The sequence below is a fragment of the Urocitellus parryii genome, chromosome 7, assembly GCF_045843805.1.
Source record: "Urocitellus parryii isolate mUroPar1 chromosome 7, mUroPar1.hap1, whole genome shotgun sequence".
NCBI classification, from domain to species: Eukaryota; Metazoa; Chordata; class Mammalia; order Rodentia; family Sciuridae; genus Urocitellus; species Urocitellus parryii.
Genome location: NC_135537.1, coordinates 35,748,498 through 35,820,586, shown reverse-complemented (window position 1 = coordinate 35,820,586; position 72,089 = coordinate 35,748,498). Strand labels below are relative to the sequence as shown.

Below are 72,089 nucleotides of genomic sequence, written 5' to 3'. Positions count from 1 at the left end.
TAGGATCTCACTAAGTTGCTCAGGGTCTGGCTAAGTTGCTGAGGCTGGCTTTGAACTCATGATCCTCCTGCCTCAGCCTCCTGAGCTGCTGGAATTACAGGAAAGGACTTTTTATGAGTATATATGACTTTATATATTAAGGCCTGGTGCTTTCTGTAGGGTGTTATTTTGCCTTGGGAAGTCACAGTTCCAAGGTATTTGGACTAAATGATGTGTTCCCCACACCCAGATTCATATGTTGAAGCCTAGTGTCCAATGTAATGGGATTAGAAAGTGAGGCCTTTGAGAGGTAATTAGATCATGAGAGCAGAACCCTCATGAATGGGATTAGCAACTTTAAAAGTAATAAATAATCTCTGCATCATGTGAGGACACAGCAAGAAGGCAAGAGAGTCCTCACCAAGAACTCAGCCATGTTGGCATCCTTGACTTCAACTTGCAGCCTCCAGAACTGTGGGAAATAAATGTCTGTTGTTTAAACCAGTCTATGACCTTTTTGTTGTAACAGCCCAGGGTGAAAACATAAGGAAACAGATACAAACATTTTCATGCGCACAGAATTTTTGTATTCTCAAATTTGAAGCTTCAGATCTTCAACTCTGTAAGAATGACATGAAAGTTCCAAAATCTGCAGTGACTAATGACTCATCAAAGTCGTGTCCCTGAGGCTGGTGGGAAGGAGTTAGTCACTAGTGTTGAGTGGGGCTAACTAGCCACCCAGCAGTTCCTTCTTAGTGTGGCCATGTGGTTCTCAGCTGTTAACTTGATCTTATTTAATCATCACATCCACCCTCTGGGGCAAAGGAGTGACATCACAACTGTTCACCAATTTCTCAGGCTCTCCTGTCTTTTTGGCTAGGAGGACTTTGCTTCCTTGCCTCCTTGAAATTAAGCTTCTTCACTTAACTTGCTCTGGTCAAGGAAATGGGAGTGAAAGTGTCACATTTCATGGGAGAAGCATTTATTTATTTATTTATTTATTTTTATTTTTTTTTATTTTTATTGTTGGTTGTTCAAAACATTACATGGTTCTTGATATATCATATTTCACACTTTGATTCAAGTGGGTTATGAACTCCCATTTTTACCCCGTATACAGATTGCAGAATCATTAGTTACACATCCACTGATTTACATATTGCTATACTAGTGTCTGTTGTATTCTGCTGCCTTTCCTATCCTCTACTATCCCCCCTCCCCTCCCCTCCCCTCTTCTCTCTCTAGCCCATCTACTGTAATTCATTTCTCCCCCTTGTTTTTTTTCCCTTTCCCCTCATTTCCTCTTGTATGTAATTTTGTATAACCCTGAGGGTCTCCTTCCATTTCCATGCAATTTCCCTTCTCTCTCCCTTTCCCTCCCACCTCTCATCCCTGATTAATGTTAATCTTCTTCTCATGCTCTTCCTCCCTGCTCTGTTCTTCGTTACTCTCCTTATATCAAAGAAGACATTTGGCATTTGTTTTTTAGGGATTGGCTAGCTTCATTAGCATAATCTGCTCTAATGCCATCCATTTCCCTGCATTTAAACCCTGACTTCTGCTGCAATGATTTTGGAAGCACATGTTGATATAGAAGTACCTTAAGATCAAAACTCCTGGAAAGCTGAGCCACCATGAGAACAGCATCTGGAGAATTTCCTGGACCCACACTGGACATTTTGCAAGAGTGACAGATAAACTTTAGTCATGGTATGCAACTGAGATTTTGAGTCTTTGTTACTGTAGCATAAAAAAAGCCTATGGTGCCTGATAACAAGTAGATATAATTCTGACTTTAAAGATAAGGAAACTGTACATGATGGTGAAATTTTTAAATTCAAAGTTTTCCCTCCCATAACTTATGATTCTGACTCTCCCTTTTTCCTTTTTTATTTAAAACAGCACAACAACCTCACCCAGAATCCCATCTCTTGCTTCCCTTGGTCCCCATGTTATAGAATAAGGTCCCTGAAGGTAGAGATTGTGCCTTGTTGTATTGTGCACACGGCAGATGCTCAACAAAGATTAGTTTAATTGAATCAGTTCCAATAATGTCATTCTTGCATAGTTTTTTTTTTTCCTTGGGGGCAGGGTATGGGGATTTGAAGTCAGGGGCACTCCAACACTGAGCCACATCTCCAGTCATAATTTGTATTTTATTTAGAGACAGGGTCTCACCCAGTTGCTTAGCACCTTGCTGTTGCTGAAGCTGGCCTTGCATTAGTTTTTGAGATACAGAACAACTCGTTGAGTCCCAAGAGGTGGGCATGGCTGGGGTGCCATGGCAGGGGTCCAAGGCCTGCTTTTGGGTGGGAGGTGGCAGGGCTGGTGCAAATGGCATTCTCTCAGGCCCACCAGCTTCTGTTCTTTCAGACCGTTCTCAGTTTTCTTCTGATGCGCTCTGCACTCCCTGCTGCCCCGCGCTGATGCGCCCTTGGTAGTCTGCACCCAGCTCCGTTATGTGCCAGGGCTGGATAAGGGCTTCCTGGAGTCTGCTGCCCCACAGGCCACGCAGTCCTGAGTACTTCTTCCCACCTGCCTGCTCTGCTTGCTGCCCTGGGCCAGCACATCAGGGAACCGGTGGGCTCACTGAGCGACAAAGACAGCTCCCCAGACACATAACTTTGGGAAACAGGTGGGTGAGTTGTTGAGTCTTAAGGAAGAAATGCATGGTTCACCTGTCCCTTAATCTGTTAGCTAAATGCAACTGTGGGAGTTGCCCTGGCTCAAGCCAAGTGAAGCAGAAGAACCACCCAGCTGATGTTTTCCCAGGACATGAAGAATGGAACATCGTTGGGTGGGTCTGCGCCTAGAAACGCAGTTGCTTTGGATTTAGTGCTAGTGATGTTACAAATTTTGTAGTTTCTGTAAATGAAGTATATGTATCCCTTGTGATCAAATATTTGCATTTGTGGTTACATCTTCAATTTATCAAAGTGTATTGCCCCTTAACATTAAGAGAAGTTCAATATTTTTTCTATTTCCTAATGTGAAATGTGGAAAATAGAATTGATTTCTTAGGATTTGTTGTGAAGATTAAAACATTAATAAAGATAAAGGCGAAGTAGTTAGGGAGAAAAAAATAAATTTGTTGTGTAATGATTTTTTCCTTCTTCTTCTCCTTCTCCTTCTCCTTCTCCTTCTCCTTCTCCTTCTCCTTCTTGTGCTGGGGATAGAACCCAGGCTTCTTACATGCTAAGCAAGCACTCTATCACTGAGCTTCAATCCCAGTCCATTATTTTTCTTAATTGGGAAATCAAAACATTTTGGAAAAAATAAGATTTATATTACTCATTTAAAAATGATTATTGGTGATCATTTATTGAATGCCAGACCACTATGCTGTGAATGTTATATAAATTATCTCACGGGATTCTAATGTGATAGATAGTCTGCAAAGATAGATGTGGACAAGTCTTCTCTTCCCTGCATTCACATGTCACTCCTTGCAACGAGGTGGAGTCCTTCTCCCCTTACCTTGGATCTGGTCTGATCTTGTGAGGGGCTTTGACTAACAGACAAGTGGAAGTGGCCATAAGGGTTGAGTTTAACTCTTAAGAGACCTAGAAACTTCTACTTATACTCCAAGATATCTAGAAACCACACTGTAAAGAAGCTTTTGTAGGTTACTGAATAAAGATAGACCACGTGGGAGAGAAAGAGGCACCAACATATGAGTGACATCTAACTTTCCAGATGAACCAAATAGTTAGCTAAATGCAACTGTGAGAGTTTCCCTAGCTGAAGCCAAGTGAAGCAGAAGAACCACCCAGCTGATCTTTTCCTGATTTCCTAACCTGCAGCATTATAAGAAATAAGTTGCTGTTTCACTGTTTTGGGGCTGCTGCACAGCAAGGATTGATGGGAACTCTTGATACCAACTTTATAATGTAAGTGCTACTGAGGTTGGGAGAGGTTAAGAATCTTTCCCTAAGGTCACACAGTTAACAAATGACAGAGCCAGCACAAGAGCCCAGTTTCATCTGATTCTAAAGCCTAATAAACTCCTGACCATACCCTATATTGTTTTCAAAGTCAATTCTTTGAAAATATGTGTTGTGTAACTTGGCCTTTTCATCAACTGAACACAATTAGTATAGGAGGAAATTCAATGACCATTGTTAACTTTCCAAAGGTCATTCATTACTTAGTCTCCTGAACTTTATGTTTAAGCCACTCTTCCTCAACAGCCTTAAGAAAATGAAGGGACACATGATGGTTATCATCTCAGCCATTGTCATTGATGAGATACTCTGAGTCTGAAGTAAGTATATTGGATTAACATGTTACATGAGGTATGTGCAGTAAACTTTTGTAAAGATTACAGGAACAACTAAGATTACTTCTTTTCAACTAGTTTTAACTATGTTACATATTCAAGCATAATGTAATTATGTGTGTGGTAGATTATTTTCCAAAGATGGCCATATTAGTACCTCACATTTACATTTACATTTGTCAAGTGGGAGGTCTATGTCTTCACTCCTTTGACCAAGGAGGACTCCATGCTTTCTTCCATCAATATTGTACAGTAAAAACCATCCTGGGCTAGTTCCTGTTGTAGCCCTTAACTGGACTGGCCCTTGGAAGCCAGCTGTCAATTAACAAAAGCAGCTGCCCTGAGACTCCCAGGCTGTAAGTTCAAGTCATATGCATAGGCCCTGGGGGTCAAGAAGTGCTAAATGGACAAGATATTAGAGTGAAACCCCTCCTGGAAATATGTCCTCCAGCTTCCCGGGGTTACACCATGGACAGATGTAAACCATCCAGGGAAGCCCTTCCCAAATTCCTGACTTACAAAATCATGAGAAAAATAAATGGTTGCATTTAGCTATTAAATGTTGGGGTATTTTGTTTCATAACTCTAGATAACCAAACACTGAATGATAAATATTAGAAAATGATTCTTAAGTTTTTGAATCATCCTATATTTAGGATATAAATCATATATTATAGGCTTCCATAGGCTATGAGTTCCAAGGAGACTGTGTTAACATTAATGTCCCAATTCATAAGATCTGAGTGCTTGATTATAGGATGATAGACTCTGCCACCACCATTGCTGTTTAATTCTCTGAGAGACTTCTAGGGATAACTGTGTCCCCCTCACTAATCTGCCAGTTGCAGTCACCATGGAGAGTCCTCACATTATTCCTCTTCTCTCTCTCTCTCTCTCTCTCTCTCTCTCTCTCTCTTTTTTTTTTTTTTTTTTGGTACTGGGGATTAAATTCAGGGGCCCTTAACCACTGAGACACATCCCCAGCCCTATTTTGTATTTTATTTAGAGACAATTTCACTGAGTTGTTTAGCACCTCACTTTTGCTGAGGCTGCCTTCTGTCTCAGCCTCCCAAACTGTTGGGATTACAGGCCTACGCCACTGCTCCCAGCTTACATTATTCCTCTTCTGCTCCCAATCATACTTGTTCATGTCCACTGCCTGGGATACTACTTAAAGCTGTCTCACCATCATCACTGCTGACTGGTCTTTTCACAGGTTCTGTCCCTGGATATTCCTTTGGCCATCAAATCCAGGCCTATCAGGACAGTGCAGGATGAACCCGGAATCTTATGTATCTGGTGAAACCAGGCCCTTCACCTCTGGATCTTTGAATGGCTTCTGTCCATTCAAAGTGCCAGGCAGGGAACACCAGCACACTGTTGATCCTACTGTTCTGATTCCATCTCCCCAGCCTTGCTTCTCTCTGTGCTTACAGCACAGGTACTCACAGCATCCCCCAACACCACCACTCACAAAACCAACATCTCCCAGGAAACTGGTACAAAGGAGCCATCAGAAGGAATATTAAAGTTCCTCTCTCTGGGGTCTGCCAAGGCACCCTATATAAAAATTTGAGCTGGGCATGGTGGCACATGACTTATAGTCCCAGAGGCTCTGGAGGCTGAGGCAGAAGGATTGTGAGTTCGAAGCCAGCCTCAGCAACTTATGAGATCTTGTCTCAAAATTTAAAAAATAAAATAAAAAGGTCTGGGGATGCAGTTAAATGCCCCCTGAGTTCAATCCCCAGTACCAAAAAAAAAAAAAAAAAAAAAATGATCTTGGGAAAAAAATAAGCAACAAAGAAGCGAAACCTATGAATGTTCTTTGACACAAATCAACCCTTTTTAATCATGGTCAAGAACTAATAGAGACCTTTAAATACATCTTTCCTTTTAGACTTTGGCATCTCTGCTTGTGTTAAACAGCAAGATATATATACGTGGGTAACTGTAAAATCTGAAAGGTCTCCATACAAGAGGACAGGAATCAGCTTCAGAGAAGAAGCAGAAAAAGATGAGGATGAAGAGCAGGGAAAGGAAGGGATGAATACTGGGGAAGGTGACTAGCCTGGAGCAGAGTCCCCCAGCACTCAGGGATAGGCTGTAAGTGCCCTGTCAATAATGAATGGAGTGCATCTGCTCTCCTGAGACCCCCTAGAGCCTCTATTCCTGAGATGGTTAAATTATTGATGGAAAATATATGATGCAATGGCCTGAGCTGACAGTAATTTAAATGGATTCTGCCTGCCCCCCATCAAGGGAAGGCCACTCTGCTTCGAAGAGATGCCTGTGGCCCCCGTGGGGGAGGCTGCTGAGGAGACCGGGTTTTTTTGTTTTTGTTTTTGTTTTTTTTTTTTTAAGAGAGAGTGAGAGAGGAGAGAGAGAGAATTTTTAATATTTTATTTTTAGTTCTCGGCGGACACAACATCTTTGTTGGTATGTGGTGCTGAGGATGGAACCCGGGTCGCAGGCATGCAAGGCGAGCGCGCTACCGCTTGAGCCACATCCCCAGCCCGAGACCGGGTTTTCTAAGAGCCCACGACTCCCTTTGTCCAGGACTAGAGGCAGTGGGAGACTTTAAACTGGATAGGGGACTTAATCAGTGAAGTTATTATTTATGTATGACCCCCCTGGGGCCCTTGATGACTCCTCCAGGCCTCCACCGAAGGGACCTGGATCTGGGGGTCCCCTAAGCAGCACCCATTCTCCACTCTCTTCTGCTGAGCCTGATGACCTAGTCAGGAGTCTTTACTAGTTTGCTAGGACTGCCATAACCAAGTGTTGCAATCTGGGTGACTTCAGCCAAAGTCTGTAGTCTTGCAGTTCTGGAGGCTGGAAGTCCAAGACCATGGTGTCAGCAGTGTCATTTCCACCAGAGAGCTGTACGGGAGAACTTCTTCCATGCCTCCCTCAAAGATTCTTGTGGTTTGCTGCAAACTTTCAGTGCTCCTTTGTTGAGAGCCACAGCCGAAGGGGCCCCAGCAAAATTCCAGCTGCCAGCAAACTTCCAGCTGCCAGCTGATGATTGGCTCACAGCAGCCCCAGCAACTTCGAGCTGCCAACTGATTGGCTCCTCTGCGGTGATGCTCATTGGGCTGTTTCTCTGCCCTGAAGTTTACTGGCAGCTGGAAGTTTGCTGGGGCCCCTTCGGCTGTGGCTCTCAACACTCCTTGGTTTGTAGAAGCATCACCCTGGCCTCTGCCTTCACCTCCACCTGGCTTCTCCCTGTATCTGTTTCTGTGTTCAAATGTCCCTTTTTGATAGAGACACAGTCATATGAGATTCGGGTCCTTCTTAATCACCTCACCTTACCGTGATCATCCACAAAGACCCTATTGCCAAATAAGGTCACATTCACAGGTACTGGGGGTTAGGACTTCAACATCTTTCAGGGAATACAACACAGCCTCTAGCAGCCCTTTTTGTTGAAGCTGGCGTTCCTTTCTCTGCACTGGCTCCTGGTCTCCATCACCACTGAAGTCTCTGCATCCTGTCTGTTACTTGGTCCCAAGCCCAGGATATCCAGGCCCACTTCTGGAGTTCTATGCCACTTCTGTAAGCAACTCTGGTTCCAGAGCCCCATTCAGGTCAGCATCCTGACCCTGGAGACCCTGGACCTTTGAATGACACAGCTTTCTGTGTCACTGTCATCAGCCTTTTCAACTCCTAAAAGGCTCAGACCTCTTCTATTCATAGTATGTGCAGAAACCAGCCCAGGTAAACTGCTAAACTACATGTGGGGTGTGGAAAGGTAATCACCACCCTCATAGAACTGTATGTACTTTCGTGTCCACATTATCTCAAAATCAAGGAGGAAAAAATCTGAATTGGCCTCTGGAGTCATTCCCAGGACACAAAACTGACCCTCAAGGGACCTGTGTACCAGTCCCAGCTCTCATGTAGCTAGTGAGTGGCTTTGAGCAAATCACTTAATCTCTCTGGAACTTTCTTCCCTCACCTATAAAATGCATGCATTGAACTAGGTGTTTCTAGGTTCTTTGGGTTCTATGATTCAAGAAGTACAGGCAGAACTGGAGCAGTATATCTGTGAGATGTAGGGTGACATAGTCCCCTGGAAGCTACCTAGGGCAGATAAAATCTCTGCTGTTCTTCAGTAAAAATTCAGGGGGCAGTACATCACCTGGGCAATGAAAGTTGCCCAGTTTATTCTTGTAGAAATATGTAGAAGGATCAACAAATTAATGAATCTTACAGAAATGCAATGTTTTTCGTGAGCTCTGATCTTTTTATCCTTTCTCAGACAAACATGAAGAATAGAATCTTTTATAGTTGGATTGACTCCTCTTGGCAGAACAGAGCAGCAACAGCCTTGGGGTGGGCCTGGGTGGGTCCCACAGGGAGTACAGACCTGATAAGGTGAAGGCTATGCAGATTTTTCAGGTGTCTTTGAGCTTCTCAGATTCTTTCTCAGAAGCTCCCTTCTACCCTTGTGCTGACACATGCACTGACTCAATGGCTAAATCATGTGAAATTCCAGAAAAGTTTCCAAGAAAGAGCAAGATCTTTGAATAAAGCATGAAGATGTGATGGCTCACTGCGTTTATCTGTCGGTAGGGAGAAATCTAGAAGAACAAAAGAGTGCCCCCAAGGGGAAAAGTTTTTTTTAAAAAAATTCCCCCCTTCAACCATTGCTCCTAGTCTGCCCTCCTCCCATCTGTGAACCTTGTCCTCCTTTTATCCCCCCCCCCAGTTAGGAAAATGATAACAAGATAAAATAAGTCCAGGAAGAATAGGAGCAAAGGGGAAGGAATGGCCCAGAAAATGCTTCGCAGAATTCTGGAGAGATGTTTTTCTCTTACCAGGAAAAGGAGAAAATTATGTGCAACTGGCATCTCAGCAAAAGAAAAATGGAAAGCTTTACTTTCCCTTCCTACTCTGCTAAGCCTTTGCAGAACTTCCTGTCTCTGTGTTTCAGATTATTTTTTTTCTGGTCATAGGCCCCATGACCTCTCTGCTCATCAGGATAACTCTCAGGGACTGGCCCAGGGCACTGGGTACAGCGAATGTAATGTCAAAGAGCAGGTATTATGGGGAGGTTATGGCCAGCTGTGGTGCTAGGCAGGCCCTAGAGCTGCAAAGATGGGAAGGGAAGGCCCTTATAGCAAAGAGTATAGGGAGGCACTGTATGTATTATGGTGACCTGTAAGAGTTCTTAAGTCCACAGGGGAACAGCAGGAAGCTTTCACAGAATGCTAAATCATGTCAATCAAGTAGAAAAACAAGAAGAGAGCATTCCAGAAAAAGGGAAAAGTATGTCCAAAAGCACAGAGGGGTGAAGGACCACAGTACCTGGTCACCCAAAGCAGTAAAGCACTACTAAATTGCAAAACTTGAGGTGCAAGGAGCAGGAGATGAGGTGAGTCAGGCCAGAGGTTTGAATTGTTCCTTGAGGTGCTGAAGGAGTGTACAGGAAAGGGACTTGGTGAAATTTGTAATCTAGATTGAGTTCCACCCAAGATTATGTAACCAGAAAGAGAAGAGAATTCAGATCTATAGCAGTACTGGAGGGGAAAGGTCAGGGGTCAAACTTATTACAAACCCATTCTCATGAGAACCAACCCATTCCCATGATAATGATGCTAATCCATTCACTAGGGCCAAGCCCTCCTGACCTTATCATTTCTTATTAACTCCACCTTCCAATGCAGTTGCACTGAGGATAAAGATTTCAACACATAAACTTTGTGCAACACATTCAAACCACAGTGTGAGCATCTGCACTACAAGGTATTGCCATTGTGAGAAATAATGCAGGTAAGATGTAGGTGAGCAGTGCCAGGTTTAGAGGAAGACCTTAGTGCATAGGAGCTATAAGTAGCAGCAGTACAGCAGAGCCCCTAGTCACACTGAGACCATGCAAATTAAACAGTTATATACTTAGCAGCCACCCACCCCCTAAAAATGCAAGAGAAAAATAGGTCTTCATTCTTCTTATTATGGTGCATTAAAATGCTACAAATTCTTTGCTACTCCTTTCATAGATATGTGGGGTCTTGTGTCTTCTACCCTTGAGTTTGAACAGGCTTTGTGACTACTTTGACCAATAGATGTAAAAGTAAAAGTCTTGCTCTTCCAGTGACCAGTTCAGATGCTAAGGAACTATCAGCTCCTACTTCCTGCCTCTTGGAGCAATCTCAAAAATCCTAGGTTAAGGGTCCAGCTACCCTGAGCACACTATGCTAGAAATTCTACACCCTATGTTCTAGTGACAGCCCCCCTGAACCCACCCTGGCAGTATTCCTACCAACACACAATGCAGGTAAGTGAAGCCATCTCCCCAATCAAGTGACCTCAATCACTGCCACATGGCAGAAGTCATCCCTCCGAGCCTTGCCTAAATTTCTAACTCTACTAACTCCTGAGCTATACTAAATGGTCATTTTAAAGCCAATACACCTTGGGGTAATTTGTTTATGTAGCAGCAAAAACTGAAAATATGCACTTTTTTTAAAACATTATGTTTCTTTAAAAAACAAAATCAAAAACCTTTATTTTACTTATTTATTTTTATGTGGTGCTACGGATCGAACCCAGGGCCTTGCCTGTGCTAGGCAAGCGCTCTACCGCTGAGCCACAACCCCAGCCCCCATGCATATATTTTAATACTCATATTATAACCCACTGAGATAGAAACTGTTATTACCTGAATTTTTCAAAGGGGAAAACTAAGATAAAGACAACTGAAGTTCATCTCCTTTAGTAATAACTGATAAGTGGTGAAGCCAGGCTCCAGAATTGACATCTAGGCTCAGAGAGACTGACCCTAGTTTCAACCTCCATACTAAGAAGTCTTTGATTTCCTTCCCCCAACCCCCAAGGTTTAAAAGGGAGTAGAGAGGAAAACACACCATCAGGCAGAGGGAAGCACACTCTAGCCTGCTAGAGAGAGAGAGCCTGACCCTGTTTAAGCATCTCGGACCCTCCCTTTGAGGCCAGGTCTCCTACCTGGGTTGGTAAAATGTGTCACAGCCTCTCGAGGGGGGCAACAGGGCAAGCCTCTGCCACATTTACCAACCTCAGTGCCTCTCTGAGTTTGTTAAGTCCACCACCATGTTGTGTGGAAGCACTTAACGGGCCAACGGCAAGGCAGATGTCCTCGGCTTTATTTGGGTGGTGGCCAGTGGGTCTCTGTGGGGGACTAGTCAGCCTCTAAACAGGAGCAAGGTCCAGGGGGCATAGGTTAAGCTGTTTGCTCAAAAGCTTTGCTTCATTTCATTGAATTGCTTAGTCTTCATCTCAAAAATTTTATCTCAAAAACTTGATTTTGAGGTAAATATCACTACTGCCAATTTACATATGGGAAAACTGAGGCTCTACAAGGAAAAGGTAACTTGTCAAACAGCTACTTTGCTTTGGTTTCTAATCTGAGGAGGCAAGGGTCACAAAACAGGGGACCTCAAAAGAACCTTACTCCATTAATGTAGCTGCCTGGGGCAGTCCCAGAATAGTCAAGGACGCTGCAGGCTTTGCTACTTGGTCCCAACATGCCTGTCTCAACTGCTAAGCAGATTCACTCCTGATATTAAAATGAAGTTAAAAAACAGACCTACAAGAGAATTCAACTTGTCAGTTTGGAGTATCAGTGGGCAGAGAGAGGACGTGAGTGAGGCTGCAGGCAGGAGGCAGACTGCTGGCAGCAGGGGCATTAATCACTGCAAAGTGGAGCAGAGTCAGGACTATGTCATCATGGCCTTCAGCCAGGCTGGCCAGGCATGGGCAAATGTCCATAGAGGGGGGTCAGGGATGTGGGCTTTTAATTCCAGCTCTGCCCAGCTAGTGCAACTCACTACCTACTGTGTTATTCAGTTTCTTAACCCTGGAATAAAAATTTGAACTTAGTTGATCTTGAAGATCATTCAGCTCTAACTACCCTGCTTCTCTGCTTTGGGGACTAGGGAAACATTTTTGCTGTTTCTGTCTGCCAGGAGCTGAACCTTTGTAGTTCTCTCAAAGCAATGATTTAAACAGATGAACATAGTTCATGTTCTGGACTTCCGAAGAGCTGCCTCAAATTCTAACTTGATCAGTTTTTAGTGGTGTGGCCTTGGACAAGATGTTTTCCATTTCCACAGTCTCATTTTCCCTACTATGTGATGTGAATATCAATTGTTAATGTGTGTCATAGACTGGATATTTGTGCACTGCCCAAATCTCTATTTTGAATTCTTCACAGGTAGTGCGATACCATTTGGAGGTGGAACCTGTGGGAAGTAAATAGGGTTAAATGAAGTTATGAGGATGGATCTCCATTAATGGGATTAATGTCCTTGTAAGAAAAGGAAAAGAAATGAGATCAGCTCTCTCTGCCCACCCCCAACCCCCTGCCATGTGAGGACACAGTGAGAAGATGGCCATCCATGAGCCAGGAAGAGAGTCCTCACCAGATCTTGAATCTGCTGGCTAGAATTCCTTGATGCAAGCCTTCCCAGCTTGCAGAACATTGAGAAATAAATGGTTGTTGTTTAAGCCACAATGTGAGGCTTAAATAATAATAATGATAATAATAATAATCATTAAATATAACTATTATTATTATCATTAGATGTTTCCCCTCCCAAAAGAAAGCATTGAAGAACGTTTTGCATTTATCAAAAATGATACATGATGTAGCTGTCATGGAGGACCAAAGCAGAATAACAGGATGAGCCATTTCTTTTAATAAGCCAGATAGCTTTCTGGTTTTACAAGATACTAAAATGATTTCCATTGTATCAATTAATATTCGTTTAATATACAGTATAAGCTTCCAGGATTCCAAATCTCTTCCACATAGGAAAAAAAATCACAAATGTGAACATTCAGAATTTTGAAGTTCCACCTCAAATTCTGCAGAAAACTAGTGGTTAAAGGGTAGCATTTTGAGGAATAAACACCTCACACACTAATTTTTGGGGAGAAAAGTGGCTAATATGAGCTGGGAAGGAATGATGCTCACTTTCTGAGCTCAAAAGTTTCATTGAGCATTTTCAGTGGTGATAAGAAATGATGGGTGGAGTGGAAATTCTTCGGAGTTGCTGTGGGGAAGAAGAGCAAGGAGATGGGTGAGTCAAGAGGAACGCTGGGACGGGGAGCTCGTGGAGCTCGGAGCTGACTATTATAGTTCTGTGAGCGTTATAGGCCCCTGGAGCAGCCAGGGAGATGACTGCTAGTACAAAGCTTTGAGCTGGCAGTGCTGCCCTATTTCCTAGAGAGACTGTGTCCTCTAAGACCTTGTCCTGGATTTGCTGATCAGTCCCTGGTACAACGTGAGGACTCTCAGAAGTGACGAAAAGCCTTCAGAGATTGGCTTAGCATCTTGAAGGGACCACCACAACCTGTTTCATTAAGATAAATATAAGATGCAGATTATGAGTACAGGAAACATCCCCATGGGTCAGGAGACTTGGATGACAGTCCTAGCAATGTCACCAGCTAGATAATGATGGACAAGCAATTATCTTCTCTATTCCCCACTGCCCTCATCTGTGGGGTGAAAAGGGACAACTGGAGAAGCCCTCACCAGCAACCAATTCAAATTTGCAACATTCTAACAAGAATATAACACACAGCTAAGCTGATCAGTCTAAAAAAATAAAAATAAAACATACAATGAAAGGAAAATTGAGAAAGCTTTTCAGAATGGAGTTGGGAAGGATTTTGCACATCTCAAGCTGCTGCCTGGAAACGTGAGCCTTGGTCCCTACATCCTTTGAAGGCAGACACCTGAAGACCAGATAATTAGGTTGTGCTCAGAGATTCAAGAGGCACATCAAGAGGTTATCAGACCCTTGTTTCCTGGGCATTTTTGCTGAGCATATGCCTTATCTTGTATCCATGGTGGTCACATAGCCTTTGTGGCCATTGCAGCCCCCACATTCTTTTCCAACTTCAGTTTAAAGTTTCCCTTTAAATGCTTTTGACTGCCTTTTAATGGTTTAAGAACTTTCTGCCTATATAAGCTCCAACCTTCCCTGCTTCCTTCAGAGCATTGATTCAGAGCTATTTGAAACCCTGTCTCCTGAATTGCAATTCCTAAGACCCCAAATAAAGTCCTTTTACTTTCACAACTTCTGAACTTGAATTGGTTGATATCAGGTAATCTTTGAATTTAAAACATGAGCAATAAAAACCACATGATGATAAGGAAGTTTAGTGGAGGCAGAAAACACTAGGTATATTTCATTCTCAACTATCATACAGGGGGCAACCAAGACTTCAAGAGTGCTATGCTGGAAGCTGGAAATACAAAGAGGTAAGATATGCTCCTTCCTTCGAGGGGCCTGGAACTGGAACGGAGAGAGGGAAACAGTAATGGGAAGGGACAGTTGCATAACAATGGAAGGCTGAAGATGTGACTGGATTTGTGGAAGTGCTGAAGGAACCTAGGATGGAGTTGGTGGTTCCTCACACCAGAGGCTGTTCAATCTGTCTCAAAGGATAACATGCTGGTCAAGGCTTTTTGGAATCAAGGAATAAAATCTCTGCAAATTAGCAAAAGTGAAAAAGAAGCTTTTGCTGTGAGATTGAGAAATCTATGGAGTCCAAGCTCCATGAGTTATGTCATCTGGGGTCACTGAATGGGAATAGGACAGGAGTCCAGTCAGCAGAGTGAGATACTCTATGGGGTTCTCTCTTCCAAGGACGATGAGCCAGACATGTTACAGGACAATGTTTTTGTTTCAGAATTTTTTTTTAATCTGGTGGAAAAGAAACAGGAGGAGAAATAGAAAGGAAAAGAGGGGCTCTGCTTCCAGAAAGTTACTGGTATAAGGGCCACGAGTGTGAAAAACCATAACATTTTGGGGTGCCTTCAGACATTCTCAAGGGAATGGGGGAAGGAGGAAGTAGTTTGAGCTCTGTCGCAGGCTTCAGAGAGTTCTAGATGAATAAGCACTGAAATCATGGGAAGTTTCTGGACAGGGTTTCTCCATCAGCAATACTTCTACCTCTTGCTGGGGCGAGTGATTGCCATCCCATGTGTACAGATGACTCATCTGAGTGACTCTTTCCTCCCAGTCTGTCTTCAGCAGCGTGGACATGGGAAGCAGGTGCAGAGGAGAAAAGAATGATGCTTATTGGGTGCTTCCTATGACCAAAAGCTGTACTGGTCATATATTATCATATTTAATTATCCAAAATAATCCTGTGAGGATTTGGTCCTAGATGCTCTGGCTCTTCACCCACATTTGAATCCATGTCATGAACATTTCCAATCCCATTCATTCATATGAAGCTCTGGGTACTGCCAGAATAAAAATCTAGCATATGGAAATAAGGCACATAAAGTGGATAGCACATTCTCTCAGTACCATAGCAGGTAAAATGTCACCTAAAGATTGACCAAAATCTCATTGTCCAATGCAATAGCCACAGGCCACATATGGTTCATGAACTCCTGACACATGGCCAATCTGGACTGAGACATACTGTAAGTACACAATCCAAAAGACTTAGTATGACAAAATTAAAACATTAATATTTTTATATTGAGTATATGATAATATTTTGAATATACTGGGATAAATAAAATACATTTTAAAATTTAATTTTTGTGTTTTTTTTTTAAATGCAGCTTCTAGAAAATTTAAAATTAGGTATGTGGCTTACCTTATATATTTCTGTTGGGACAATAGTGGTCCAGTAAAATACACTTAACACATCTCATTGTTTCCTATTAAAAGTTAAAAGTTCCAGAACTAGTGAAGTTACGTGTTAATTTATAAATATCTGTGTAGTAGAGATGGAGATAATTTCTGTTGAGTGGACACATAACTCCAAAGATTTATGTCCTGTTGGCTATAACCAGTTTTACATCTAATCCTGTAATTGTATCCTAACATTTTGTGGTGAATTTCCTGTACATATCTTATCATCTCACATATTATTAATACTGGTCATAACATCTTATTGGTTCCTTTATTAATTGAGTTAAATAATATATCTAACACATGTTCATTTTGTATTTTTTCTGAAAGTTGCGATTTTTACATTTTAGACCAGCTCTAATAGGAATAGAATGCAACTATATGTGTGATTTAAAATTTCCCAGTAGTCACATTTAAAATATAAAATTAATTTTTAAAATGTTATTTAACTCTATATACCCAAACTATTATCATTTTTACATGTAATCAATATAAAAACATTATCAATGAGAAATTTTGCATCTTTTTTTCATATTGTTCTTGAAACCCAACATATATCAGTTTGGACAAGACACAGTGCACATTCTTATTGGTCATATGTGACACGTGGCTACCATATTGGGCAGTGCAATTTTTTACCCTATCCTTAGAAATAAATGACTATGTCCAACAAATAAGGCAGCCCAAGTCATCTAGGGTTCAAATGAGAGCTGGAAGGTAGTTGTCTCTACAAAGAGATCTTCTGATAGCCAAGGTAAGCAGTATCTAGAAGTCTAGGTCAATGCTCTGGAAATCTGTTGTGCCTTCAGTATTTCCCTCCTTTCTGTACACTAGCTCCATGACCTTGAACAAATCACCTCCACTCTTGGATTCTCAGTTTCCTCATTTGAAACCAGGTGTTGGATTTGAAGATTCCTGAGTCCTTTCTGTCATTGATGTGCCATCATCTGAGTTAACTCTAGGGCAACATCCTTTGGGGAAAGTGTCCAACTGCTCTTGGAAACTCTCAAGTGCCTCTGAGAATCATTTCTGTTCTTGCTCATTTCTCCAATAAGTGGTCTGAGAGGCTGGGTAAAAGATAGGAAGCTACATTCCTAACCAAGAAGTGGCTACACTCCCTTTGGTCAGGTGGGGAGACAAGAGTTTGGACATGTTGAATCCCAGAAAATGTAGAATTGACCTAAAAAGTCAATTTTTATCTTCCTTTTGGGCTTACATGTGTCAGGATCTCTTGCTTCCTGAGCTTTAGTTAATCTTAAGCAATAGAAGATAAAGGAAAGTGTAGTAATGGAATTCCTTTCTGAGGATACCCAAGGGTCTATAAAGGAAATTAGGAGTCAGAGTTTAACAAAGTAGAGAGGGAAATGGGGCACTGATGACTTATTTAAAGGAGTTGAAACAAAATCTTGATTTCTGTAGGTAAAAATCACTGAAGCCATAGATTAAGACATAGGATTAGACTGAGGTGGTTTTTTTTAAATAAGTCAATGGAGGGAACTCAAAATTGTATATTGCCTTCTTCTGATCCAAAAAGATATATGTCTTAGTTGTCAGAGACCCAACAAATAAATTCAAAGGAAATAACTGATGGACTGTGTGCACCCAAACTAGGACCTATGGGATAGGAGCTGCAGGAGCTCAATTTCTATCAGTAAGTACTGAGAACCTCCAAAGATGGAAACACCCTGCAAATCAATGGGCAGCCTACAAAGGCAGGTCCCCTGATGTCCGGGAAAAGGTCAAATGACTACCTGGAAGAAATGGTACATGGAGAGGTTTAGGACCCCTTCTCTGTGCTTCTCCATTTAAGTTACCCTGTTACATTGACATTGTTTAATAATAGGTATTACATGTATTGAATTGTCACTGTACCCAATAAATATGTACAATTAAAAATATAAACATAGATCCATGCATGCGCACCTATAGTTTCAGTTACTCAGGAGACTGAGTCACTTGAGCCTGTGAGTTTGAGACCAGGTTGGGCAATATATCAAGACCCTGTCTCAGAAGACAAAAATAAATAAAACAATGAAAATAAATGAGTTATGAGGTGGGAGAAAAGAAAACAGTAAATAAGGGAAATTATTTATTAGTATATTTTCCTATTGAAGACTAATATTAAAGCAAGTAAATGATGAGACATATAAGAATAATAACTGCTTAAATCCTTATCAGACTGAGGGTCTATACATTTTATCTTAGCTTCTCCCCATTACTTGACCCTGATGTTGAATGATGTTGAATGAATTAACAAATGATGAATCAAAGCAAATGAATCAATGGATAAATGAATGAAAGAATATGTGATTCTTACATAAGAAAGGTAGTTGTATGAAGTCATTTTCTTCTGCTCTAAGAAACAACAGTTCAATGAAGTAAGCATGTACAGGAGAATAAGACCCCCTTCTCCTATGCTGAAATCTGGCGGGTGATAGTCCTTTCTCCTTACATTTCTTCAAAACAGGATGACCAGGAGTTCATAAAGCAGGGCTCCTCCTCCTCCTGGCTGATTTCTTGGGGACTTATGCTGGCAGAGGGTGGAGCAGAAGTGGTGGCAGGGATGCCACTTGTCACATCAGAGCTTTTCCATTCAGGCCAGTTTTCATTCGTAACAAGCCACAAAACAAACCTTATATATGAGGGCAGTAGAGAAACACTTAGTGGTACAAAGTATCCACTGCTTTCCCTAACTTCCAGCATTTGGGGTGCATTAATGACTCACATGTGTCTGAGGGATAGGAACCACAGGGGTCTGCTGTTACAGTAGACGTGTTAATCTGGGAGAGCAGGCATCCTCCGACAAAAGTGTGCATCAGTTCAGACCTTAGGTGGAAGGAACCTCAGCAAGATGTGCTTGAGATAAACCCTGCTGCCTTCCTCCCCTAACAATGCAGAACACTGTGCCCTTCCCTCCCTGGAGAATGGGGACATCAGTCACACCCTTGTTGGGACATCCAGTTGCACTATGTGTCTCCTGGGCTCCATTCCCACTTGTATTTCTATGCCCAAGACCCTGATTCCAATATCCAAACATGGGTTCATCCAGATGTGCTTTCTCATTCCCATCCCTGATTTCCATTCTGTCTTCCCTTCCCCTGGCCTGTCTGCCTTCAAATTCAGGTTGCAGCTCTGCTTGATAAGCCTTGGATATAAGTTAACTTGTCTAAATAATTGCTTCAAGGCAAAACCAGAGAGATGAATATCAGTAGCCTTGTAGGGTAGCTGGGAGAAGTAAGGAAGTCTCTTCTTTATGAAAATGTTTAAAACTTCAAAGTGCCTCATAAATGTAAAGGTATGCCATGATACTGACTAGCAAAAACAGGCATTAAGGCAAACTTGGAATTTTTCAAATCTGTCATAGTTAAGTTTTAGAAGAAAGTTCATTCAGGGGATTGCTAACTGTATAAAGTGTGGGTGGCATCTAACAACGCTTTCTCAGGCTGCAGGTATATCAGATGTGAGGGAGAGGAAATAGTCTTTGGTACTTTTTCCCTATTCTATTTTTATCATGAAAGTCTAAGAATAGTTTTCTGGACACGGGTGACTTAAGTGCACTGTGGATTTTTTTTTTCTTCCAGGCTAATTTTTGAAGTGAAAGACATTGGATTCTGAAGTACCAGAGAGATGATGTGAAAAAGTAATGACTTTCTCCCTCTGTTTCTCTCCTTCTTTCTACCCAACTTTAACTTGGATGCCTGATGAACAACATGGGTTCAAAAGAGCAATTAGCAAAACCATTATCTTTGGATCCCAGCTCCTTACAAATCCCCTTCTTGTTTGAGGAGGATATTCGACTTTAAATCCCATCATCAAAATTCTAAAATGAGCTCAGAGGCAAGAAAGTTGTCACCTGTGCAAGTGCACAGTCAATCAGTCAGAGGTGTGAATAAGGCCTGATCTTCTCTCTGATGGCCCATGATGAATGCTTAGCATTATGTAAAAAATTCTTTACAAAGATAGCTTTATCCACTTTTACCTATTATTTACAAACATAGATCAAAAATTCAAACTTTTTCCTAGCTATCCTTTTCATCTTTATCCCTGAAACACCCAGTTATCCTAAGAGGCAACCAAACATATTTGTTTCTTAAATATTCTTTCACAGGTTTTTTTTTTATATATAGGCCATTTTATTTCTTTTGCTTTTTTTTTAAACAAGTGGTTCTCGTCTAACTTATTTTACTTAATATATTTTGTAGGGTTTTTTTTACGTGAAAACATAAAGAGCTTCCTTCTTTTTATGGCTCTGTATATAGATAATTTCAAGTCATGTGCTCTTTTTTAAGCAAAGCTGTACTGAACAGCTTTGTGTGTGTATCGGCAGCATACCCTCCTAGAGGTAGAATAACTAGTTATGTGCTGTAGAAATTAGATATTGCCAAATGTTCTCCCAAGCAGTTTTATCAAGTGGTACCCCAGAGGGATGCCCAAGAGCACTTTCTCTTCATCAGCTATGTGCTTTCAAAACTTGGTGATCCTTGACAACGTCTCTCTGCCCTTATGGATGTGCAGCTTAGGCCTAACTAGACTAATTTCCTTTTATATCTAACATGACCTCCCAGTTAGTTTAAAACCAGATGTCACTTTCTGGCAACTAATGAAATATAACTTTCTGGGAAAAACAAAGCAAATCCTTCCTGTAAGTTATATCCAGGCTATCCAAATAGCCATTACATTTTAAAGTATGTTTTATTCTTTATTTAACCAGATTCCTACTTGCAAGATCACATGGCTGTGTGTAGGATACGGCTCTGCCATGTTCTCCTAACACCGTACACGTAGCCACATGGGCACAGACTTGGGCCATAGTTTATCTATTTTTTTTTAGTTATGATATCTTTGTTTTATTTATTTATTTATTTTTATGTGGTGCTGAGGATCGAACCCAGTGCCTCACACATGCTAGGCAAGCGCTCTACCACTGAGCTACAGCCCCAACCCTATGTGAATTTTGACAGAAGACCCTGTGATCTTCCTACAATACAGAGGCAGGGAGGCCTTTGAGGAGCTACTAAGAGGCCATCTTGAACTTGCCTCTCATGTCCCTATGAGAGGGTTTCTCATTGCCTCACAGGTTCAGATGAGGTGTGGGACCTTGTGCCCAGCACCCCTCAGAACCGAGTTGCAGGACTTAAAACCCCCTTGTTTCAGGCTATAGGTGGCTCCTCTGAAAAAGGAGGCCACACACGTTTGATTGCAGTCAGCCAGCCCCTCCCTATCATTATTATTTCAGTGTCAACTTCTCTATGGGGAGGCAAGGATTTGGAAGCTGGCCCTTTTTTCTTCTTCTTTGTGCTGTCTACATAAGTATGATAAACTGAATCTAAAAGTAATTCGTGGTATCTTTTTTAATCACTCAGACCTTGGTTTTGGTCCTGCCTTATGTTTTACATGTGACTTTCACACTCTGTAGCACTTCACATTTTATTATGCATTTAATAAAAAATATTCATACCACTTTCTTTAGTCAGGCACTTTACAAGGTTCATTTAATACTTGCAACGACCCTATGAAGTAGATGCTATTCCCATTTTAAAAATGAGGAAACTAAAGCCTGGAGTGACTAAGAAACATGTCCAAAGCTGGGAAGGATGGTGCAAAACTGTAATCCTAGCTCTCAGGAGGCTGACCTGAGGATTACAAGTTCAAAGACAGCCTGGGCAATTTAGTGGGACACCGTACACATAGCCACATGGGCACAGACTCTCAAAAAATAAAGGGTTGGGAGTACTTCTGGGTTCAATTCTCAGCACTAAAAACAAACATAACACAAACAAACAAAAAAATCCAACAACATAGATAACCTAGATCACATACTTCGTGGCAGAATCAGGACACAAACCCAGTTTGCTGTTGGTACTCCAAACCACAGTTCTGCTGTCACAGAGTCTGCACCTGGGGCACTTTTTCTTAACTGCGTCTATACAACATATCAGCATCACCAGGATCAGCTCATTTGTCATGCAGTCCCCTGAGCTCCAAATCTATGCTATGAGAATCACTGATAATGGGTCCAGAAGTTCCTAGACACCTTGCAGCAATGATGTACCTGGAGGACAACAGACAGGAGATTGGGTTTCTGAAGACTAAGGAGCCACCATCCAAATCCTCATCACATCCAGACTCTTGTATTTGGAGAAAAATGATTCCTATTTGGCTAAGCCATTGAAGGTGGGTTTTTGTTATATGTAGCTGATCATAATCCTAACAAATGCACATTGCTTTAAATAGAAATGATATATATTTATTGACAATCTGATTTTCTGGAGCAGCACTGAAAAATAGAATTATAATGTAAGCCACAAGTAATTTAACATTGTCTATAATCAGATTTTGAAAGGTAAGATTTTAGTAACACATATTAATCCAGTAACACATCTTTATCAAAAACATTATTCATTTCAACATAATAGAAAAATTATAAGTGATTATTTTACATACTTTTAAAAAATGTAGTTATTTGTGTGCAAGTTATACATTTTGTTCATGGCACATCTCAATTTTGATTGGTCACATTTCAAGCCTCAGTGGCTAAACACAGCAGTTGGGCTGATGTACCAAACAGTACAGCCCTTAGCTCCTCATCTTTGGCCTGTTTCATTCCAGTTCCTCAAATGTGACTGTATTGTATCAACAGGGGAGCTTATAAGAACTATGTCTGAGTCCTAGCTCAGCTGTTATACAGCAGGTCTGAGTACTGCGGGGAATTGGGAATTCTTTAAGTTCTCTGTGTGATGATAACAAGCAATGAAGTTTGGCTATCACTGCCCTTGAGTTTTTATTTCATGAGTCTCATTATCAGTCTGGAAACAATTGGGAGTTTATCTCAGGACTGTCTCTTTCCACATCGGAACTAGCAGACTTACGCTGGGTCCCATCTGTGTCTGCTCCGCCTCTCATCTACACACACTCACTCTGGGCCCCAGAAGTCTATTTGATATCACTGAATTTTAACAGGGAAATATAACTGTGATTCTAGTACCTGATCAGACTGTACCTAACCATCAAAAAGATGTGCTCTATAATTGCAAAGAAAACCTAGGTAACAATAGAATCTTCGGGCCATGAACACATGAAGATGGATATGACTTCTGCTTATGGCTGAAAAAGACAAAACAAGTCCCCAGGGAGGTCAGGGATCAGAAAAGCCCAGCTCTACTTCATGCATGTGAATAAGGGCAGGTGCCAGCAATGTGCAGCACAGATAGCTACCATAAATCTGGCTTTGGGTTAGAGCTACAGAAGCCAGCTGTTTGTCCATAACATCTCTTCTAAATTAACCAGTAACTCAAAGTGAGTGTTATCAATACCCTGTGAAATGCTTGTATACATTAAAAAAAAAGCCATTAAATACAAAACAGAACAAGTTTATTCTAGAAATAAAGTCTTGAAAGCAAATTATTCCAGTGAAATTCACTCCTTCCAACCCCAAAATACTTTTTGAGCACTTATCTGAGTAAGCCATGATATTACTTGATTGCAAAGCAATAAAATGTAGGCTTTTCATTAGTAAGCAGCACAGCTGTAGAGGTGGGGGTTAAAGGTTTCTTCACAAATTCTTGCTCAGTGTCCATTCTGTTCCAGATTGTAGGCTGAGTGCTGAGAGAAGAATGATGAAGTCCTGTCTTCTGAAGCTGAAATTGTACTGGATACAACACCTGGCGGGGGTACCTGCAGCATGTTTGCCTCGAGGGGCTGGCTGACGACAGCTTCATCATCAAGAGCTCCTGCCTAAGATAGCTGCAATAAACAGGAAAAGTCCCCTGCTGGAAAGGGGTGCAGGTGTGGTGTTGGCAGTTTAGAAAATGTTGAATAAATAAGATATCTTCCATTTTCTTGAGAAGTAATTTTTCTTTAACAGCATTAGTACCAGGACAGAGATATCATGTGCTTCCTCTTGTGATGCCCAACACTACTTCAGTGAGACTCCTGAAAATCAAGTGTGTGACCTGAACTTAATGACAAAACATCAGGGTGGGATTGGGACATTTGACAAATTTACTGGCCCATACTCTTTGAGAACATCAAGAGCATGAAAAACAAAACCAAGAAATTCTTCCAGAATAATGCAAACTAAAGACTAAAAAGACATAACAAAATGTAACTAGAGCCCATGATGAGATCTTGACACGAGAAAAACATTCTTTTCCCCTCTTGCTACAAAAGGTATCTGGTGGTACAACTGGCAGATTTGAATAAGGTTTGTAATTTAGGTAATAGTATTACAATGCTATAAATTTTCTGATTTGGGTAATATAATTTGCAATTTGCTTATGAGAAAATAACACTGTAGATGTAAACAAGTTTTGTAAAAAAATTTAAACATGGAAGACTATTTAATTCCTGCTCATATAATTCAGAATATGCAGCAAATCCAAAGATAGTCTTTAACCCCAAATAATCTGAAATAACAAAAGTATGTGTCTTTTACTTAGGAACTCTCTAGGACACGCCAAATCGAGACATTTTTCTTAATAAATAAGACTTCATACTCTGGAAAAAGTAAACTTGATGTTTTGTGTCATTAGGTAGAAAATATTTTCTTTCCTAGGAAAAATAAAATTCTTCATGGTTAGCATTTTGCTTTAAAGTCCTTTGAAGGAAAAGAAAATTAAAAAATCAAGTAGGGAGTGGGAATATGTTTTTCAGTTAAGGTGGACTTTAATTGTATTAAATGACTTGCCAAACTGTTCACTTACCTATGAAATTATCAGTTACCAGTGAAAACATTATTTTCAGTATTTTAAATTTTGGTTTCTATTCTTTCATCTTCTTAATAATATTCAACATTTGTTTTATAGTGTTTTTTCCTGTGGCTCTTCAGTTCAAGTTCTTGGTGTGCCAATCCTTCCGAGTTCAGTTTAGATTTTTATAATTCTTTTTTTTTAAAACTGTGATCTGAGATTGTTTTACAAGTGGGGATGAAAGTGTCTAGTCCCATACTGTAAAGAGAAATTCTTAACTGCATTTCACATTGCAGACCCTCTTCTGTGTGGTCTAGTGGATACCAGGACTTTTGGGTAACTTGGTCTCAAGGTCCTCACCTTGCCCACTCCTTCCTCTTCTGACTGCTCTCATTCTACCTGGGTACAATGAGGTGGGAGCAGGAAAAGGCTTATTTGACTGGAACTTAAGGAAAATGGGCATAGGATTCTTCCAACCATGACAGATGTTTAAGTTGTTCTGCCTAGTCCTTTTCACCAATTCTTCAGAAATTTTTGCTGATTTATCTCTTGGAAACCATCTCCTGCTTCTTCTCTGCTTTCTGCTGGTGCATCCCATGAACTCTTGCTGTAGAGGATCTCATCCAGGCAGCTCTTTAAAGCCAAGTTCTTTTTTCAGATAGCAATAAGCTGTCTTGATCTTGGCCTACTATAAATATATCCACATTCTTTGTTTCCTTGGCTTTTAGGAGGGTAAACCAATTCTAATGCAGTTACTTCCCATACTACCATCTATATGGCCAGCTAGCCCCCATCTTTTGGCTTGAGACTTTCTCATTGGTCTGACATCCCCCCATATCACACAGATTACTTTCCAGAATAGTGTGTGAGGTCCCAGTGGCACATCCTCTCCTTTCCATAACTGGACAAGCAGACGATGGAGAGAAATGCCTGGCACTCTAGAGCTTTTCTCTGTAGAAATTTATTTCCAATCTTTTGGACTCTTCAAGTTTAATCCTTTATAAGACACTCTAAGTAGGAACTAAGGTTTTCTGGGTATCTTTCTTGCAATCCCGGAAGAGACAAAAACAAACAAACAAAAAACAAGGACTATTTCTGTATGTTTAAGGATCAAGTAGAATTTGTATTTTTAAATCTCTGAAGTCTAAATTAGATTCTTCTTTCAAAAAGCAAATTGAGTTAAACAGAACTCTTGAAGAATCTCAAAGTATTGAAAATCTAAAGATTTGGCTACATGCAGGGTATGATAGGAGATGCCTAAGTGATTTGAAACAAACTCACTTCCTCAAAAGGTTCAGAAGCTAGGAAGAAATCTCAAAGACAGGCTGAATTTGCTGAACTGGCTTTGCCTAGTGTGATGGGAGACTCTTCAGGTCCCCTAGAAACAGACCAAAGGTCCCTAAAGATGTTTCTGGCTTCTTTGTTTCATATGGTACTTTCTGATCCATTTAGCATTTCATAATACATCCTTCATATCACCATCTCTCCCCAGCCCCCGACCAAAATCTCCAGGCCAATTTGGGGGCAAAGAAATAAGGTAGCAAAATTACATGTTCATTTTCCTGTCATAAAAAACAAACTCAGAGACTATTTCCCAGGTATTTAATGTCAATGTTATTTTTACTATTCAAGCAGGCCTTCAACTAATTTTTTTTGGCCTTCTGGGCTTTCTTTTCATTTAGTTTTTTTCCCTTCTGTGAACTAAACTGAATCCCTGGATGCCCAGAACATGCCCTGTTCATGGCATGATCTTTCTCTAACGAGCATTTGTAAGCCCCCCAGCTCAGTCCCAAGCTGAAATCATTACTTTATGTTATTGCTAACATATTTGTCCATGTCCTCTTACCTTAGCCTGTCACTTCCTTTTCTCTATGGGCAACCTCTAAATTAACAAAAAAATAATTTTAAACATTTAAATAGTTATACATTACAGTAGACTGCATTTTGATACATCATACACAAATGTAGTATAAGTTCTCATTCTTTTGTATGTACATGATGTAGAGTTAAATAGGCCATGTAATCACAAGTGCAGGTAGGATCATAACATCTCATTCATTCTACTGTCCTTCCTACTCCCATACCTCTTCCCTCCCTTCACTCGCCAGTCTAATCCAAAGTACTTCTTTTCTTCTCCCACCCTTATTATGAATTAGCATCTGAATATCAGAGAAAACACTTGGCCTTTGGTTCTTTAGGATGAACTTATTCACTTAGCATTTTCTCTAGTTCCATCCATCTACCTAAAAATCCCATTTCATTCTCTTAAAACTAATACTCCATTGTGTATATCCACATTTTCATTATCCATTCACCTTTTCAAGGACACCTAGGTTGGTTCCATAGCTTAGCTATTTTGAGTTGAGCTGCTATGAACATTGATGTGGCTGCATCAATGTAGCATGCTGATTTTAGTCCTTTGGATATGAACGGAGGAGTGGAATAACTGGGTCAAATAGTGCAACTTCTAAATTTTAAACTTATTTTTCATCACTTTGGTTGAAGACATGTTTTATAAGCAAAAGATTTTATTTTTGGATTTCATAAGGATCATATTGCATATTGCATTTGGGGTTGTTTTTTCACTCAACATTGTTATTAATGTTCAATCATGTTGCCAACTAGTTATAGCTGATTCATTTTCACTGTGGAAAATTGTGTTATTGAGTAAATAACCATCCATTTTTCCTTTCAAAGGACACTGGGTTATTTCCAGTTTTTTTGCTGATTCCAACAGTGCAGCTGTGAATGTTCTTTCATTAATTTCCTGGTACACACGATTCCTAGGAGACATACTAAGGAGAATTATTGGAATGTGAATGTTCACCTTTACAAGGGATGTACCAATCTTAACTCCCAGCAGCAATGTGTAAAAATCTAATTCCATTACATTTCCAACAGGTGATATGGCCAAATTACACTAACCTAATGGAGGTAAAACTTGGTTTGCATTTCCCTGGTTAAATCTCTTTTTCTGTTGTTAGTGGGGATTGAACCTAGGGACACTTTGCCACTGATCTAAATTCTGTTTTTCTTTTGAGACATGATCTTGCTAAGTTTGCTAAAGCTGGCTGACCTCAAAATTCCAATCCTCCTGCCTCAGCCTCTGGAGCCATTGAGATTACAGGCATGTGCCATCCTCTTCTTGTCTCAATTGCCTTTTCACTTTGATACCTTAATATGTAGTTTAGTTTCAAGATTTAGAATTTATCTATTCTTTTCTAGCTGGTGCTTTGTGTGTCCATTTTAAAAGCTTTTCTTAACATTTCAAAATTCAACAAGTTATTCACCTACATTCTTATGAAATCCCAGTTTGATTTTTTTTAAGTCTTTCACCTGGAATTGAATTTTATGCATGGCATGGCATGAGGTAAAGAAAATACACATGGCATTAATTTTTTGAAAATTTCCCAAATTGTTATCTTTTTCCTTTCAACATAGGAAAAGTTCTAAACAGCATCTGCTCCCAAACTAAACTAGGTGTATTCATGGTTCACAAACTTGTTTTGTAGATTATTTCTAGTTTTAGAATTAGCCTTTTTGGCTCAAAATGTAAAGTCTGGCTCATCTGGACTTCCCTGAATGTGACCTGCATTCCCTCTCTGCGTGCAGTCCTTAGCTGTGTAGACAGTGCATTAATACCCATGAGACTTCTGCTAAAAATAATGCACATTCCTGGGCTCTAATCTAAAATATTAGAATCCTTGAAAATGGAAATAGGTATTTCAAACAAGTTATTAAGTGATTCTAAAAGCATTAGAAATGAAAACTACAGGCTGTTAGAAGGGAGAACATAGTCCACTTCTTCACAATTTCAGAGTCCCCAAACATTTGAGTTCACACTGTTTTCTTAAATCGGTAGCTTCTCTTGATGCCCTTATACATGCTCTACTGTCTATGTGGAGCGCATTCACTCTGCAAATAGTAAACAAAAACATACATTTCTGAAGAGCTTTAATGGTGGATGGTTCAAGTCAACACCCAGTTCCGTTAGAAAATATAAGCACCTACTGAAAACATTAATAGGGGCTATAATTTAAGTGCTGGGATTGAAATTAATGCTGAGAAGCCTTTGATTATATTAGCCTACTTAAGTTCGGGCTTTCTGAAATGTCATGGAATAAACTATGATCAAATATTTAAATCTCTGGCATCACCTAGGGTTAAGTATGCTTGAATATATTCATTCTTCATTTCTGCATCCCAAAGTCACATATACTTACATGTCCAGCATGATTGAACATCCTCTCTCAAAATTGAATAGTTATAGTTATACAGGATGGGTACAAATATCTTCCAAATGCTTGGCCTATCAAAGATTTATTCCAGTAACTTCCAAATTCTAAAACACTTTGGGGCTCATCGTCAGCAAACAGACTGCAAAGCATTCAAATAAGTAGCAAAATCAGATTTGGATTGACACAGGTAGTATTAGGTTAAAATAGATGTACTCAATTACTACCTGGTTAGCCAAGTTCTCTTAGAGGCCTATCATGGAGTTTGTTAAAAACCAAAAATTTACCTAGACCCAACAATCTTATTTTTATGTCTTTTAACATTTATAGGGAGGTTAGAATTAACTAATGATATTGTGCTTGTTAGAAGTAACACTAAAGATAAAAACATAGATTCACATTTGGGAAAAATGACCCAACTAGCCATTTTCCAGTACTTGGTCTCATCACACACATTAAGACTGTATTTCAAAGCTACCATTGTAATTTCCTATATGATGTATATATGGCATATCCTACAGGAATGTGATAAGCTCTAAGTAAAACAGCATCAAAGTTTTTAACACATTGCACACTCTCATGCAGTGATTATGATGCACTTGCATTCAAATGAATTACTGTTTTCCCCCATACACAAATCATTGAAATGATGCTGTTAAATGCTTAAGTCTCTAAAACTTCTCAGATTTTTAAGAACACCTCACCTTTAAGTTTCCAGTTATTCTGTTTCACTTTCAAGTTGAGGTGTGACTACAAATAATACTAAACTACATCTTCCAAATTAGTCTTGATTAGTTCGAAAATATTTTGGGCTCTTGTGAGACTGCCAACTATTTGTAGGGAAGTCAGGGAGGAAAAAATATTGAGCCCTTAAAATTAAGTCACTTAATATTTAATTTTCTTATCCTCTCCTTCCCCAACTCTTACGATGTATATAGAATAAGAAATAACAAAGCTGCCCCTAGACAAGGGTTACAGGAAATTCCTTCCTTTTCTCTAAGTAGAGCACTGTTTTACTCTCCTAGGACAACTGTGATCTTTCTTTTTTAAAAGAAGTTCCAATACTTCACCCACACAAAACATATCACTGGATTTTTCAATTTCCTGGTGTTACCATGTTATGTTGACAAAAACAGACATAAAGCCTTGATTTGGGACAATTAGGGAAATAAGTTATAAACAAATTTATTACTCAAATTCCAAGGGAAAAAAATCTCAAGTTGGAAATCATTCTTCATTTATTGGCACTACTATGTAGAAAACATTAAATCACTATTATCAATGAAGTACTATCACATTTATTTCAGAAATGAACTAATTTAGATGACTAATGCCTATAAATAGCTAATAGGCAAACTTTGAAAAGTTTTGGATTTATTTATAATTTATTTGAATGAGATCCCATCCTTAAGTCTACTAGATTAATTCTCCTTAGCTATAAAAACGATTATTTCACCAACCTGGCCTGGGGAGTCAGGAGAAATCAACAGGTAAGGTAGGAACTGAAGAAGATGCACTGTTTTCCCAAATGCATGAGATCTTTTCTCCTGGAAATAAAAAGACCCCAAGGCCTCCATTGCACTTTTATTTGAATGTACTCTTTGGGAAAATAGTCCCCAAAGGCCGGTATTTCCCAATTTAATCTGAGATCATAATAAAACAAGCAACAAAGCAGTGTTTGGAATTTCAGTTTCTCACCCTTATCACCAAGACTCACTGCCTCCCATCATCAATATTTATTGAGCATTTACAGTGTACTAGGCACAATAGAACATACAGAAAACATTGTCCCTGCTCTTGAGGAGCTTACATTCTAAAAGGGGGAAAAAAATACAACTCTTTTAAAATGGAATTTTTGTTTGGTGTTTTCTGTAAAGTACTGAGGAAATATTCTGCAGGGTGAGCTTTGGGTATAACTTAGCCCCATCATTATTTAAAGAGAGGAAGAGGAAAGATTTTAAAGGCAGACAATGACAGACCATTCAGGATTGGTAGGGTTTACAGGGAGATAAACACAATCTCATCAACTAAGGAGAGATGTGCTGCAGTAAAGAGGATGTGGGAAATAGTTGGTGGGATGCAAGCAAAGGAAGCAGGGTGGGTATCTTAGACATTGAGTGGAGCCAGAAAGATCATGCGGCCTTTTCCCAAGTACACGGCCACCAAATAGGAATGGTTGGTGACAAGACAGAAGGCTAAAAAAGAAAGGTAATCTTGTGCACCTGACAAAGGATCAAAATTGAAGGCAAGCCATAGAATATCAAGAAATTCTTAAAATCCAAAATGATTTGGAAGCACAAAACTTTCAGTTAATGCTACCCAATGTCATGATGGGTCAAGAACATTGTGGCTTCCTAAGTTAGAAAATGCCATGTACCAAAATTCTGAATGGAACACAATACTTTTTTCCAATCAATCTCACCCTCCCCCAGAAAACAATTTTTTTTTTCATTTTTTTTGGGGGAGAGGGAAGAAGGGGAACATGGGACACGGTTGAGAATGGTAGTTATATTAGTAGTATTCTTGTTATTATAAATTTTGCATTTAAACTTGGTAAAAGCCCATTAGCTGCCAAGAGGGAATAAGGAATACATTTCCAAGAATGTACAATTTACTTTAGAGAAGTTTCAAAACCAAAATACTATAATTTACATGAAAAGCTGTAGAGAAAGTAGTTGAAAAGTCCATTCATAAAACTTTTATTCCACTTACATGAACTTAATACATGGGTTCTTAACAATTATGCTTGAATTGTTCATGAAAATTTCATAAGACATTAAACAAAGCTAGCCATCATCTCAAGTTATTTCCCTGTTATCTATTTTTACAGCACATGCATGTTAGGCAAGTATCAAAAAAAAAAAAAAATCACAAAAGCAAAAAAAAAAAACCAAAAAAAAAAAAAAAACAAAACCAAAAAACCCTAAAAAAGTTAAATACAAGGGGTTTGTTTTGTTTACTGCTGTGCTTGATATACATGAAGTAATGGATATCAAGCAATTCATTTTTTACTGCATCTTTACTTTTACATTTGTTCTTAGGTTGCCTAAAATATTTAAATACAAATAAAATGTGTAGCAAAAATAATGAAAGCAAACAGCAGGTAACTTTACAAATAATGGAATGTGAACCGTTTCTGCCCTTATCCAGAGTAAATTGGGTCACAACTTTGTCTAAAGGAGCACTTGTGCAGCTGTAGTCAAAGTTGTGCACACTGAGATTGACTATTCCACAGAAATACATGATTCACACATGTAGGATCCATGGGATATCTGTTTCTACTACAGCCTTGTAAGTGCTCCAATCCTTAAAGTACCCACAATAACTACACCTGTGACTGGAACCAATGATCCCTTTTATTCCCCACCAGGACAAACCAATATGTAGGCAGTTTTCTTTGCTTAGACATGGAAGCAGTTTTAACACTGGCCCTTGTGAAGCCACAATGTACCTAAAGTACTATGCCAAACATTTATAACTCGTATAAAAATTCCACATCCCCATATTGGCCACCTCAAGATGAAAACAGATAACTCCCTAAATGTTAACTGGCTCTACTCCCCTAATATTAAACATAAAAACCACATGGGAAATATAGAAATTCAAATAGAAGTAACATAAACCTGTCATAAATCGTAAACAAAAAACTATTTGTGGGACAGCATGGATGACAAATGGTCTACTGTGTAAATTTTAGAATGAGGCAGACAAAAGTTGGAAGGCCGGTTAATTTTCCCCTCCTTCTCCTGCTTCAGCTTCGTCTCCTTGGGTATCTGATGTCCACAACTGGTTAAAAAAAAAAAAAAAAGGAGGAAAAGGTTTTTCAGCATGTTTCAGTTTGGAGAAAAGGGAAAACTTTCATATGTATGCCAAGTCCTAGCATGTAACCATGTGTTTTAGTTGAAGAGCATTCTTAAAAAGGTAGCTCTACTGAAAGCAGCTTCAAACACACTTCAACATAATACATTTATTTCCCCCCTTACTCATCTTTGTAAGCATGATACATATACAACACAGTTGTCTTCAAATAACAAAGTCAGATGTAGCAAACTTTTGTCATTCATAAAAGGTGAAGTAGAAGAAATCAATTAAAACAAAACAATGAAGAATCAAAAACTATCAAAATATCTTGTCCAGAAGAAAAGCCCCAATCTGAGATGTATATATATACTTGTTGAGTGCAACTAAAGCAGAATTAACCTAACTTGGCCCATGTTCAAGGAAATGAGGCTGTTTACTCTCCCCTCATAGATCTTTGACTGACCTCCCACTCCAAAGAAAATCCTACACCATATAAAAGTCCAATCAGTATCAACTCTGGGTTAACTGCAAATTTAGCTTTTCTAACATTTTTAGCTTAGAAAAACATACTATCTATTTATATGACTCAAAATGAATGCTGAACCAAATAGTATGGTCAGAATCAAATATTCTAAGAGGCAAAAACAAAACTTGTTTCATAGTGTTGTAGATTGTTATTAACATTTTCACTATTATTACTGTCCTGCAACAGGTGAAAAAAAATTCCATTAATTCATTTATTTATTAATCAAATATATCTCTGGCCTGGAAATGGGACTACTTCCAAGGTCACACAGCTAGCCAAATGACCTTTTATAACCTGTGCTCCTGTTATATCAATAGGAGTTTCGCAGGACATGATGAAACTGTCTCTAAGGTCTCTTTCTAGTTCTAGCCTTCAAGGAATTTTGAATTTCATGTATAAATGTTAAAAACTTGACACAAGATAGTTCTCTGGGATAGTATGTTGATAATTGTGGTCAACCAAATTCAGACTCAAATACTAGGTTAGGTTTGTGCAAAATTTCTTCAGTTGAGGATTGATCAAAACAACCTACAATTTTATCAGCTGATGATAATAATAAGGCTCAGAGAAAACAGTAAATAGTGACAATCAAAATGGGAACATTGGCTTTCTTCTTATTCAGTTGTTGCAGTCAGTATACATTTTAAGCTATCCTGACACCAAAATTCAGCTGCCATGTGTACATTAGATTAGGCCCTCTTGAAAAAGTAATGAGAACACAAAATAGTAATTCAGGTTCCATCTCACTTCCAACAAGAAAAGAACTGTTAAGCTGCTTCTCAAAAAGAAATTAATATTAAAATTAGCTAATAAAGTGAAGTGTTTCTTTCATTTGACATGAAAATAGGCTGGGTTGATTCATTGTGGTACTGGGGATTGAACCTAAGGTCTCACACATGCTAGGAACTGCTTCACCACTGAGCTATACCCACAGCCTTTATTAAATTTATTTTGAAGACACAGGGTCTTGGAGAAGTTTCTCAGGCTGGCCTTGAACTAGAAATCCTCCGGCCTCAACCTCCTGGGTAGCTAGGATTACAGGTGTGCAGATACCATGCCTGACTCACTCAATTAAATAAAATACAGTGAGTTTATAGACAGCTCCAAATCATACTCACTCACTAAAATAATTTTAGCTATTTAATTGGCAGTGGACTACAATGAAGTTGGAACTGAAACATAAAACAAAATGTAGTTCCCAAGAGAAATGCCTTAAAACTAGCAAAACCTAGCAATTCTAGACTACTATGTCTAATTTCTACCCCTCTACCTGACACATAGCAGATACTTGGTAATTTTTTTCACCTGAGAATCAAAACTTCAAATTTAATATTTATCTTAAGAAGAAAAATGGAAAAATCTAAAGAACCAAGGATGCATATAAATTAATTGCTATCTGTGGACTTCATTTGGATCCCAATTCAAATAAAAAACTGTTAAAAAAAAGAGAGACCACTGAAAATGGATTTATATATTTAATATCACTTAAGGAACTACTGTTCATTTTTTGTGTGATGGTACTGGGGTTCTTTTTCTAAATATGAATATAATTAGGACAATTATAGTCTTCTGTAAGTCATTTTATTTTTTTAAAGTAAGAGACTAAGCAAAGTAGATTTCCACTTGGATTCTGCAAAGTGCCTGAAAATTCCAACTGATGTTATCAGTGCCTTATTATATTCTATGCAAATATGGAGGCAACTTAATAAGAATAACTTTTGAAGAAATTTTAACAGTCTCTATTTTTGATATTGAACTGTTCCGTAGTAATATGAAGATACTCAAGATTTGAAATGGAAAATGTCATTTAAAAGTTAAAAATCATAGATTCACAAAATTTTGAGGACTAAAAATTTTACAATAGATCTGTAACTAATGGAAAATGTATTTCCGTTTTCTTCATATGGGCTTTTTTAAAAAAAAATAAGTCAGGAAAAAATAAATTATTTCCTCATTCATATTAATCATTAATGATGCTATTTGTACTTACTGTCAAGTTGTCTCTCAGTAATTGCATTATTAGCGTGCTGTCTTTGTATGATTCTTCACTTAATGTATCAAGTTCAGCAATGGCTTCATCAAAAGCCTGTGATTTAAAAAGAAGTAAATTTCAGTGCTCAAATAATAAAGATTGGTAAAACTCCACATAATAGGTAAAATACATACTGTCTTTGCAAGAGAGCAGGCTTTCTCTGGGGAGTTCAGAATCTCATAATAGAACACAGAGAAGTTAAGGGCCAGACCCAATCTGATAGGATGTGTTGGCTGCATTTCCTTTTTGCTGATTTCAAAAGCTTCTTGGTATGCTTGTTGTGACTGATCCACAATCCCTGGATAATAAAACACCAAAATGTAATGATAAAGTAGTCTGCACTTAATCTTTACTCCCTGAACCAAACCTTTTATTTAATACCCTGTATGTTGGCTGAAACATAATCTGTAATGACCTCAACTGAACAAGACTTAAAAAAAAAGGCGGTGGGGGTGGGGTTGAGGTGGAGGGTCTTTTAGATCAGATCAGCTATTTGTTAATCTTGAAACAAAACAACCTTGTAATCTCACTGTTCCATTTTCAATACTTAGTTTGTACTGCTTCTCAGTTATGCTGTGGCCTCTATTATTTTGAACCAATTCTGGAAAACCATCCTTGTACACAAAATTTGCTTTTCAGAAAGCATAATTTTAGAATAGCAATATTAAGCAGTAGATATATATATTCTCGGCACTCAAAAACAAAATCTGCCTAAACATTTCTGCTCATTGTTCAGTGCTCTAAAGCAATTAAAAAACAACAAAAAATTGTTTTTATTTCAGAAGGCAACTACTTCCACACTACCACATTTATACAAGTTCAGCCAAAAGGTTTAAAACAAATACAACATACCTTTCTTATCATCACCAGCAGCAACCTCAGCCAAGTAACGGTAATAGTCTCCTTTCATTTTCAAATAGAAGACTTTGCTCTCTGCTTGTGAAGCATTGGGGATCAAGAATTTTTCCAAAAGAGACTTAAGAAGAAAAGAAACAGAAACACACATAATTAGAATAAAACATTTACAAAACAATGTAACTGCATTTCTTAAACATATACTGTTGCCTAAGAACTTTCATACCCAATTACTGTCATTAAGATAGCTGAGAATGCAAAGGGTTCATGAATTTGTGGCTTAAATATTAGAATGCTTTGGGCAGCTTAAACTTTGAAGTTAGTACTAGGTTTGTTATTTAAGAATAAAACTGAATATAGGTCCTTAACAGTATTTATCTATTCACATGCTGGGTCCAATGAATATAATGCATGATAGTTAATATTAAAGAACATTTTCTAATGAACTGGCAAACTTTCCATTTAAATGCAATCATGACATGAAAATACAAAGAACTTCAGACAAATCTTTTGAGACTCTAGAAAAATAACTGAAGCAGAAATCATAATGACAGAACCAAAGCTCATGTCAGAGGAAGCAGAAAAAAATTAAATTCATTTATAAGAACATAATTTGAAGTAATACCTCATAATAGGTTATACCCTCAAGTAAAAGCTTAATTTTCAAAAGCAAATTAGACAGTAAAAGGATGGAAACTTAAAAATCTAAGCAGAACTTTAATCTCTTTAAAATGATCTCTTACCTTACAAGATACATGCTCAGAAATCACAGAAAAGCAGATAAAATTAAAATGTCATCGTACAGTTCTGTTTAAAACTCTTAACAATTAAAGCTTATTTGAATCCTAACAGTAAAAATCACCCTCTACAACCATTTTAAAGCAAAAAAAAAAAAAGAAAAAGAAAAAGAAAAAAAAAGTGGTGACTATACTGGAAGAGAAGGCTCTTAAAAAGACAAAAATACGGGCCACTCTCACCCCACCCATTCCCTTCTTATAAGTGTTAGTATACTCTAGAATTCAAGGTAGGTCCATTTTCAACTGGACTCAATGAGCCCCAGACAAGCCAAATTCTTACAAGGAAAAAAAAATGATCTAACACTTGGTTTATACTCCATAAGGTAGTCGCCTAGTAGTGTATATCTATTTATATGCACAATCATTAGAAAAATGTGTTTTAATTGTAACTCTGCATGTGTTTACCCACTATATTCCAGTAGTGGGTAAGTAAAACACTTTAACCCAGCTACTCATTCTGTATGTAGAAATGAAGACCATAAGCAGATACTGTTAGTTAAGAGTTAATCATTTAAGAGGCTGAATTTTAAACTGCACCAGAAAACAAAACCTCTTTAAAACAAGATGTCAATAAATGTTTTTAAGAATGAGTCATCTATTTTTGTATTAACTTATGTATTCCTAAAAACCTCTTATTTTCCACTGGGGTAAATCATGCTAAACTAACAAATTGCCTGCAAATTAAAATAACAGTTAAGCACCTTTTTACTCAAGTTGAACTCTGAATTAGCTGCAAAACATTAATAACCAGCACCCACAAGAAACAGCGTCTACAGTGGTAAATGTTTCTGGTGAAATGCTGACCCCACCCAAGTTGATTTTCTTTTCTTTTTTTAAATATCTTTTAAGTTGTAGTTGGACACAATACCTTTATTTTTATGTGGTTCCAAGGATTGAACCCAGCACCTCACACATGCTAGACAAGTACTCTACCACTGAGCCACAATCCCAGCCCCCCAAGTTGATTTTCTTTTTGTTCTTAGAGCCCTGAACTATTGTATAAGAAGTTAAACTATCCTATTAAAAAGAATGACATGCATGCCACCCCCAGTCACTGCAAATGCAAGTGAAGCCATGTTAATTAAGATATTTCAGTCTCAATTGAAATCGTAGCTGAATGTAGCAATGAGTGGTTCCAGCCAATGCCAAGTGAAGAAATGCCCATTAAGAGTTCAGCCAAGCTGGGCTCAGTGGTGCATTCACCTGTAATCCCAGAGGTTTAAGAGGCTGAGGCAGGAGGATCAAAGTTTGGAGCCAGCCTCAGCAACTTATTGAGAGATCACTTAGATGGGATTTAAAAAAGGGCAATGGTACATGCCTACAACATCAACTACCTGGGAGGCTGAAACAGGTAGATTGCCAAGTTCCAGGCCAGTCTTGAAGAACTTAATAGAGCCCGTGTCTCAATAATGTTTTAAAAAAGGGCCGAGAATGAGGATGTAGCTCAGTGGTAGAGTGCATGCCTATCAAAAACAAAGCCCGGAGTGGTGGTGGGGGTGAGGGGATGATAGATGGGGTCTTTTTCAACTGTAAGGGAAAGTAGCGATCACTGGATTACATTAACTGAAATTACAAAAGAGGCAACTAGGTAATGTTGTCAAACTGAAAGCATAATGAAAGCTAATTTTCCAGATTTGAAAGACAGAAGAAAGCAACAAATGCAGAAAGAAAAGAAGGAATAAAGCATAAAAGGAAACAGCACTGTTCAGAAAGCAGTGGAACAATGAAGATGAAGGCAAAGTAGAAAACGGAAAAGTAGAAAGGAATGATAGCTATTTTCAAAATGCACACACAAATTAAGAGAACAGCCTATTAAGTACATAATGCAAGGTTCTAAAGTTTGTTCAACTACAAAAGTACAATGATGAGAACCTGAGTTTAAAAGGAGTGGTTGTGGTACAGCATTATACAAGGTGTCACAACTTTCAACTATAAAATGAGGGCTAGCCAGGCACAGTAGCATATACCTGTAATCCCACTGGCTTGGGAGGCTGAGGCAGGAGAAACAAAGTTCAAAGCCAGCTTCAGCAACTTAGCCAGACTCTGTCTCAAAAAATAAAGGGCTGGGGATGTGGCTTAGTGGCTAAGCACCCCTGGGTTCAATTCCCTGCCGCCCCTCCCCACCAAGAGATCTATGCTGATTATTACCTAAATTCAAATCCCAGTTCACTCCTTACTATCTGTGTTGTCACTTTTACAGAATTCTGCAATTTCTCTGGGCTGCATGTTTTTCATCTGTTAAGAAGGGGATTATCAGTAGGGCTGGAAGGATGACTGAGTTAGTATACAGTCTAGAAAACACTTAGTACAGAGTCTGCCATGTAATAAGCAACAAAGAAATGTTGTCTTCATTTTTCTTGGAAGGAAAAACAAAAAAATCTAGTATGAGCCACGCTTTCTTTCCCCTTTAAAAGTCCTGTCCAAGTTAATTAAGCAAATTACTAAAAGAAAATATGCATACCATAGTAATCTTAAAACAGTTCTCTAACTAGCCAACTCACCTACCCAGAAATTACCTTAGCTTTTAACTCATTTCCTTATATTTTAAAAATACCATGGTACTTATTTCTCAACTGGTACACTTTACAGAAAGAAAAATATTAACAAATAGTTTCATATTTTTGGTTATAATATTTTTGCTCAAGACACCTTTCTATTCATAAAAATTTACTGGAAAGCTGTTAAGGTAACAGTAGGGAATTGTAAATTTTCCAGAGTTCTCATTTTTATCATTGTCACAAATACCATTTAATTTCCTTGAAGTGACTGGCTTACTTCACTGATTTTCATGTTTGCCAAATTACCCAAATCTGAATAATCAGTTTGTCTGTAGTTCTCTGTAAAAAGAACATTCCACAATGATAGCTAGTTTAATACACAACTGACACAACTTTTTTTTTTTTTTTGGTCATTATTCTCTATACAATAAAATAATTACTTACAGAACATTTTTATTTTTTTAGGTATTAAGTAATCTAGCAATGATTTAAAGTATGAGGGAGAACACTGATTGGTTCATCATTTTATTTTATGTATGGGACATGAACATCTGTTGATTGGGGGTGGGGGGAGCAGTCCTAGAACCAATCCCCCATAGACAAGAGGACAAGTGTATTTTCCATTCTGCCACACAAAGATATCTATGTAAAGACTCTTATAATTAATTTTATTGTTCCAAGGATACTAAAAGCATTCTTTTTTCATTATGAGTGCATGGTGGGGAAGAATACAATGATTGCCAGTACATTACAGAATTACTGCCTAGATTCATGTTGGGTAACCAGATTTTAAGCCATCCTTGCTTTTTACATCATCAGTGCTGATGTCAAAACAGGGACAGGGACCCAATGATTATTTAATATTGTCATGACCTCATGGAGCCACTCTATTAAACTTCCAGGACCTCATTCCACTTTTAAGAACTGTTGGTTAAAAAGAAGTTTTGCTATATCATACACCTTAAAATATATAATACCTTTTTTTCCCCCAATCACACCTCAGTACAACTGAAAAGAAAGTTTGTCCTAAATACTTAGTTCTAAATGCTATGTTCTCCCTAAGGTTAATTCTCATAAGATATTCAGCTTCCTCTACACTGTCTGTATCATTAATGTCTAGTGCAGAGCTTTTAGTTTAGTTAAAGAAGAAGAGAAAATACTGATTTCTGTTAATAAGAGATAGACATTAAAAAAACAAGGTGACTGTCAATATAGGAAGAAGCATTAAGGGGGCAGGGGGATAATACCAATTACAAAACACCAAGTAAATGACACTACTCCTCAAGAATATAATTATTTTCTTGGCACTGAAATTCCCAGAAGGATACTAAAAGGACTAACAGAATACCTCTGATGAAGTGGAATGAGGTCACAATAGCTTCATTTTTTCACTCTCTATCCTATGTTCTATAATAATCTGAATTACTATCCAAAGCAAATATAATTTATAATCTTTACATTTTTGTACCTTTAACAGCCTGCTGCCCAGGCTGACCTTGAACTTGCTGACTCAAGCAATCCTCCTGGTTTTAGTCTCCCAAGAAGCTGGGCTACAGGTGAGCACCATCCCCTTATACACATGGATTCTTAACTTACTTACAAGACTCCATAAAGACATTTTACACAATCAAACATTAAATCCCAACTGGATTACACAAAGATAACTTTTCAAAATAGTCTTCATGATCAAAAACTCAATACGTACACCAAACTTCTAATGATAGAAATTACTGGAGTTGATGGTGTGTCTGATAATGAATATTTTGCTAGAAGAGAAAAAAAGCGTTTATCTGAAAGCCTAAGAAATTGCTCTTTAAAAATGACAAGTATTTGGGCACTATACACTAAGCACATATGTTCAGAAACAGTAGCAAAGGGCAGGCTAAACACCTCCTAATTATGCTTGCATGACCCTTGGAAAATTGCTTTCTATGCAATGATTCTGAAAGATGAGGAGAACAAAGAAAAACCCAATGGAGGATGGGAAGATAGTGTGAGGCAAGTGAACTTGTTTGAAAGTCAGGAAACCTGATCAATTGCCACAAGAAATGTGACAAGAGTTTCAAAGACAAAATTATGACAGGACTCTAAAAGTAGCTACATTAATGCAACATTAGTTTCAAAACTCCCTTCCCATTTTATCCCAGAAAAGCATTTCTAAAGCACCAAACACTATCTACTCTACCATTATCCCTTAGATTTCCTTACATTCAAGGCCACTTTTTCCTTTTCCTTTCTTTTGAAAGGGAATAAAAGTTCATAGACTAAGCTTTTTTAGACTAGACTCTTAAAATTAAAAACAAGTACTCAATAAAAGTGCTACTGGTTAAATAACAGAACAAAAATCACATGCCTTCCAATGATTCACTGAGGAGGACATAGTATCAATCCCAGGACCCCTGCCAAAAACAAAATTATGAATTTAATGGTGAGGAGTAACCATGCAAATATAAATCAAGGGAAAATCTACAAAATAACTGGCAGGTACTCTTGAAAGAATGCCAAAATCATGAAAGGTAAAGACTGAAAAACTGATCCACAATAAAACAGAGTAAACAAAATGCAAAGTATCTCCTGGATAGAGAATTCTGGAGCCATCCAGGAAATATGGTGGTACAATTTGTGAAATTTAAATAAGATCTGCAATACCTTACCTGTTATTTTTTATTATATTCCTGGTTCTGAAAACTACATGGTGGTTATATAACACAACAACATTTGGGATAAATCAGTGAAGGACATATGAGAAATTCTTCAAACCATTTTAGGCCAATCTTTCCTAAATCTAAAATACTTTTTAAAAAGTTGAAAGACAACTACCACATGTAGAGAAGATATTTTTCTCTCTGGTTATTTAATATTACAATTATTAATCTAAAAACAAATTTTAAAAAGAAATTCTCTTAAATAGTGATTTCTTCTGGAAGACAGGCTTAACAGTGTATACATACCCTCATATTCTTTTGTACTCATGTATTTTCCTATTTCCATACTGTGCTGGTATTACATTTTGAATTCAGGAAAGAAATGGCACAAAAACAATGATACATTTGTAAAGAAAAACAACTGGGAGTTAAATTTTATTTATTTTAAGGTGGAGGGGAAAAAGGCTTCTCACTTTGTCTTGATGAAATTTGTCACCAACTGGTTATAACATTATGCTTAATTTTCACAAAGGTAATTATGCATACAAATCATTAGCAAAACAAATCAAACCCTAATGAGACATTCCTGGGAGTCTGAAAATATAGCTGGGCTAACTGTGACATAACCTTGCCAAATAAAGATCAAGTCTCTATAAGCATTTCCTCTGAGATTTTACTACCATGGCTCTATTCCTTGAACAAAACAAATCACAATATAAACATACTTATTTTCAAACAAAGCATGCACGCACATGTGCGTGCACACACGTGTACACACACACACACAAAAAAAAAAAAAAGAGAGAGAAGAGGGAGCAAAAAGAAAACCCCACCAGTGGTTGAAAAGAAGCAAAAATGGATGTACAAGAGCCCTCAAATGTGATTCTCATTATAGAACCCCAAAGTCTAACACAGAAGCGATCATCATTATAGTAAAATTAAGAGTGTGTACTCACAAAAATCCCCCAACCCTCTTATAGAAGAGGAAAAGTTTCAATAAGGTGGTACTATGTAAAGGGCTAAACATATTAATGCTTACTATATGACCTAACGTTAAGTCATGAAATCCTTCATCTTTCATTTCTCAGTTCGTTAAAATGAGAAAGCTAGGCTAGCTAGTAGTCCTTCAACTCTAAAATTCAATTACTCTGTAAAATTCAATTCTCAATTTATAAACTCACAAAATACTCCAATTTAGTGAGACCCTGTCTCAAAATAAAATAAAAGGAGCCGGGGACATTGGTAGAGAGCCTCTGAGTTCAATTCCCAGCAGCACAAAAATAAATAAAACATCCTCCTTAACAGGAGATAATGTAATTCAAATTTCTTGTCATGTATAATTATTCCATGCATATAAAAATAATATTTACACAACTTTTACTTTACTCTGTAGAGCTACTCAGCTGCATATCATTCCTAGATCTCTTAATATTCTTTTTTTTTTTTTTAGGGCATTAATTTGTTGCCAACAGAGCCCATTAATCTGGAAATTAGTCTCTTACTCCCCCTTGTGGCTAGAGTGGCTTCCATTCATCTCTGGAACTGCAACTTCCTCAGCTGCTTCCAAACAACCAGAGAAAAGAACTTCATTAGAAATGTTAATGCCAGCCAGGCCTGGAGGCACACACCTATAATCCTAGCTAACCCAAGTGACTCAGGCAAGAGGAGAAAGATCCTCAGCAGTTGGGTGTGTTGGTGCATGTCTGTAATCCCAGCAGCTCAGGAGGCTGAGACAGGAGGATTTGGAGTTCAAAGCCTGCCTCAGCAAAAGCAAGGCACTAATCAAACTCAGTGAGACCCTATCTCTAAATAAACTACAAAATAGTGCTGGGAGTGTGGCTCAGTGGTTAAGTGCCCTGGCTCCTAAATTCAATCCAGCCCCCAGTCCAAACCCCAGTACCAAACAAACAACAACAAAAAACCCTCAGCAACTTAGCAAGACACCATCTCAAAAAAATAAAAAAGACTGGGGATATAAGTTTACTGGAAAAGTATCCCATGCCCAGTAATTCCCCAATGAACTAATTAGTAAATAGGTATTTCCAGATGTTTTTACTTTATGTAATATTTGGCCTACTGGAGTAAATTTTAAGTGTTCTATGAGAAAATCAAAGTTAAGAGAATTTTTGACCAGTCACTTAACTGAATACATCTTCCACTTAACTGAATACATCTTCCAACAATAAACAGATGGTAAATCTTCATCATTTTATTAAAACTAACCAGATATTTGATAAAGCAAAGGCATACTTGAGAAATATCAATGCTATCATAAAATACCGTAATTCCTGCAAAATGTATTGCTCCCTAATTTATATGCCAAACAAAATAAGATAACTAACTGCACAAAATAATGAAGACAAAATGCTTGGACTGTTATTTACTGCTGAGTTTTAGAAAAGTCAATTGGGTAAAATGGCTTACAATAAGTGGAACTAAAAATGCTAAGTTAAATCAGGATCAGGGAATTGCTTGCCTCTGGCTCACAAAGGCTAGCAAAATAACAGCAGGAAGTATAAAGTTTTTTGATATTGTTGGGTACTGGGGATTAACTCAAGGGCACTCTACCTCTGGGTTACATCCCCAGTCTTTTTTATTTTGAAACAGGGTCTCACTAAATTGTTCAGTCTGGCCTCCAACTTGTGATTCTCCTTCCTCAACTGCTGGAGTCGGCAGGATTACAGGTGTTCACCACTGCACCTGGCATAAAGTACAGTGTTTTTAAAAACATTTTTAAAAAAATTTTGGTCTACTAGAGTAAATTTTAAGTGTTCTATGAGAAAATTAAAGTTAAGAGAATTTTTGACCAGTCACTTAACTGAACACATTTTCCAACAATAAACAGATGGTAAAATCTTCATCATTTTATTTATTAAAACCAATTTGATAAAGCAAGGACATTTTTAGTTGGGCTCACATCTGTAAATCCCAGACCTGGGAGGCTAAGCTGGAAGGATGACAAAATTGAGGCCAGCCAGGACAACTTAGTGAAACCCTGTTTTCAAATAAAAATAAATGAAAAGAGCAGGGGATGTAGTTCAGTGGTAAAGTGCCCTTGGGTTCAATACCCAGCACCACAAAAGAAGTAAAAATTTAAAACAAATCCAAAATGTAACCTCTAAAGACAATCAAAATGGTAAAGTACCCAAGAGAACTCATTGAGCAGTAAATGGTACCCATTAAAACTGATGCTCTTTTGAGGGATTTCCTTTTTCCACTCCCCCAGAGCTCCTTCTACAGATGGCCTCAACTTTGACCTAGGCTGAACTTTCTAATAAATCAAGGCTCCATTTTGCAATTATTTTCATCATAAAACTTTGTTTGCTTAAAACGTCTCATTTCTATAGCTTTTTAAAACTTGTATATTATGTATAAATTCCCTAATAGGATTACGTTTTATTAGAACCTTTTCATTTTTTGTGACACTGGGGGTTGAACCCAGGAGCACTCTACCACTGAGATACATCCCCAATCCTTTTTATTTGAGACACAGTCTTGCTAAATTGCCCAGTGTGGCCTTGAACTTTCAATCCTACCTCAGCCTCCGGAGTTGCTGGGATCACAGGCAGTGGCGCACTGCTTATCAGACCCTTATAAAAAAGTCAGTTGAAGATGAACTCTTCAATGTTCAACCCTGATATACAGTACTTTTTAACCTCTCATAATCTTGTTATTTTAAAAATTTATTTGGTGGTGCTAGGGATTGAATCCAAGGCCTCACACATGCTAGACAAGTGCTCTACACCTCTGAACTACATCCCTAGCTCTTTCTCTTTCATCCTGAGACTGGGTCTCGCTGATTTGCCCAAGTTGGCCGGAAGTTTCAATCCTCCTGCCTCAGCCCCCTGAGTAGCTGGGATTACAGGCTTGTGCTACACAATGCTCAGCCTAATTCATGTTCTATTACTTGTGTACATGTCTTTTTCCTCTCCAGGATGTCAACACAAGAGCAGGGGCTTTTTAAATTTATTATTCTATGGCAAAGGGCTTACAAAATTGCAGGTAGTTAATAAACATTTAACAGAAAAACAAGAGTTTCACAGTTAAGCCTGCAGAACCTGTACCAATTCACCTCACTAAAATAAAGTAGCACACACTGTTAGTTTCCTTTTTAGAAATATTAGATGTGAATACCCTTTCAGGTTTTATTCCTGTGATCCAGAAAGAAACAGTCTTGGCTGGGCCTGATGGTACATTCCTGTAATCCCAGCTACTGGGGAGGCTACCCAGGCTAAGAACAGCCTGGGTACTTTAAATTTAGCAAGATTCTGTCTCAAAAAATAAAAAGGGCTAGGGGAGCCAGGTGTGGTAGTGCACACCTGTAATCCCAGCGGCTCAGGAGGCTGAGGCCAGAAGACCATGAGTTCAAAACCAGCCTCAGCAACTCAGTGAGGCCCTAAAGCAACTCAGCAAGACCCTGTCTCTAAATAAAATATAAAAAGAAATAGGGATATAGCTCAATGGTAAAGTGCCCCTGGGTTCAATCCCTGGTCGACCCCGCCCCCCTGCAAAAAAAAAAAAAAAAAAAAAAAAGGACTAAGGGATACAATTCAGTGGTAGAGCACTTCTGGATTCAATCCCCAGTAGAGCAAAATCATCACCACCAAAACAAAACAAACAAGAAGAGCCTAAACATCATCTCTTATCAGATGGCAACAATTAGAAAGGAAACTAACAGGAAGCCATGACTTGACAAAATAGCTATTCTTTCCAGTATCTTCCACAGTATTAAAAGTATTCATCACATTGAACTGAGAACTTGCTTTTACTATGGTACATCCTGTGTAATTAGAAGGTTATATATTAAATAATATATTTTTGGTGGATTTTCATCAAGTGTCCTGGGTGAATGAGGTCCAAATGTGTCATTCTAAACTCGGGCGGGCAAGGGTGTTTATTATGCTTTAAGAAAAGAGCTAACATTTCTGAGAAAAGCAAGTATAATGAATGAGAATGAAGTCAAATAAATGAAATCCCCAATGTAACAAAAATTAGCCACTCCCTGTAAATTAAATGTGATACAGGGAATTACTGAATGGAAAACAAGTTGACTATGACCTCTTGTACACAAATGCCCCTAGTGAAATGGGAAATGCTGTATTAGGCTGACCTGGCATGATATTCCTCCCAGGCCAAATTCAAATTTGTGCCTGAAAAAATTAAGTTTATCATATTCCTTCAGTGTACTTTCATTACAAATTAAATACCACAGGAGTCAATGGATCTGTTTTCAAGAAGCATGAAGAAATGGAGCCAATCTTCTCTAGTTGAAAAATGACTTACATATCAAGATTAAAGTAAGTTCTAAATCAGAGTATGAAACAAACCCCTTAGATCAGAAAGATGAGAATTAGCAATGGCTTGAATCAGGGACAGACAGAAGAACAAACTACAGCTAAAGACTTTATGTAGGGGACTTTGGCAAGGAAGGAGCAAATGAAAGCAGCATTTTAGAAAGTTACAATGAGAAATATGTGCAACTTTCTAAAAGTAGCAAGTTCAAGTGAATGACTAGTAGCAACTGTAAAAGAACATTTATAATTTATTTTTTGTTCATTAAAATCAGATCAAGTTTATCTTTACAAAATCATTTCTTATTTGGCAATGTACACTTCTCTTTTGAGTCTAATTCTGGGAATACCAATGTGGTGTATCATACAAATGAATATCAGCATGAATGTAAACTATTGAAAACTAATGATCTAGGGAACATAGCAGTAGCAGTTTGTAGTGAGAAAAAAATTGGGACAGGGAACTTCAAAATCAAGACAAACTACGGCCTTGAGCATACTGACACTTGACAGTAATTCTGAGTCCCCTAAAACTTACAGCACAGTTTATTCTCAGTGTAAAACTATAATAGTACTATATAAGCTATGAGAACTAGGATGAAATCACAATAGGGATCCTAAGAATTCTAGAAAAACTCTTAAAAAGGCCTACTAGAATTTCAAAGGAGTGGAAGTTATTTAACTTAGTTGACATGAGAGAAAACCCATAATTTGAACTTTCAAAAATTTTCCTCACACATTCCTCAGTACAAATGCACTGAAATTTCATATATTCTGAAATTGAAAAATTTATGGCAGAATTAATTTGATTTGTAAAAGTTATAAAGGTAGATTACTTCCTAATATTGGGCTTCCTGTCCTGTAAGTGCTAGAATCACTTTCAAACATGAAAACAGGAATATTATTCAGGGGGAAAAAAAATCTTAAGTCTTTCACAGGTTAAAGATGCTCCAGAAGTCAAAACTAATTCTGTAAAATGAGAGTGTAAGCAATGATTAACAACCTGATGGAAGGCATTAAGAATCTATAAAAAAAGAAGCTCTAAATTTCTTTATAAAACAGGATAAAGCAAAATTTGGAGCTGTTTCCTTTCCATAAAGTGTTTTCCATGACCTTAAAAGTTCCCATTCCTACTACATTTAGAGCATTCAGTAGGCCTTTATGATCTGACTTGTAGCCATCTCTCCTTCTAATCTCATCTCTTCCAAAACTGAAAAAGGCTTTTAATTCCATCAAGGCTATCCCTCCCTAAAATTCTGATAGAATGATCTTGAACATAACAACTCCCTTAAAGAAACTCCAGTTAATTTGCTGGATTTACCAATTCCACTTAATAGATAGACGTGTTTATTCTAGGCTCTTCATTCTTAGAACACTGATCCCCATAAATTGGGCTCAGTGCTTGAGGCTGTGGGTTTTCCAGTCACTCTCAGGAATATCCTTCAGCTTCTAAAAGCAATTACATGCTTACCAAGAGTGTGCTATTTGTTTACAAAATTATGCCACTATACCAGCTAGAATTACTTAAATGTTAACTAATGAAATACAGTTATGAAAAGATGTGGATGAACAACTAAGATCAGAAAAAACAGCACATATAGGATTCTGAACCAATGGCCTATTTACTTTCTCAATCCAAACTGCATTTTATGGAGGATGCATTTGTATTTAGAAGGATGGCTTATGTAAAAAATAGAGGAAATGATTTCCAAACTGTGGATCTACACATATTTAAAGAAAATGTCTTAATCCCATGTAAAAAAAAAAGGCAAATAAATGTTTAATTTAAAATAAATGTTTAAAACATATGAGCTTCTTTTCAAATAGCTAACAAGAAGCTTCTACTCTATCATTTTAAAGGTGCTGTAGGATTTCTTCAATGATAAACTGACTAGTCTTAAAAAATGAAAAAATTACTCATTGTAAGTTATTATAACCCTAAGATAGCTTATTCCCCACTTTTTTAGTTCAAATATACAAGATAAGACTAAAGATTTTTTCTTAGAATAAAAGAGTTGGGTCATTATTTCACAAGTGTCTACATTCTTCTTATATTTTTGAGACTTCTCAGATTTTTCATCCTAATTTCAATCTCAAATACTATAATTTTTCCCTCTTAATTCACTTTTAACTATTTTCACAATTTATCACTAAACATCTTCAGGTAATCCAGCATCTCTCAGAAGTAGGATCTCATTCCTAAGTATTGCTTAATATAAATGGGCAATGTGTTGCTCTTGATCACATTAATTGGTTACTCCCTTTTATACTAAAAAAGGAACTCCTACCTGCCTACCTTCATCTTCATTTATTTTTGTCACTTCCACTTTATATAACTCAGACTGCCCAGCAACACAAAATACCCCACCTGAGTGCCAGCACTTACCATTAAATGACTACTGAAACTCATTACCAAAACTGACCAATTTATTACTTCCTGGAAGGTACTATAGGTATCTCCATCACATAAATTCCTAGTACTTCAAAACACATCAAAAGCCACATGTGACAGACATGTATATATATAACTATGAAGAATTCAATATGGGTTAAGCACTACAGAATTCTTTTAAGAAATGCTTACTCCAGGGTATAAACCATACCTAATAATTTTAGGCTTAAAAACTAACACTACATAGAAGTCTTTTTAGAAGCCCAAGGCACATACAGAAGGATTCTAACTAGGTAAGACCCAAACACTGCCTAGTTTCCTATCTTGACCCTGTTCTGCTTAAAAGCAGTCTGTGGGCTGAAGATAAAAATCAGTACCCAGTAACCACAACTTAACACTGTTCCAGGCAAATAAAATACAGCAGCATAACAAAATGCAATTCAGTCAAGTTAACTGAATCACTATTACAGTAGTTGATTACTTAACTACATTGTCAACTGTTACAAATGGTAGACAATTTTACAGCTTCCTCTCTTAGACCTCCTTTAATAAGGAAAGGAAGCTGTTCTTTGCCTTATATACCAGTTTTCTAACTTTTAAGTGATACATTTGAAAATCTGATGGATGGCATGAAGCCTCTGCCCCAGAGACACACACAACTTCTTGGACCATTTAAATCCCATCCATGGACTTGAGTTAAGAGACTCCTGTTCTAGTAAAGGCAGGTTCATCACTGCTTTTAAAACAGCCACAAAGCTGAGGACACAGAGGGAAGTCAAGGTGCTTTACCAGATCCTCCTCCTCCACAACAACCCCATGGTTCTATTTAATTGAGCTCTGTATTCAAGAGGGACTGAATGGTTTTCACATTGTAAAGCTGTTGTTTTGATTCAAACTCTTGAGCTCATTATACTCAATACAGTGAATTGAGTTTGAATTAGGTTTTCTAGTATGTATTCCTTCATACTTTAATTTCATCATTATTTCCAAGATAAAAACTGCCTAATTATTGGCTGCATATTTCAGATTTAAACAGCAGTAGCATTAGATTATCACTAGCATTAAGTCCTTCCAACCACCACAAGAGCACCTACAGAAAAGGCAGACTACATTAATTCACATAATTACATAAGTCATGTTTCAAATTAACACATAAGAAATAATTTCAAGTTCTACTGCATAAGGAAAAAATGTAAAGATTATTCCAGTGACCATTTCCCACAGTAATGCTCCCTAATTTCCATAAAGTAATACTGGTCTCTTTTTTTGTCTGCTTCTTAAATGGCACAAACTAAACATGTGACAAATGCATATAACCAGAATGTTATGTTAGGGATCCCTCAGAAAAACTGAGAACTCTAGCAATTAGGCTGCTTTTTTTTTTTTTTGGGGGGGGGGGGAAGGACATTGTCTCAACAATTATAACACACATGACTCAATATAACAATGCAATCTGGTTCATCCCTGCCAACATTAATTCTGCACAAAAATTACCTGCTTTTTTTCCTCTGAAATTAAGAAAAAGTACATGCTTTTTATTAATCAAGTACAATGGTCCAGAAAAAAATATTTAAGAAAAATATCAGATCTGCTATGTTTCTTCCATTTTACTAGAAAAGGGAAAAGGAATTTTATGTTTCCAAGTCAACATCACCTCTGAAAAACATGATAGGGAACTGCCCATATGTAAAGAATAAAGTTATCATGAATAAATGCTGAATTTCCCTACCAAGTTGAAACAGAAAATGCCTAGGAAAATTAGCAGTACTGCTGACTTAATCCTACTATCCTCTTTCCCCAAAATAAGCTAGTTTATTTAACAAATACTTGAGCACCTACTCTACATTATGAGCCATGGAAAGATCACTGAGAGATTAGTCTTGCTAAGACCAAGCCTGGAAGCAAAGCTTAGAATTCTCTAAGCCATTTATATATAAAGGAATTAAACTTTCAAAGTGAAAACTGTGAAAAGTTAGTGCTATCTCAAGGAGGTGAACATGTCATGCCTAGTGATAACCAATGACCCCCTTAATAATCTTAGAGGCTATTTAGAGATTATTTAGAGATTAATTTGATCATCTTCATCAAGTGCTTCTATGTAGATTTTTTTCTTCCTCTCCTTGATAAGGAAACCAAATTCAAAACTGCTACAGTTTTTTTTCCCTAGGAAAATCCTCACAAGAGCTTTGATACTTTGTGTGTGAAAAAAATACAAATATCTACCAGGGGTTGCAAATAAGCTTGTTAACCATATTCCCCCCTTTATTCCTAAAACTGAATTTTGTTCTAAGGGAAATTACAATTTGTAATATACACCTTTGAAAGTAAAATAAAAATGAGTACTTGGCAGGGTAGACACCAGAAGGAAGAAAAACAGAAAGAAAAAAAAATTAAAATTAGCCTCAATGAAAGGTTAATATTCCTTTTTTCACCTTAGAAATTATAGCTGTGATAGTAAAGATTTCAGATAAGCAAACAACAAAAAATATACCCAAGACCTTAACTGCCACATAAGATTTTGTGAATGTGAGCTCACTTCAATTTATTAAAAAGGGAAAGTATTCATGTATGTAAAATGTTATATGCTAACTGGCTGGACTCTCTAACTAGATTACCTCAAATTTTTCTGGATCAGAAAACCATAGCTTATAAAAAGACATTAAAATTAACCAAAATGCAATGTCTAATTCTTTTAGGCTTTTAGAGAAACACAGTGCTATAACACAGTAAGTACTACATATTTAAACTACTTCTTGAACCAGGAAAATCAAGCTGAGTTACTCATAACCTTTAATGTGGATGCTGGTATTCAAAGGTGACTTCCAACAAATAAATGCAAGAAGGGGAAGAAGCAACTGAAGTCAAAGAGTTTTCTGCATGGCTGACTCATTTCATTAACATTATAACAGATAATCCAGAGAAGAGCATTATGTGAGTATCCTATTACATTCCTTCCATAAAACAAAGTGTGTAGAATTCCTATATCCACATACATATACTTAAGATTTCACTTTTGGAATTACAAGATATTTTAACCATAATTGAAATTTAACGCAATCCAGTTCCTTTCCAACTAGCACATAAGATACCTCCATAGCTTACTGTTTTTAGCAAAACTGAACTGATAATCATTACTCCATTTATTTTACACAAATTATCTATAATTGTTTCAACACATTTTAAGTAATGACATCCTGAAGACTTCTAAATTTAGAACAATTTTTCAAAGGAAAAGAAAACCAAAGGAGGGGTAGAGTCATACAAAAACTGATGCTCATTTCCTATGCTATAATAATGAAGCTAGACAGATTCTCACCAGTACATCATTGCAGATATCTCTTAGCTCAGTCTCAATTTTCTCTCTGTACTCTCGAGCCATCTGCTGCTTTTTCTCAGCACCTTCCGTCTTTTGCTCAATACTTGAGACGACCCTCCAAGATGACCTACGGGCTCCTACAACATTTTTATAAGCAACTGAAAGAAGATTCCTCTCCTCATTAGACAATTCAGCTCCTTGCTCAGTTACAGACTTCATGCAGGCTGCCATGTCATCATATCGCTCAGCCTGCTCGGCCAGTTTGGCCTTCTGCACCAGCTCATTTTTATCCATGACTGGATGTTCTGTAGGGGAAAAAAAAAAAGGAGTATTTAGAGATGTTTTCCCAAATATACAGACTCAAAAGTTGTATGTGCTTAATAAGCCATATTAACACCTCAAACCTAGTTGTCTGTGAGGGATTCTTCACATGGGGAATTAAAATTTAGGTCCCTTAGGAGAATGATCATAACTTGTTTCCAATATCACTAAGTAATCCAAAACTTATGCAGCTTTTCTTCATTTGATAAAAACAATGCCTACAAAGAGCATTAAAATTTCTATGCTTCCAGAACCATGAGTCATGCCAGTTTGACATAATTCATATCTTTTAACTTTCATCATACTTACTTCTGTCAGGAATGATTAAGTTTTAGTTGTTAGTATGCCCATCCCAAACCTACTAGATCTTGCCAGCTGATTATAACATGATAATTTTCTGGGAAAAGCGAACAAATATGGTTCTTCTTAGACATTTTGATTACTAAAACATCAAGGAGCAACATCTAATGCTAAGACCTCATCTATCTCTTGCTATATGCACACTTGCTTAAAAAATATCCATTGAGTCCTATCTGTACACACTAAAATATGTCACACTGGAAACACCCAATGTCACTGTGCTTAATAAGTTTAAATGTAGGCTCAAAGCATTTTAATTCTAGCAGTCACAACTTTATTATGTTATCAATCAAGCTTCCCTTTCCCATGTCTTTTCACCTAATTCACTTTCCTTAAACTTCAACTTATCTCTGCTGGTCTTCTTCAAAAACAATCCTTTTTAAAGGATCTGCAACACAGAGAAAGATACTAAACTATACAGGGATCCCACAGAATGATGCCAGAAATGCACTATTAAAAGGTGGAGAGAAGAGCCACTGCCACCCACACCATGAAAGTGACATACACTTTACCTTCCCACGGAAATCCCACTACACTTTCATTTTTCTGAACAGTTAGCACTATTAAACAATCACCTAGCTTCAGTAAGAGCTGTACTGTTTCAATGAATAAACTAATATTTGTGATCTCATTTTCCTCCTGTTCTCGAAATATTAATTTTTCCCCTAGGAACTCTGAGATGCTCTCTGATTAACGTTGCATCTAATGAAAAATGTCCTAAAACCAATATAAACGTGTCCCTATCCTCTTTGGTACAAGAGGAAGTGGGTTAGGTTTCTCATAGAATAACTTGGGTTCCAATGCCTCGCCTCTACACTGCAGAGAAGACTCGCCGCACCCACTTAACCCTCAACTGACTTAAGACGTACGGTAGGGTGAAAGAAATCGCGCAGACCGTGACTTTAAAGTGCAAATCCCACGGTCCGCGCTGTCGGCAACCACCTCCCCTCCTTGGCTCCGCCCAGGCTTGCGCCTCCGCACAAGTCCCCGACTCTCTTTGTCACGGCGGATCTGTGTCAAGGAGCCCAACCTACTGCTGAGTGTTAATTCCACCCCCCTCCCCAGCCGCAACAGAGCAAGAGGGAGGAGCGGGCTCGCGCACCCGCCCAAGTCAGAAATGGGGGGGGGGAGCCACTCGCCCCACCCGGGGGCAGAGTCGCCAGCGCCGCCCGCAAAAGCGGAACCGCTACCAGTCGCGTTGCGGACACACCCCGCTCTCCCACCGCTGTCTTCCCAGCCACCGGACACCATCGGTGTCCCAGCAGAGTACAGAAGCACCCAACAGCTGCGGCAGGTGGGGGAAGGGGCGAGAACCACACCCAACCCAAAGGGGACACCACCGGCTGTTAAGCTCAAGCCTATCCGCCCCGCAAAGCAGGATGTGAGTCTCAATACCCGGAGCAGGGACCTTCTAGTTCTCCCCCCCGGATGAGTTTCCGACGCTCACCGCGGTCTTCTCCAACCCCTGTTCTAGCCCCAGGGACTCTGCGCCCCCATTCGCACTTCCCGCGCCCGTTCCCGAGTAGGAAGAGCCAGCCCCTCCCCCACCCGACCGGGAAAATTCAAGTCCTTCCTCCCACTGCAGAACCCAGGAAATCCAGCCCTAGGTCCCAGGAGAGCCCCACCCCAAACCTCACCCGTAGTGGGTTTGCCCTGGACACCAGAGAGCGGTCTCGCCCTGGTATACCTGGCGATATGCTGGCCCGGCCAGAGCTCGGCCCGCTCTCGGCCAGGCCCTCCCCCCGCCCAGGTCCCCGCGGTCCCCAGCCCCTCCCCGCCGCCGCAGCGCGGGGCGCGGAGGCTGCGCCGCGGAGGAGGGAGAGGGGGAGGGGAATGGGAGGCGAGGCTAGCAAGGGGAGCCGAGGGGAGGGGGCGGCCTCACCTGCGCCACTGCAATGTCCGCGGCCGCCGATCATTATCTCCGGCGGAAGCGAGGGGCAGTGGGGCGAGGACGGAGGATGTGAGGGGCCACTAGGGCAAGGGTGGGGACGGATAGCGGCCGGTAGCGTCTCGGCTATGCCTCATCAGCCCTCCAGAGCTGGGGGACCCCCGGGGATCCTGCGCGTGGGCACCTTCTCCACCCGGGGAGGAAGAGAGTCAGGGGAACGAACGCCGATCGGTGCTGAGGCGTCGGTCCGGAAGCAAGTAGCCGGAGGCGGCCGCGAGTGCCCGCCCGAGCCAGCGGAAGAGGAGCCGCCGCCCGTGTCTGCCTAAGGAGACTCCGCCTCAGCCCAGAGCCACTACAGCAGGCGAGCGGCTGAGGGGACGCCGAGCCAGGACAGCTCCCACGCCTTCACAAGGCTGGCTTGGAGCAAGAAAGAACGGGGCGAGGCGGCCGCGGCCGGGTGCCTTACCTGTATCCGGAGTGGGTGGCGGCGGACGGACGGGGGCTCAGCAGTCTCTGGGCGGCGGCGGCAGCGGCAGCGGCGAGGCTGAGACTCTGTCCCTGGATCTCGCTGCTCACAGGCTACAGCAGCTCCGCAGACACGGGGTTTCCTCCAATCACCAGCCCCGACAGCAGGGGCACCACACGCACGATGACGTCAAACGCTGCTATGGCAACCGTTGATTGGTGCCCACAGCTCTCGGGGCCCAGCGCAACCGCCGCTCCCCGGTGCGCGCGCCCTGCCCGCCCGCGCTAGAGGGCGAGTGGAGGAGCGCGCGTTCTCTCCCGCTACCAACACCCCTCCCCACCCTGCACAGCTCCCAACTTTTCTGTTCTGGTCCCCAGTGCGCCTGGAAAAGAAGCCGCTTTGTTTTCCTCCCAGCCACTACCCTTTTTCCTAGTCTTCCCTTTGGCTTTCCCACACTCTTTCTCTCTCCCCGGCGACCTCCCCCGGCTCACTCTAGCACTAAGCCTGCGGGAAGTCAGTCTCTCCCCACCCCCACCTTCTCCGTAGTTCGGGCCTTCTGCGCCGGCGCCAGTCACTCCCTCTAGAAGGGGCTCCGGTTCAGCCACATCCGGGATCTTTTACATCCCCCCCCAGCCCCCCTCCTCCCCGCTGCCTGGCCGCCCCGCCCTCCGAGCTTCGCGGTGTTAACAGCCCCAGGGCCGCCCCAGGGCGGGATGATGCGTGGAGAGGCGACTCTGGCATTATGAGCAGGACTGGCGGTGGGGGGCCGGGCGCGGTCAGACGTGGGGTGGGGGCACGCCTTGGGGCGCTCCCCGGCCCCCACCGGCCGCTCCCCGTCGCCAGGCGGGACGGCCAGAGCACGCGGCCCCTCCCTTCCTCCTTTCCTCCCTTCCGCCGCTGCGGCTTTACCTGCTGGCTCGAAGGAAACGGCCTTAGACCTTTTAAGGCTCGGAAAAGAAAGCGAGGCGTCCGGTCCCCGAGTGTGGCTGAGTGACGCGGAGGCTTTCCAATCCGGAGCTCGGGATCTGCGCTGTGACAGCCGCGAGGGGACAATGGGTGGGCGCCGAGGTGGGGGCGAGGTGGGCCGAGCCAGGCGGAGCCGGCGGGAGGTGAGGCCGCTTTCAGAGAGCAGGCAGTTCCGAGGGGTAAAGAGGCGTTAAACGGAGGGTCGGACGCGCTCCTGGAAGCCTTAACAGGAAGCGAGGCGATGAAACAGGCTTGAAGGCACAGATTCGTTTTTCGTGGGCTAATTTTTTCACCCAAATAAAGCTTTCACTTGAAGACCCCATACTGTATTGACTTAAAACATGAAAACCATTATCTTTTTGTCTTCTGGAAGCAAGGTTTGAGGGCGTCGTAATTCCCAGGGCCATGGCCGACATTGGGAGTGGGCCCGCAGGCTGGTTGAGGAGCGGGGACTGGAGTCTGGAAGAGGGGGAAGGAGAAGGGCGGAAATTGCCCGTGCGGGAGATGGTAGGGTTTCCACCCATTCCACTGAAGGAAGTTGGAGGAGATACATTCTCAATGTTAAGTATCTGCCCCTTCGCCCTTTAAATGTGCTTGAGTTAAGAAAGACTAGTGGTTCGTGCCCTGCAAAACCACTTGAAAAGGTCATCGACTTTGTAGTTGGCAGTAAGAAAACTCGGAACTCTTCAATTACCCTTGTTGGGTGAACAACTTGATTTTTTCCTAACATTACTGAGCACCTGCTAGGGGACTGCACTAAATACAGCAGACAAAAGTGCCTCAGGAATTCAGCCCCAAGATTTCTAGAGGATTCAATTTCTCACTAGCAGACACAAAATGATTCCTTACTCTCTCCGAACTTTGTGATGGATACAATGTCTGGATGACAAGGCTCTTCCCCAGATTACTCTTTGCCTGAAATGACGGCTGAGCTAAATAGTATGGACCTAGCATTTCCAGTGAACGGTTCAATTTCAGTGTTAATTTCCCCCCAAGTTTCTGTGTCAGCATAGATTCGTAGTAGAGTGGATGAACAAATTGATAAAAGTTTTTCTTCTGAGATGTTAAAGTCGACTTGCTTTGACTCCCAAGTAATTTCAAAACTGTTTTTTAAAAAATTGTTTCCAGTCTTGGAGTAGATGCTAGAAATCTGACAGAAGCTACGATATTAAATCTTTTTTGACGAAGGAAAGTGGTGGTGTTTTTTTTAAAAAAAAATGTCTGAAATATAGGGATGTCTATATAGAATATATGCCTTTTGTTTTAGAAAATTAAGGGATTCCTCTGCATAAATAAATTGCAGTTTTAATTTGGGAAAGAGCTAAGTCTTTTGCCTCATGCTTTAAGTAGCAAGGTATTTTTTAATGAAACAATAGGCGCTAGTAGGTTTTACAAACTCAACACATTCACATAACATAGATGAAGCTATGAAGCTACAAGGAAACAGGAATAAGATGTCAAGACTACCTCAAGAGAAGTAATTTGAGCAATTAAGGAATAACTATGGCAAAAACAACAATAAGTAGAACCTATGGACTTGATTTCTGGGAAATTACTAGAGACTTTCACTTATTAGTCTGACCTGTTTAATTTTCTACACTGCTCAACTCTTACCTTAGTCAAGTTGATAAACCTCTCTTGCCTTGATATTCACAGCAATAAAATATTAGTAATAAAAACACTTAACTCATTAGCTGGTATTGAGGGTTACGTGAATACATACATACTCACATATATTTCTTAACACCATTCATGGTCAGTCATTTATCATTTGTAAATGGATATATCTGATGGATGTCTACTGTTCAAAGGGTAGTAAAAATAAAATGGAACTATAAAATTTCTTTTTAAAATGTGCAGTCTAAAGTTCACTCTGAAAATGAACATTTGTGTTAGTCTGTTAGCACTAATGAGAAATAAGTGACGGCACTAAATATTGCTCCATTCCTCACAGGAGACTGTAGTGATCTCTTCAGAGCTGTGTCATACATTATATCAGGAAAGAATTCAAGTAAATTGACTTGAATCCATCACTCCAACTGGAAAAAAACTCTTAAAGGATGGACTCTATTGAAGATGTGGCAGTTACATGATCTCTTAAGTGTAATCACAATTCAATCAGGTTATAATCTCACTTCAACATCATTTTAGTTGTAGAAAACAGTGTTGTGCATAGGGCTTTGCAGTCAGAAGTGGGCCCACTCTTGGTTTGCCATTCAGAAATATGTAAACTTAGGCCACAAAATTGGGCATATAAATTCCCAATTCCATCATATTATTGCAATGATTAAATGAGAAATTAAGGAAAGGGCTATACATAGTGCTATAGATCCTCATTATCTATTGCTAAAATAACCTGGAGTTTGTGGCAGAGGCTCACTCTTCTCCAAACCATTTTTCTAACACTGCCAAAGCTGGATTCCACTGCCCAATTTCCCTTACAGTGAGGTATGGTCCTGTAAGTAAGTGCTAACTATTGAGATATGACCGAAGTGATGTGCTCTGCCTGTGGGACTGGTCCATAAAATTTTCCCTGTTTAAACTCTCTTAAGTTCCTAATGTGCCTGCTGAATGGAGAGCAGTTGAAGTCTTAGAAGAGGATGGGATTATAAAATGTGTCCCTGAAAGCCTAGAAGACTGCTTTCATCAACTTGTAGTTTATTGAAGGGGTAAATTCTATTTTTAAGCCACTGCAATTTAAGTTTTATTTGTTACAACTGCTAGCATTGTAAAGTTTAGATGTCCTTGGCAAGTCCAAAACATGCTAAAAACTTTAAAAAAAGAAGCAAGCAAGAAAGAAAATGGGTAAGAAAGAAAAGGAGAAGGAAAAGAAATGAAGGAGGAAAATTGATCTTTTGATAAAAGTGAAAATAAATATAGGATGGCATGCGTGCGGCCCGGGTTCGATCCTCAGCACCACATACCAACAAAGATGTTGTGTCCGCCGAGAACTAAAAAATAAATATTAAAAAAAAAAAAGAAAAGAAATATAGGTATTCTGACTAAATGTTGATGTCTAGAATGACCTTAGAAAAGGAATATTTCCTCACTTAATTGTGAATTGCTCTGATAAACTCACTACTTACCACCTCACAATAGCTCCATGGACTGGAGACCAAGCCTTGAACACATGGGTCTTCTGGAAGACATTTTAAATCCAAAATGGAAAAAACAGGTAAATCATGGTTCCTCTTTGAAGAAACTCAATTATAGTCCAGCACTGTGAAGTAAGAACTAGTAAATATGAATTTGAGAAATCTGAGCTGTGAGCTCTGTTTATGGAAAGGTGAGGAAGTCTCTCTGAAAAAAAAAATTCATTCTAAAAGTTACTGATTTGATTATGATCATAATGCTTTCTTGCATCCAATGGCATTTTAAATTCTGCAGTTCAATTTTTAGTCTCCTTCCATTCTTACCTTATGGGTCACTGTTTGATTGATGGCATATGTCTTCACATTCTATTAAGGACACAAATTGGCTTTTCTAAAATTTTTCCTCTTTTCCCATAGTAAATAATAATTTTGTCACATATGTTTTTCCTTGGAGTCTTCAAACATATATGTATTCTGTTTCCTTGTATTCTAGAATTCTGCATAGCTCATGTTGTGGTAGTGATTATTTTCCTATTTTATGTCAATGAGGGAAGTTCCTGCCAAATGATGACATTTCCTCCACTTCTTTTACTATCCTCTTGAAAACTGGTATATCTAACATTGTAGGACAGGTCAACTATGTGCTCCCTTGCCCAAATTCTGAAATCAAACAGATGTTCACATTTATCATTTACTGAGTGGCCTCCGTGAAACAGAATCTTTCCCTGATCCAATTGTCCAGTTGTCTGCCACGAGAGGAATTTATGTTGTCAAGAATAAGAGGCTATCTGTGGTTCTTCTTTAATCAGCTCTGATAAATGGAAAAACCACAAAGTTAAACACTGTGGGCTGTCAGCGTGTTTCCGAATATGACCTTATCTGTGGTTCTCTATTCCAGGGATCTATCCATCACTTTTTGTAACCAACTGTCTCCCAGTCTTTGCTATTTTTCTTGTGATTTCTCCTTTGTACGTTCTGATTGAATAAATAGTTTGAAAGCTTACAACTTTGTTTTTTTGTTTGTTTTTTTGTTTTGTTTTGTTTTTTGAGAGGAGGTCATGTTATGTTGCCTGTACAGGTCTCAAACTCCTTGGCTCAAGTGATTGATTCTCTCACGGTAGTCTCCTAAGTATGTGGGACTTAAAAGTTTAAATTTTTCCCTATCAAATTTTCTCTTCTTTTTTAAGACGACAAAATATATAAAATAGAATTTCTTGATTTGGCCTCTCATACAATGAGAGTCTTCCTAGACTCTTGCAAATGGTTTGTACTTATTTTTCAAAAACACACAATCTTTCAATAAGAAGAAAGGAAAGGTTATAATAAGAATCTTGGCATCATTTTAACATTTTAACCTTAAATCTTCAGTCAATGATAATTTTACTATTTTTTTTTCATTTTATAACCAAAGGTGAAGATTTTAATTTGGTATGAAGCATTAGGAATAGATTTTGGAAGTGACTGTTGTACCAGAAATGAAGGTGTTGGTTTGTAATACAAGTTTGTCTGAATTTGGGAATCATTTCTATGGAGAAGTAGGAAAAAATAAAAATGAGAGAAAGTATTGGTGCTACACTGTCTGCTAGACCAGTGGAGCTTGCTACCATGTGGCCATGCCTTGAGGCAGGTAAAGACATCTGGGAGTTTCAATTGCGCACTCTTAAAAATTCAGAAGTGATCAGTTCACCTTCAAAAGTAATCATGGAGTGGAGAGGTCAGAAGACCACATCCCTTCTTTGTATGGATTTCAGTCCTAAGTACTCAAGATTAAGCAAAGTGAACATTTGGAATTCATTGCGGGTTTAAAATACAATAAAAATGCATATGTATCAGAAGAAAATTTTTGTTTTATTTTTCCCCTTTCTAGCAAAACACACATCTGTAAAAGGAATCAAGCATAATGTGAATTTCTGGCAGTTTTCCTGGGGCCTGATATAAAATTTTTCCTGGACCAATGAGCAGAATTTCTGTATTCTAGCTTCCTCTGTCGTTCCTCTGGGGCAATTACTCTAAACTTGAACTTATTTTTTAGGAGGAGTTCTTACTCTTTTTTAGCCATAAAATCCGCAGAAATTCCTAAGCTATTTCAATATTTCAGTGACTTAATAGGAAATGTAAACCAAATCCACTATATAGAACATGAGACAGTTATTCTGGGCAAGTCAGATGTGTTTTTGACATGATTGACTTTCACACAATTAATGCCTCACTTATTTGTTAAACATTGATTTTTTTTCAGTCAGGCTAACACTGTCAGTAGGCTTCAGGCTTGAATAATTGAAAAAAACAAAACTGTAGGAACATGTTAATTTGGTAAGTGACCAGTGGAAGAAAAGCATGCATGTGGGATTGGTTTTCAAAACCACCATTTGTCCAAAGATCTGTCTAAGCAGTTCTGAGGTCAGCTTTCTTTTTCGACTTTCCTAACACAGCTAGCTTATGCATGCAGATGGCATAAATAAGTTAATGTCTCAGGTAGGCAGCCTCTATAGAGGTTAGGGACAGAAAACATTACCAAGGTCAAGCTTTGGAAAGGAAAATTAACCCTTGGCTACTGACAAAAAGGCTTGATTGTTTTATTAGAGGAAGCTGAGTATAAGAGGACTGGGAAGAGAAGTGGCTATTGAAATTGACCTGAGAATAAACAGACTACCAAATCCAGAGAAAGTGCCAAGACTTGATGTACAGAAACAGGAGTGCACAGCACATTTCACCTTGATTATGACATTCTACAGTTCTTTGTCAAACGTCCCAGGGTCTTTTCTGGAAGGGTAAGTAAATAGTATCAGGACCAGGCGATTCTGGAATGTCAGTAAAATGGTTGATACCCCCAAGGATGATTGTCCTCATTTTTAGAAAAACAGAACAAAGCCAGGATCAGTGCTCAGTGCTAGAGTGCTGGCCTAGCATGCAGGAGGTCTGGGTTCAATATCTGATTCTAAGGGGGAAAAGAAGAAGAAGAAGAAGAAAGAAAGAAAAGAAAAAGCAGAACAACTTCAATGGATATGGGTCCTGGAATGGTCACGTTTATTCTTTAAAAAATATTTATGAAATAGCTATTTTAATTTTATTTTATGGATTGAACCCAGGGGTACTCTACAACTGAGCTATCTCTCCAGCCCTTTTTATTTTCTATTTTGAGACAGGGTCTCACTAAGTTTCTCAGGCTGTCTTCAAACTTGTGATCCTCCTGCCTGGAGCCTCCTGTCCTTGGAATTACAGTGTCACCACTGTGCCCAGCTGGGATAGCTGTTTAAATAACAGCTATATCAGGTGCCAAGATTGGAAAGATGAAAACCAAAAAGACACTTTTGGACCACATTATAATCACATTTTGGGAAGGAAAAAATATACTGGCCACCTCTTCATAGATAACTGGTAAAGACTGGTTGATGGAAGAATTATGAAATAAAGTAAGTGGTTTTTAAAAGAGGAAAACATTTTGGTGACTACTAATACTGCTATATATGGATAATAATATGAATAAATGAAATTCACTGATAAACATACTCTAAAGTATTTAAACCTGGAAATAGAGGGGAGTATTTTTTATTAGGAAAAAATGAATACATTTTATTATATTTGGTTTTTTGCAAAGGACCCTGGTCTAGATTTGGTAACAATAAAAATGAGATAGGGAATAAAAATGGGGAAGAGATATAAGACTTGAATAATCCAGTTATGTTTAAATACTAACAATAAATGGGACATTGTGTTTTTTGAAACATTTACTTAATTCAGGGAACAGACTCAAGAAATCAATTAAAAGAGACTATTAAAATTTAAACATCGTCTTTAAGTGTATTTCTGAAAATACAGAAAAGGATTATATAGATAAAGATATGGGATTAAATAGAAAAACAAAATCTACTATTTTTAAAAGACAAATTTTAATCCCTTGCTGCATTGATCAAATTTATAGAAAATTTCCAGAAAGGTATATTTTAAATATCACGGATTAGTAGTAAGTTTCTTTTTTTGGCATATATACTACCAAAGAGAGTACATAAATTTTTAAATTGTTATTAATAATGAGGTTTTCCCCCCTCCACGTGTTTCTTTCCCTCAAAAATTTCTTACAAAAATCAAGTATTTATAATTATTGAATAAATGTAAATCAATTCGTAAGTGTTGGATATTTTAGCATTTTAACTTTTTTTACCCCCCAGTGCTAGGAATTGAACCCAGTACCTCACTCATGCTAGACAAGTACTTTACAACTGATCCACTTTCCCTGCATGTTGGATGTTTAGATTTTTTTTTTTTTTTTTTTAGGAAACTCATAATTCTTGTTTAGATTTATCAAGAATTAGAGGCTTGAGAACATTTGAAGAAGCAAATGTAAGGATGGCCTGTGCATGGGTCTGCAAAGTTTGTCCTGTATACTTTCTTCCTTTTTAAGAATTTTTTTCCTCAATTTTTAACTATAATTATGATCATATGTTAGTTGCAAAAATTAATGGGATCCACTGTGATATTCCCTACACGCATACCACGTGTAGATTGTGTCCACTCTTAATTCTTCCTTATCCCTTCCCCTTCTCCTTTCTTCCAACACCTATCCCTATTTTATTTTCAGGTAATTTAATTTTTCACATGTGGGAGAACATGTACAGTACTTGTCTTTCTGTATCTAGTTGATTTTATTTATCATCATGTCTTCTGGTTCCTTCCATTTTCCTACCAATGGCAGGATCTCATTCTTCTTTATGGAGGAGTAATACTCTATTATGTATATACACACAATATATATACCCCATTTCTCAATTCATTTATCCATCAACACCACCTATCTTGGTTCCTTATCTTGGTTATTGGGAATACTGTCCCTTTCTTCTCATTACTAATGGAATTTCTGATACTCACCTGGGTATGTGGCTCCCTGGAATAAAGACTATATTTCTTTCCTTCCTTCCCTTCCTTCCTTTCTTTTTATGAACAGGTGCATTTTTTATTTTATTATACATTTTTACTGGTGTGTTGTAATTGTACATAATGATGGAATTTGTTGTTACGTATTTGTACATGCACAGAGTATGACAATATTATTTGGTCACTATCACTCCCCAGCACTACCCGCCTCCCTCCTACCCCTTTGTCCCTTTCCTTTACTCATCTTCTCTTGATTTTCATGAGATTTACCCTCACCTTTCTTTTCCTGTTTCCTCTCTAGCTTCCCCACTTGAGAGAAAAACCTTCTGAGTTTGACTTATTTTGCTTAACATAATGGTCTCTAGTTCCATCCATTTTCTTGCAAATGACATATTTCATTTTTCTTTATGGCTGAATAAAACTCCATTGTGTATACAAACCACATTTTCTTTATCCTAGGTCTGTAGATGGACACCTAGGCTGGTACCATAGTTTGGCTATTGTGAATTGTGCTGCTATAAACATTGGTATGCATGTATCATCGTAGTATGATGACTTTCATTGTTCAGGGTAAATACTGAGAAGTGGTATGACTGGGTCATTTGGTGGTTCTATGCCTAGTCTTTTCAGAAACATCATACTGATTTCCATAGTGGTTGTACTAATTTTCAATTCCACCAATGGTGTATAAGTGTTCCCTTTTTTCACATCCTCCGGCATTTATTATTGTTTGTATTCTTGATAATTGCCAATTTGACTCATGTGAGATGAAATCTCAATGTAGTTTTGATGTTCACTTCCCTAATTGCTCATGTGGTTGAATATTTTTTCATATATTTGTTGGCCATTTGTATTTCTTCTTTTAAGAAGCATTGAAGACCTCATTTCTTAGCCTTCCATCCAATTGAGTGTGCCATGTAAATAAGAAATGCCCAAAGAGATGTAAGGAGATATTTCATGTGAGACCTCTGGAGATTATCCTTAATGGGAAGGTTTATACTGTGCTTTGTCTTTTCCCCTTCCAGAATGTGGACACAGTCAAGAGCCTAGCAAGCCAACCTGTGTGAGGCAGAATGCAAAGGAAAGCGGAACCTTGAAGCTGAAGGCAGCTGGGCTCTCACAACTTACCACTGCCAGACCAGTCCTGACCTGTGAACCTCTACATTGCATTGTTGTTGCTGAGTAGAATTTTATGTAATTAAGCTCCTGCTTATTTGGAATTTCTGTATTTGCAGTTAAACCTAATCCTAACCAATAGTGACATAAATAACCCTAAAATTGTTACATACTTTACATTCTTGTTGTGGATTCTATGGCTCTAGAGCATTTTCTGAGTGCTCTGGTATAGCATGAGTCTCTTTTAGTAGATTATACTACATTTTTCCTGGCTAAATGGATAAATGTTAAAATAATCCATCACCATATTTTATCATATTCATGTCCACTATGTACAGTAATTCCAATGACTCTTTTCCTAATTTGACAAAATTATTTTATTTTGTTTTGTATTTTATAAAAATGTGTAAGTTATTTAATAAATGGTATAGAAAGATTAAGAATTTTTTCTTTGATTTATGTATTAGAGGCACTTTTAAATTTTTTCTAATATATTAAAATAGAATTTACATATACTAAAATTCACTAACTTTAGATGAACGGTATGGTGAGTTTTGATTAAAACTTGCTTATGTTACATAATCATGTTAATCTCTCCAAAATCACAATATGCAATAAAACATTCCCACCACTCCAAAATCTCCCTGTGCCCCTTTGCATTCAAATGTTTCACCATACCCCCAGGCCTGACAACCACCCAAACTTTTTCTGGTAGTTTTGCTTTTTTAACATATATAAATGGAATTTTATATAAATAAAATCATATGGTATGTAGTATTTTCTGTCTGACTTTTTCACTTAGCATAATGAAGCAAAGAAGTCCTACATAACCTCTATCCAGTTTCCCCCAATGGATGCAGACCATAGTACAATATCACAACCAAATATTGACATTGACACAGTCAAGATACAGCACATTTCCATCATCACAGGAATAGTTTATTGTCCTTTTATAGCCCACCCCATTTTTACCCTCTCTACAAGTCTTGCCAACCACTGATCTGTTTTCCATTTCTATGATTTCATCATTTTAAGAATGTTATATGCATGCAATCACAAAGTGTAGCTTTTGGGGGTTGGGTTTGTTTCATGCAGAATAATTCTCTAGGGATTCATCCAGATTCCTGTATATACTGATGGTTGACTCCTTTGTGTTCTGAATAGTATTTCATGCTATGGTTATATCTCAGTTTATTAAATCATTCATTGTTTGAAGGACCCTTAGGTTGTTTCCAATTTGAGGCTATTACAAATAAAGCTGTTATCAATATTTGTATACTGGTTTTTGTGTGAACATAGGTTTCATTTCTTTGGAATAAATGCCCAGGAGGGCAATTAATGGCTCACATGGTAAAGAAATGTTCAGTTTTCAAATTCACCTGTTTTCCAGAGTGTTTGTACCATTTTATATTCTCACCAGCAGTGTCTGAGTGATCTAGTTTTTCTGCATCCTGATTGGCATTTGGTAATGTTAGTACTTTTTATTTTAGCCAATCTGATATTTATGTAGGGATTAGCTCCTGGTGATTTAAATTTGCATTTCATGTTGGTTGATGATGTTAAACATTATTTTGTCTGCTTATTTGTCATACATATGTCTTTTTATCCATTTTCTAACTGGGCTTTTTTTTTTTTTTACTGTTGAGCTTTGAGAATTCTTCATATATTCTAAACACTACACCTTTGTCAGTTATTATAGTTTGCAAATATTTTCTCTCAATCTGTAGATAATCTTTTTTGTGATATATATAATTTTTAAAAAATCATCCTAACTGGGTTTTTTACAGAGCAAAAGTTTTTAATTTGGATGAAATCTAGTTTATCAGTGTTTTCTTTCATGGACTACAATTTTGGTATAAAGTCTAAAAACTCTTTGTCTAGCCCTAAATCCCAAAGATTTTTCTACCACGTGTTTTGAGTTTTATATTTAAATTCATGATCATTTTAAGTACATTTTTATAAAGTATGAGGGTTAGGTCAAAGTCTCTTCCTCCCTCTCCTTTCCACCCCCCTTTCTTTCTTTCTGATTTTTTTTTCCTCTTTCATTGTGGATGTCTTAATGTCCCAGTGTCATTTGTTAAAAGTAATTCATCCTTCATTGAACTACATTTTCACATTCGTTAAAACGTGTGGCTCTATTTAGTCTATTCCTTTTAATTACAGAGTAATATTCCCTTATATGAATATACCAGAATGTGTTTATCTACTCACCTGTTGTTGGACATTTGGTTATTTCTAGTTTTTGACTAGTGTGAATAAAGATGCTATAAACTTGCACGTTCTAGTTTTAGTGTGAACATATGCTTTTATTTCTCTGGGTTAAATACCTAGGAGTGGGATTGAGGGATTGAACTTTATAAGAAGCCATTTCCAAAGTGGTGGTACCATTTTGTATTCTTACCAGCATGATTCAAGAGTTCCAGTTCTACGTCCTTACCAACCCTTAGAACTGTCAGTGTCTCTGATTATAGCCACTCTGGTGGGTGTATCATGATATCTTTCATTTTTAGAATGCATCTCTCTAATGGCTCATGAAGTTGGGTATTTTTTTCATGTGTTTTTGTCATTTCCCTTTCTTCATTTTAATTGGTTTCTTTGCTTTGTTATGTTTTTAAAACAACAAATAAATATTTTGAGGGATATGACCTTCAAAGGAACCCTGATGTGGTTCTTCCCTGCCTCAAGGGATCCTAGGCCTTCAAGAAAATAAAGGTTACTTCTCATTTGAGAGAGAGAAGAGAGGGGACTTTCCTGGTTTATTTGGTGAATACATTTGAGTATCTATGTATAGTACTCAATTATTTAAAGGAGAGTATATAACAGTAACTAAAAAATGTAATACTTTTACTGCTCATGCTTTACTGAGTTAAAGTGAACATGATATTTTGGTCATTTATGTTGCTGATCCGAAATGAATGAATGACTTAACTTCTTCAAGCCACCATGTTATCATTTTAATGAATTACTCTTAATAATTTTCTAACCCTTCTCCAAAGTAATCATTCATTTCTCTAACTTTGAAAAGCCCCTCGGTGTCTTATGGAATGGTAGTAAGTGTCACAAATCCAGAAAAGCTATGACACCACAGGGGGGTGGAGAGTGGCCGAGTCTTCCATTTTTGCTTTTTGTTCAATCCAGTGGGTTCTTTTAAGACCAGGGTCCACATGGTACTCTAAGAGCCATGATGCCAAAGCAGGAGTGCAAGTTAATCACACTGTGAAAGTTGTTGACATGCTACTGAAACAGAAGGCAATTCCTCTTTTTTGGTGTTGCAAACCAATCATTAGAGCACGCATCACTTAAATAAAGGATAACACTGCAAGTATCAAACTGTTCAGCATTGAACTGTACTGCCTCTGAGAGAGTAAGCTCCTCACCCTCGGGAATATCCAAACAGAAGTTCCATGACATCTGACAGGTATGATATGGAAGTTAGTAATTGGTTTTGCTGTTTAAAATATCACATTAATTTTATTTACAGTTTAATTTGATTTCATCACAATTCTTACAGGCAATATAGCATAATAAGCAGAGATTGGGTTATTGAGTTACTTGCAACCTCTCTGACCTTTGGATCTTCTGTTTCCTCATTTGTAAAAAAGAGATAATGATACCAGACATAATGTGAACATTAGGAAAAGATAAAGTGTCTGGTACTGTGTTTGGCTCATGATAGAGGTTCAATGAATGATAACTGTAATTCTCGTATTTCACGTTTCCTGCTCTACAACTTAACCACTTAAAAATTAGAAATAGGGCTGGCAGTGTAGCTCAGCAAGCATGAGGCATTGAGTTCCATCCCCAGCACTGTTAAAAAAAAAAGATGTGATTTTTATTTTAATTTTATATTTTGTTATAGATCATTTTCATTCTCATATAAAATTAGACACTTACTATGTACCAGGCTGTGTGCCAAATGCTTTATGTGTGAAATCTTACAAAACCAAAATGAAGTAGGTTTCCTTATCCTTATTTCAGAGAAAATAGAGACATACAAAGGTGAGGTAACTTGCTCAGGAGTCTTCAGTTGGTAAGAGGCAAAACTTGAATTCAAACTACAGCTGGACTCTGACCTTAGTGTTTTTAATCCTCTGTCTCCTTCCTCTCTCTTTTATTTTTATTTGCATTTTAACATTTATCTAATCTTAAAATTCAACTTGCCTTAAACCCACCCTCAGCTGTGTTTGCGGATATTATTAATTGACTCATCTAAATTATGAGAGTATAACAATATAAACCTGAATATATGTGATCAGTTTAGCAAGTTTAACTTTTCTACCCTTAGCGTCTAAGATCTAGAAGCTGATTTCATCTGTTCCATTCTATTCAACTAAAAAATCTGAAGTTCCTAAGGTTTATGATAAAGACAAAACATGAGTTTTTGTTAATATAACTCTGATTTTTAATTGAAATAGTGAAAAGCAATAAACAAGTCTGAATTTTATTCTTGAAATCTTTTCTTATTTCTTCTTTTATTTTTTACTTTTGAACCCTTTAAAGTTTTAATTTTCAAACTAAAGTTTTTTGTTGTTTTTCTTTTGGTGGTACTGGGAGTTGAACAGGGCTTCATACATGCTAAGCAAGTGCTCTCCTACTGAGTTACATTCTAAATTTTATTTTGAGACAGAGTCACAGTATATTGCCCAGGCTAGCCTAGAAATTGAAATTCTCCTGCCTCAGCCTCCCAAGTAGCTGCGATTACAGGTGTTGACTACCATGTTTGGCTTAAACTTTTGATTACTGTTTCAAAAATTAAGATTTCTTGCAACACGACCTCTTAATGGTTTCCTGTTTCCATTTTAAACTAGCTTCTACCTGGGCAAAAGCTCACGGAAATAGATGATTCTTACTTCATAACCTTAAAGTCAAAGAATTCTAATCATTCCAAACCTGTAGCAGGGAGAGAGGATTTCAGGAACTGGAGCTCTTCTACTTCAGAGTTGTGTGCATATGTGTTTAGCTCGATTCTAATTTTTAGATATGCTTTGAAAGTTCCATATATTGAGAGAATGCACAGAGATTTAGTATTGATGAATTATTGAGATAGTATTTCAAACATTTTTGTCACTTTTGTTTATACTGCATACCTTTAATTAAGGTCTGCATAAAATAGGGTCTTGTTTATTAGATTGGGAACTATTAAAGTCAAAGACAATTTTCTGTAACCCACAGCAAATAAAGAATAGAGAATTCATGCCGGGCGTGGTGATGCACGCCTGTAATCCTAGCGGCTTGGGAGGCTGAGACAGGAGGATCAAAACCAGCCTCAGTAACAGTAGGGCACTAAGCAACTCAGTGAGATCCTCTCTCTAAATAAAATGTAAAATAGGGCTTGTGGCTCAGTGATCAAGTGCCTCTGAGTTCAATCCCTGGTACCAAAAAAAAAAAAAAAAAAAAAAAGGAAAAGAAGAAGAAGCATATTTCATAAGTAGAATATCATAAGGTGCTGCAGCTTGTCAGCAAGAACTTTGCCCCTGAGATGGCCGGCAGAGTGTGAAAGGCTAGGCCTTTGCAAACTCTCCTGTTCAGTCATTGGTTGGGGATCTCTCCAAGAACAGCATGACTATTATGGTTTGAATGTTCCCACCAAAACTCGGGTTAAAAGGTATTAAAAGGAAGGCCCAGGTGGGCCCTTTAAGAGGTAATTAGGACATGAATATCATAGATTATAGATTAATGGATTATCTCTCTAGAGTGTGACTATAATAAAAGCCAGTGTGGCTCTGTCTCTTTGATGCATCCCTGTTGCTCTGTAATATCCTGTGCCACCTTGGAACTCCATGGAGAGTCCCCAAAAGCAAAAGAGCCCCTGACAGATGCAGCCCCCGGATCTTGGACCTCCCCATTCCCAGAACATGATCTGAACAAACCTTTATTCTGTATAAGTTACCCAGTCTGTGGGATTAAGGTATAGTAACAGCAAACCAATGAAGGCAGTGACCTTAGCTTGAAAGCTGAGGTTGAGTCTGAAAAAGCTGACAGTTGGAGGCCATTGGTAACCACATTCTTATAAATGGGCAGCGAGTCACT

General features: G+C 38.5%; 1 protein-coding gene across 4 annotated transcripts; it reads right to left on the bottom strand.

The window, feature by feature from the left end:
• Nucleotides 1-31,243: 31,243 nt before the first annotated feature.
• Nucleotides 31,244-57,309, bottom strand: Ywhaz (tyrosine 3-monooxygenase/tryptophan 5-monooxygenase activation protein zeta). 4 transcript variants are annotated; one of them, XM_026384614.2, is made up of 7 exons: nucleotides 56,923-57,309; nucleotides 56,014-56,209; nucleotides 52,979-53,283; nucleotides 36,037-36,160; nucleotides 35,319-35,482; nucleotides 35,143-35,238; nucleotides 31,244-32,611 (listed from the first exon to the last, which is right to left on the bottom strand). In XM_026384614.2, the coding sequence occupies exons 3-7, from the start codon at nucleotides 53,270-53,272 to the stop codon at nucleotides 32,552-32,554; spliced, it is 738 nt and encodes a 245-aa protein (XP_026240399.2). In that variant the 5' UTR covers nucleotides 53,273-53,283; nucleotides 56,014-56,209; nucleotides 56,923-57,309; the 3' UTR covers nucleotides 31,244-32,551. The 4 variants fall into 4 exon arrangements, with proteins under 4 accessions (XP_026240399.2, XP_077656920.1, XP_026240393.2 ...); XM_077800794.1 differs by lacking the exon at nucleotides 56,923-57,309 and adding an exon at nucleotides 56,549-56,599; XM_026384608.2 differs by lacking the exon at nucleotides 56,923-57,309 and having other exon boundaries at nucleotides 56,014-56,627.
• Nucleotides 57,310-72,089: the final 14,780 nt, after the last annotated feature.

Excerpts from the sequence above, each read along its gene's own strand:
- Ywhaz (XM_026384601.2), bottom strand. The coding sequence starts at position 55,575 with ATGATCGGCGGCCGCGGACATTGCAGTGGCGCAG. Across the intron at positions 35,483-36,036 it reads TGCTGGTGATGATAAGAAAG|GGATTGTGGATCAGTCACAA; the intron begins GTATGTTGTATT and ends TTTATTATCCAG. Across the intron at positions 35,239-35,318 it reads CCTGCTCTCTTGCAAAGACA|GCTTTTGATGAAGCCATTGC; the intron begins GTATGTATTTTA and ends TTTAAATCACAG.